We start from the raw sequence: 72089 nt of genomic DNA, 5'->3' as shown, positions 1-72089 counted from the left end.
GCTTGGACTCTAGCAAGAAGATTTGGTGGTGTGTTTCTATTTGCGAGTAGAATGTGAGAGATGGCCCAACCTGCAAGACTATGAATCCCACCGTTCGGCGAAAGCATAAAGTTGGATGGCACTAACTATCCACTTTGGAAGTTCAAGATAAAGACCATCCTAAGCGCATACGAGCTTTGGGATACTGCTACTGGGGTGGATGTGAAGCCGCAAATCCAACCAATGCAGGACAACAGATAGTACCAACTGCGGATGAGATTCTTGCATGGACAAGAAGAAATGCAGATGCGCTGTGTTCTATTGTCTGTAGTGTAAGTGATTCTGTCATGGCCTTAATTCAACATGTCACCACAGCGGAGGAGGCATGGACAGTCTTGAAAAATCAGTACGAGACCACAAATCAAACATGGATTCAGATTTTGCAGACTCAACTTGTGAACGAGAAACTGTTTGAGTCTGAAATGGAAGAGAAGTTCATCACCAGGGTGAAGAATCTGCACGATCAGATGATTGCAATTGGTATCACCATCACCAGTGAGAATCTAGCACAAAGGTGCATACGGATTCTCCCATCAAGGTACGGTCTTGTTATGGTGTTGAATACGTAGAACAAAAATCCACCTCTCAACTTTGAGGATTTCAGCGCGATGCTTCTAGAGGGGGAGATGCATCAAAAGACGAGGACTGGAGAAGATTTGGCTTTCTCAGCTGGATCAAAGAAAGGTAAGGGTAAGGACTCTGGTAACCCATCTTCTTCTGATGATAAAAAGAGAAAGAAGAAGATCAAGTTGCAGGGCACAAGCAGAATGAGTGCCAAAAGAAGATTGTAGATGAGAAGAACGGAGTAAAGAAAGATTCCAGGAGGATTCCAGCAACAACGCGCACGCAGTACTAGTAGAGCTGTTCATAGCAATTGAGGAGATTTGCACGGAGGCAGTTCATGTACCTGCAGGAAGAACCTTGGATTATTGACAGTGGTGGATCGCGCCACATGACTAGTTGGAAGGATTGGTATACCTCTCTACATCCGGTAGGGAATGACATCCTGGTAGCAGTTGGCAATGATGCAAAATGTCTAGCAAAAGGAAAAGGTATGATTACTCTCAAGTTAGATGGAGTTGTAAAACAGTTGTTCGATGTTCTTTATGTGCCACATATCAAGAGGACCTTGTTGTCCATTTCTACGATCACGGATCGGGACCTCAAAGTTCACTTCGATAAGAATGGCGCACAGATTTTGGATCTTCAAGGAAAGGTCATTGGTAAAGGTACACGATGCAACAACATCTAGGAACTCTTAGCTTTTAGTGCTCGAGCCGATGTGAGTAACACTGAGCTGTGGCGCGAGAGGTTTGGTGCAGAGTGTTGCCAGCCTTTGATACAAATTTCTAAATTTTTGCCATGCATAATCCTCCACTAACAAATATTTCTATTTCATGTTGCGAAGCCTTTTAAGCACTACCTAGGATGTTCTTTCCTTACGAAATCTTTCCAAAACCCCCAACTTCATGTCACATATTTTGGTGGAGACGCCAGGTACATTTGGTATTGGATTCATCCCACCTTACTAAATGGTCTTAGGTCTACTCGATTGCATGTTATGCCTAGTATAGGCATGTGTTTTTTTATGTGATAAAGAAGATGCTTGGAAGAACTCTATTAGAAGAGATTGCAGCCCGTTTAAGAGAACTAGAAGACTGTGAAGGTGATGCTCAAGCTATTTGCACAGTCATCATGATCATATCCTTTATGTTTGCACTCTTGAATATGTTGGTGAATCAACAACACTGGCAGTAGGCACAATGATAGATTGGGGATTGTTTCATGCACTGGCAGCTTGGTGTGAAGAAGAGTTGAGTCTTTGGGTAGTTTTTGACTATAGCAGTGGAGTGGTGATTCTCAATGCTTTCAACTTCTTTTGCTATGCAAATGATGAAGAGTACAATATCTTGAAGCATTTATGTGAACTTCTAATTGTGACAAGGGTGATTCTTGAATGCATGTATACACAATGTTTTCATGGTGCTGGTTGGTCACTTATTTTCCAACTTCATGTCACAACTGGTATTACCAACTCAGTAATCTATCTATTTAATTGATGAGGTAGGTGGAGATTTATCTCTTGTTCAAGGAAATGCACCCAAAGATCAAGATTTGACAACAAGCATTTGAGAACCTGAAGCCTTATTTCATGCATACGCTCAAGGATCTCTACACATATTTGTATGCTAGATGGCCATTCAGAAGGATGCAAGTCTACAAATAAGTCCTACAAGAGTCACATCAATTTGGGAGTCTATTTTGTGTGCCAACCAGTAGCATCTATATTCCATGCTCTAAAGTGTGTCATGGGAGAATGCACTAATTGTGGACCTCAAAAGTTTTCAGTATGTCCAATTGAGAAACCATTCAATGAACACCCTATAGCTATGAAGATTTTTCAAGACATAGAAGCAAGCTTTATTATTGATGGGAAGAAGAAGAAAAGGAAGGTTCTAACACACAAGGACAAGTCTACCAGGGAACTTATTGATTGGTTTAATGCTCACTTCGTGGATTTTATCAAACACAATTTTGTGTACGGATGGCAAGTAGAGCAATATAGAGAATGTTTGAAAAGGTTCCCCGAAGATGTGCTTGTATGATGCATAGATTTTGCTTAAAACTATAGCTTCAAGGAGCAAAATGAGATATAGTCCATGCACTGGTATTCCATAAACCCCACTATGAAGGACTTTTGCAGTGTGTCCCAATTGACTTTCTCCCTTAGACTATTTAGTGCTCTAAGTCATTATCTAGCTTAGCCACCATCAAGGCTTAAGCCAAAAGCATTGAGCTTGTATAGATCTTGAATATCACCAAATGTCTCATAGATTTGTTCAAAATGATCAACATGGGATGCTCCTCTAAGAACTTGGTGATTAAATTGGAGATCATGATAGGTTCACTTCTAGAAGGATTATGGTCTCTTCCCATAAATATTGGAGGCATGGCCCCACTTGCTAGTGCTTGCAATACGATCCCTATTGCCTTATCGATAAGTACCATTTGTAGAGTGGGAAGAACTTCAGGATATGGTGATCTTGCTCTGTATATTGGTGGTATGGATGGATGATTCCATGTGCTTGGTGGCTGTACAATTGTAGGATTGGAGGATCCTGGCCCACTAGGCATTAGTTGGGACTTGGAGCTGGTTGGTCCTAACAGGTTGTGCTAGAGGTCTTTTTGGCACAGTGACATGCTCACCCCAGGTATAGGCCTATAAGGGTAGGTTGTTGGGTATGGCATACCTCCCATTTTTTGTGGCCAAGTAAGAAATGACAAAACTTTGGATGTAGGGGGTCTTATTTGTGGACCTTCTAGATTACTGATTTGTCCACTTTGTTTTAGCATTTGAAACTCATGAAGGAGTCCGGGGATAAATTCACTCCTATATGACTGGCTTATATCAAAGGATGGATATGGTGGTGGTTGATTGCCAGTAGATATCATGGGACTTTTTTTCTTAAATATTACTTTCGACACTAATGGTGGCTGTGGCTTCACACCTAAGATTCTACCTTGAACACTCTATTCTGCCTAGAAAATGGGTTCAACATATATGTTGGCCTAGTTAGTCCAAGGCTACCCAACCATCACATTAGAGAAGGTTTCCCTAGCTATTATAGAAGGAGTAGGAGACTGGGGATCATTAAAGTTGATGCTTGGAGCCACTGAGGCTCTAACATCAAAGGGTGGGTTCTCCCATGTCTCTATTCGGGCTCATGGACTCTTTTGAGCTAGACAGGTCATGTTAAGTGGTTTGTGAAAGGTGTAAGAATTGACTTTCAAGCTTGCTGATGCTAAGGATGTAGAGCTAGGTGTAGGTTGACAGCACGATATTTGAGAGACTGTTCTCAGGCTCATGGTTTTCTCTTAGGACTCTTCCTGATCTCAAGTGCATATGTGGGTTAGCATAGTTGAGTCCCATTCTACGTTGATTTTGCTTCAATGTGGGCTCAATGGGTAGCAACCCTTTATGTAAATTTGCAGCTAGCCAACTACCAATTTTTGGTTCTCTGCATTAATGCTAACATAGCTGGTCATATATAGTACCAACTTGGTTAATGCAGTTGGTCTATAACACAATGACTTGATAATGCAACAACTTGATAACCCAATGACTTGAATTAATGCAATGGGCTGGGAGTCGATGATTTAACACTATCGCCAGTGACTTGATAAAGCTACGACTTGATAACATAGAGACTTTATAATGCAGCGGGCTGGGAGTTGCTGCTTTAGGACTTAATACTAACACCTATGAGTGCATTTAATGACACGTGGCAAGTGATACATGGACTATCAATGGTAGGTGGTGTCAACATTTAATGCCATGGGTTGATGTGTTAATAACATGATGACTGGTTTCCAATAATGTAGTGACTCAATAACTTGCTATGTTAAGCTTAACGCAGTGACACACATGCAACAAATATTTTTGCTACTGACTTTTTGGTTTTTCCTTGATTTTTAAAGTTTCTACTCAAGATTTTTTGTGTGTGGGGGGTGTTATACTACCTAATCTACCTACTCCATACAAAAAACAACAAGAAAGATTAAATTCTATAAGACACATTGGGTGTTTTGCAAAAAATGGTAGTTTTTGTCTATCAAAACACTTCAAAAATCACTCCTAGCATCATTTCGTAGTGTTTTTTATTGGTGTTTGCTATCACACATACTTAGCAATCACCTATACTACCTTTCTACAAACTTTGAACACTAAAAAACATCAAATGCACTTCAAAATCACTCCAAATGACGTTTAATACCTTTTTTTCACTCACACTTCCTATACGCAAAAAATAACAGCATTTCATTAAGCTTACTCAGTGTTGGGCAATGGGTTGGTAACAAGAGAAGAAAATGCAATGCAAAAGATCACCTAGAAATCCTTGGCAATGGTGCTAAAAATGTGTAGGCTAGTGGTGACTCACTTGTAGTGGGGATCTTGTAGGAATGCTGATGGAGTACTCCTCCAAGCTACTTTGGATTGAGAGTAATGCGTGCAAAATGATGTCCACTAGTGTCACTCTAGTGACTCCCGGCTTATTGCAATCATGATTCCATAAGTAGAAGAAGAGGGACAGGAGGGACGTAGAGAATTGAGATGAGGAGAAGAAGAAGGGAAGTGGGGAAGAGAACACGGCATTCACAAAAAGAATTATGAGGGAACAAGAGACAGCTCCACAGAGAAGGAGAGGTTGTATTCCAATGTGTGCAACCAACAAGTGAAGACCAAAGTCAACCATTTGTCCTTTTATACATGCCACCTTTTGAAGGGAGATCCAACCATATTCTCTTTATAGAACTCTCTTTCCTCATTCTTTACAATCAACTTGGGCCCATTTGCCTCCAAGGCACATTTCTTGCTCTATGGAATTGCCATCATCCATCAAATGACATTGCCAACTTATATAGTTAACAGTCTCTGAATGTGGAGCTCCGATCAACTAAACTAACTAACCTAAACTAAATACAACTAATGTAAATGGTCCCCTCTCCCTTTGGCTGCATCTCCCTCTTCCCACTGACCATTACCTCCACTCATCGCCATGCACTCCATATCGCCTCTTCCCACCACCATCACCTCTGCTCACCATTCCCTTTGCCTCCTTGTCCACATCACCTTCCCTTACTACCCTCCATCTCATCACCACTACTTCCATCTCTAAGCTACAATCACCTCTCCACGTGTGCTGCCTTCCCTCAGCTCCTACTTGTTTCAACTCATTGGCAATCACGAGAAGTAGGAGATGGAAAAACATAGAGGCATGTGCTATGGTGGAAGTGCTCGTGTGATGTTTCTCTCATAGTATGAGAGATTGTGATGATGTGTAACTTTCTTTGCCTTGCTGGTTTCTTCCTCTTTAGATTCATCATCTGAGGACGAGCTGTCAGAGTTTGATTCATCACTGTCATCCTCCTCTGCATTGGAGCCATCTTCTATGGTAGAATCTATGTTAGAGTCAGATGCTCTTTTCTTCTTTCCTTTCTTTGAATTTGACTTCCAGCCAAGCCCTCTCTTTGCTCTTTGACCTACTTCCACCATGTTATTGAAGTTATTTGCTTGTCCCAATTGATCTCTTCCTACTACTGCAGTTCTCAATTGCTTGGTTGTAGAATCCCGTAGGATAGAATAGATGCATCTTGGAAGAGGAGTGAGAGCACAAGATGAAACCAAAATGTAGTTCTCTATTATAGATTGTGAGAGAGAGGACTCTCTCTTACAGAAATGGGGAGAAGGTAGCACCTTCCCTACATAAGTGGCAATCAGCCCCTACATTAGTGGGAATCAGTCCCTACATCAGTGGGACTGGCCTAAATCAAAGGAACCTCCCATGTGGGGGCCTTTGGCTTACATCATCACTTAGGTCACACACTAGACACATCATAGCACTTGATGTGCCTTTACAACACACACAAACACACATGTGACTCTCCTAGATGCACACATGCACCATAGAGCAAGCCCTTGATCACACTTATCCCAAGATACCCTCCCTCAAGGGTTTGCCTCTTGCAGTGTCAAGCATACATCTAGTTTCATAGTTTCTCATGCCATCTCATGGTGGTCAAGGATAAATCTATGGCTAGGATCTCATGCTAGCAAGGGTTCCCAAGGGTGTGAGGTTCACAGCAATGGGATAGACAAAACACATATCACATGGTCTACATCATATGGTGACCAGAGGTGATTTACAAAAGACATAACATATGATATTCTTTTTGGAGTACTTCTCCAGGCAGAGAACCTCAAAATTTGACCAAGTGATGATAAACAAAAATTCAAAAGACAAAGTGCTTAAAAAGCATAGTCTTTATTTTCAAAGTTTGATTCTTCAGTTGCTGATGGAGTTCTTCCTTCAGCCAGATTTGCTTTGTTGTTGAAGTAGTCCTTCACAAGAAATGCTTGATTCTCTTTGTTGTTCTTCATGGAATAACACATTCCCTTTTCCAATTGTAGGCAAAGGAACTTAATAAGCAAGATATATTTGAAGCATTTTCCTTGTGCACCAAATACTGTGAGAAGATGATCCCGAGCTTCATGTGAAGTTTCAAAGCCATCAATGTTGTGAATGTATGAGTCACTTAATCCCAAAGCAATGATAGCAAGAGCCTTCTTGTCTTTGATCAACCAATTAGCTTCTTCTTTTGTAGACTTCTTTTTCTTTCCATTCACAACATACCATATCTCCATAAACTTAGCTTTGGTTTGCCAAGTATGGAAACTAGTTCCATCAAACTTCTCTATTTGCTTGGGCTTAGTCATCTTTACAATTCAAGTACCCATCAAAAGAGAATCACATAGTCATCATTCTAAATGCAAAGTATAAGGACACTTATGAGCTCCATGAGTGAGTTCTACTACTCAAGTACAATCAAAGCAATGAAAGTCTGCAGTAAATAATGAAAGCCCCAAACTTATGGTGATTGCTCAACACCTTTTGACCAAAATATGCAGAATTCTGTCAATAGAGACCAAAGTAGATTGGAGGGTGCAATTCTCATAGCTCATAGCTCTATTCAAGGGGATTTTTATGCAGGAAGAAAGGCCTTATACCAGAGAAGGTCCTCCACCAAGGAAGCACGCAATGTTGCGCTAGGTCGCCATAGCCAAGCTTGATAAAGTTGACTAGTTTTTTCGTGTTTTCTCCTCCAATTCTTGACCAAACGGGCTTAGATTTCATCAGCAGCTTGCCTGTAGTGTTGTCCAGCTCGAGCTCATAGGAATTTGTAAATGGGTAAGCACAGAGGCGGCATTATGCGATATATCGGTAGACAGTCTTCGTGTTGGCATTGCGCGTACAGAAGAAATCTCTCTAATTGCTTGCAGCTGGAAGGTCGCCCATACACGAGGAGTCTACAGCTCAGAGGGTTTGAACAATGGTTGTACATAATGGGAGAACTGAGCTCTCACAGATTTGGGGAAGAAAGAGGAAAATGGAGATGATGAAGAAGCTTTGAAAAAACTAGTAGTTTATGCTAGAGAGAGCATCTAATCCTAGGCTAGGCTAGATCTAGAACCTAAAGCTCTGATACCAAGTGTAGAATCCCGTAGGATAGAATAGATGCATCTTGGAAGAGGAGTGAGAGCACAAGATGAAACCAAAATGTAGTTCTCTATTATAGATTGTGAGAGAGAGGACTCTCTCTTATAGAAAGGGGGAGAAGGTAGCACCTTCCCTACATAAGTGGCAATCAGCCCTTACATCAATGGGAATCAGTCCCTACATCAATGGGACTGGTCTAAATCAAAGGAACCTCCCATGTGGGGGCCTTTGGCTTACATCATCACTAGGTCACACACTAGACACATCATAGCAGTTGATGTGCCTTTACAACACACACAAACACACATGTGACTCCCCTAGATGCACACATGCACCATATGTTGAGATATCGAGCTCCACTCGCGCTATGCCAGGGTGACCGTTGTGCATTTATGTCAGTGAGTTGTTAGCTGGAGATGCGGTTGGTACACTGCCCACGAATAATAGCTGGATGATAGCTATCCTTATCTACTCTAGTTTGTGGCTCAATTAGTATGCCACCTTAGTTAGTTGAGTTTGGTTTGAGACCCACATATAGGGTTCTTCTATTTCTTTGTACCAGAGTTCTTTTGGCTTTCACAACTAAGAAAAGGAAAACTGTTTTCAGCCTCTGCCTTTGTGTGTATTCCCCCATTGTGTATGTGAGAAAGCCACAAGTGAGACTCCTTCCCTCTCTCCCACTATCTTAACATGGTATCAGAGCCTTGTTCGTGGTAAGGAGCTCAAGAAAGCAAACCAAGTTCGTGGTGTCCTGGTAAGAGGATCAGTGTTGCTTTCCTATTTCGAGTTTGGGAGCAAATCTCTACAAGTAGCACAGCCAGAATGCAAGAGTGCACTGTCTCAGATTGAGACGCCCTTCGTGGTGTGGCAAGAGCCCTCAGTGACTTTATTTTTCTGATTCGAGGCCATTTTCGGGCCCGTTTTGAAGGCGGAAGTTCTTTGCAGGCACTCAGAAAAAGGCCCTGTTTTTGCTGTGTGCAACCATTGCTCGGCTGGTCGGTGAAAAGTTGCCGCAAAAATTGCATTGTATGCCTGTGTGCAGAGATATTGGGAGTTGCAGAATCATGCTTGTTGCCTGTTGATGCAAAATCGTCACTAGGAAGTGACTGTGTGGTCAAATACCACTTTCGTCAGTTTTGCAGATCTCCCGTGTGAGGCAAAAGCTGTGTTTTTTGCAGTGACAGAATATTTTGTAGTGTTCTGTAATGGCATCTGATTCTCTTTCACAGATTGTCACTGAAAAGCTTTACAAGAACAAGTTCCAGGCATGGAAGTTTAGAATGACGAATTTCCTTATGGGAAAAGGCTATTGGGAGTTCATTACAGGAAATGAAGAAGAACCTGTTCTTCCTAATGTTCCCAATCAACAGGAAATGCAGGCATTTAAAGGATGGCATGAGAGAGCTAGAAAAGTTATGTACTGGCTGTCTATCAGTATTTCGGACTCTATGATTGTGCATATTTAGGATGCAAGTACGCAAAGGAGGCATGGGACACTTTGGCAAAAATGTACAGCACAAATACGCAAGCCAGGAAAATGTAGCTCAAACAAGAGTTGCACAATGTGCAGAGAGAAAATTTGAGCATAAATGACTACCACATGAAGGTGAAGAAAATTGCAGATGCACTTGCTTCCATTGGGTCGCCAGTGGAAGATGATGATCTAGTTTCTGTGACCTTGAATGGTCTAGGAAAGGATTATGCACAGTTCCGGACACTCGGGGGGGTCACTCATCATATGTAACCCTATCATGTGAGTTCAACAGAAGGATATTTTTTATTTCTAAAATTTACAGAAATAAATATACATAAGGGAAATGCAGGGAGTATGGCATCTCCCTAAATCCAACAAAATGCCAGTTCATGGTCACCCACGGGGTTGTTTTGGGACATATTGTCTCTCAATATGGGATTGCAACTGACATGGACAAAATCAAAATCATCATGGAATTGCCTCCTCCTACAAATTCTAAAGGTGTACAGGTCTTTATGGGACATGCCGTCTATTATAGAAGATTTATAGCATTTGCTTCCAAGGCATCCATTTCTTCATCCATGGCTTTCTCCGATTTTTATTTTCCCATGGCTTGCTCAAAAGAACTGGGTTCTGGTTCCTGTATCACTTTGACCATATAGGCATAGTGAGTGGCTATAAATCCATCATATTTCAGCCTATCCATAGGATTCCTAGCTCTAGTAGACCTATGCAAACTAGGCTCACTTCCAGGTGCTCTCAAAACATCCCTGGTCTTCCTTACTCCAGGTGTAACAACAAAAGGAATACCAAAGCGATTGTTATTTTTCACATCCTCAACAAAGCATCCATGAGGATTAAATCTGACGTGCAAGCCCTGCTCAACCATTTGACCAATAGAAACCAGGTTCTTGGTGATGTTCGAGACATGAAATACATCAGACAGGTATTTCTTTTTCCCATCCTGCATAGACAAAGGAATTTTACCAATCTGCACAATAGGATGTGCAGTATCATCACCAGTCTCCACAAATCCTGGTTTTTCCATTTTCCTTGCATCCTACATCCATTCTGCATGACCTGTCATGTGGTTTGATGCACCTGAGTCAACATACCACACATCATTTTGTTTTTCTGCACTTGTCACAAAATTGGTCATATGCTGCACCATAAATAGATGCTCATTTCTGTCATCCCCCTGTCTACTAGAAGATGCATAATTGCCTTGCTGCAATTTTCCATTCATAATGTCATTCTGCTTTTCATAGCAGTCTTTAGCCATACGTCCCATTTTACCACAGTAGTAGCATTCAACATTGCTGTTTGCATTTTGGTCTCTCTGCCATCCAACACGGCCTCTTTGGCTCCCCTTGCCTCTAGAGTTACCACGTCCTCCTGCATAGGACTAGTTTTCTTGAGTTTGCTACATATTTTGATTTCTACCATGGCCTGCAGATCGGCCTCCTCTACCTCTGTCTCTACCTCTTCCAGCATTTGAGTAGAAGACAGTTTCTTTTGAAGTTCCTCCTGAAGAAGATGCACCCCCATTTCTCTGCTCTTCAGAAACTAGAAGAGCAAACAACTCTTCAAAATCAGGAAATTTTTCACGGACAGCAATGGATGTCCGGACTCAGGGGGGTCACTATGTATAAATCCTCTATATCACGTGCGTTCAAGGCCTATATTTAAAATCCCTTATCTGTAAATTTTTTCATTAAGAAAATGTACCCCTTTTCTATACAAATCTGTAAAACTATTTTAAAAATGGATTGAAGCTAAAGCAGTCAGAAAAGTAGATGCGAGAAGCACATCAAGATTCTTATACAAAAATGTGATCACCCGATTCGGATGCCCCATTGAAATTGTGTCGAATAGAGGCACACATTTTGTCGATGAGGTAATCCAAGAACTCTTGTCTGGCTTCATGGTAATCCATAGAAAAAGCGCACCCTACTACCCTCGAGGGAATGGACTAGCAGAATCCACCAACAAAATAATATGCATTATCATTAGGAAAAAAGGGAGCTCATTTTGGGGCCTTTTACGGTTTGGAAAAATAAGCTCTCAACCAATCAATAGAAGGCCAACGTAACGTTGAAAATTCACGAAAATAAGAGAAAATAGAAAAAAGAAACAATACTTTATGTAAGTACAAGCGTGCTACATTAATGAGGAGATTGGTTTTTTATTCGTAGAAGATCTTTGGACAAGAAGATAGAATCTAAACTGACATTTTATCTGACAAGATCCTTCCCGCTTCCACCTTCCTTTGAATTTTCAAATATTGTGCCACCTTTCGTGCGAAAGGTCTACCATTCTACACCATTGCCTCATTGTGCAACTGCCTTCCTTTTCCAAAACTGCTCCCTTGATCCTGTTTGGCGTAGAGTAAGATGTTTCTCGTTAACTGTCTGTTTGCCCACTTTCTCTTTCTTGAAACTTCAAATTGTTATCTTAGTTACATTACTTTGCTATTCTTACAGATTCAGAAAATCTCCATGGTGAACCAAAACCACAGCCGTTCTTGTGCAAGACGCTCTGTGGATGATAATGCTACGAAGGCAGAATTATACCAAACATCCTTACCCCGTCGACCTGCTTCTTCTATTTCGTCGGTAGAGAATTCAAGTACAGTCAAAACAGAAGGAACTTGGGAAAGGTTTAGTGTTTCGAAAGGAGCATGGGTGCTCATGCAACCTAGCAAAAGAAAAAGACCCCAGACAAAAAACATTTTCTTGGCATCGTGGAAGGGAAGAGTACGAGATTTTAAAATCACCAAAGGGAAGATATCCGTGAAAGAAGTTTTGATTCAGCACGTGTACATGCATAAAGAACTTGACTTGCGAGACTATCCAAAAAATCTTCCGCAACACAGGCCTAATTGTATATTTTTCTATTGTGGTTTTTTCCTTCATGAGGTGTATGGATTTTTAAGATGAAGCTTTCTCTCTTAACTTATTGACATTCTTGTGTTGTTTTATTTCAGATTTATATCCTTCATCGTATGAGACATGGCAAAACATCGATTGTATTCTGGGATTTATAGATGTTCTGCATGGATCGATAGGAGAACAACAATACCAAGGTCGATGTGCAACAGAGCTAGCTCAATCGGGTATATTTTTTACTGATCATTTTTATCAGTTGCTGGACAAAGCTAACACACATGGTGTATTAATAAAACAAGACCTTCCGGCGTGGAATTCGGTGGATTGGCCTCAGCCACATTCTAGTGTTACAGAGGCATATAGGGCGAAGCTTTTTACAGAAGTACAGAAAGCTCTAAGGCCCAATATTGCCACTAGGATAGTAAAAATTTCTTTGTGCATGCCTCTCACAGTTTTTGTAGACTTGTTTAATACCTTTCCAGTAAAGGTTTCAAAAACAATGCTCACAGTTAAAGCAACAAATTCGGCATGCATGCCACAATTTTTGGATAAAGGTTGGGATAAGAAGACATGTAGTTCAGTGTTTTGTGAGGTGGTCCAACCTTCTATGCAACTGAAGTACATGGTTGCATCACAAAATTTTATTTTCTCTTTTTATTACAAGCGCAGTCGAATGCTAAGTTCAAAGCTTGTCCCAATGGACCAAGATGAAGAGTCGTTTGGTGCACAAAATAAACTTATTGATATTGATGTTCTTGAGAATGGTGATGTGGTAGCCAGTATCTCGTTAAGAGAATGTTGCTCCCTAGCTCAATTACGCAGTGACATTCTGTTTGAGACTGAAGGTTCTATCTCAAACGACTTTTTATTTATCTACAAGAACAGAAAGGTACACCATCTGATTTATCCTAGTCTCTATAAGCATTGCTATTAGTTTAATTTACCACTCTAATTCATATTGCTTTTTTGCAGTTACTCAGAAGAAGAGAGAGCTCAGTTAAATGCAAAGACATAGAAAATTTTAAAATTGAGATCACACATACTCCATAAAGAAAGGTTTTGTATTCAATCAAGTAAGATTTTGTACAGAATTGTTTAGCTGAATCTGTAGAACATATTTCTAACATCCATTTTCTATTTATGTACAGTTTCATCCAGAGGCTGCTCTACATTTTCTGGAGGATCTTCTCTCTGCTGCTCCATCCTGTCCGTGCTCCATCCTGTCTCCTCCACTGCCCCAGAAGCCTCTCTTTGCTGCTTCTCCACCTTCTCCTCAACATCAACAGCAGGTCTTTGCTCTTGTGTCTGCTCCTCCTCAGCACTCTGTGATTGCTCCTGTGGCTTCTGGTCCTCAACATCAGGTGCTTCATATGTGGGATCAAGGTGTATGACACCTTCTTGTACTTTAGAGCTTTCACCCAGCTCCACAGTAGCTGCTACAATAGGTTTGGGGGAGGCATAGCTCAAAAACCTCAAAATTGTATGAGCTCTAAAATTATGTACATAGTTGGGGCTGAAGCTATCCTCTTTCATCTGCAATGGCAGAGGATAATTTAGAACACTTTGTATCATTATGAATTATATTCAAGCTAAATGAAAAGTATTTCTCCTTACCAGATCTGGCTGTTCCTTTTCAAAGTAGCTTGAAAGTATATATTTTGCATTGATCAGCACCCTCCATCCACAACTACTTGAATCATTTGTTGTGGTGTCTGTACAGTTAGAAAAAAATGTTAGAAACTGTGAGCATCAGCACAAAACAAAATTATTCAATAAGTTCAAAGACATAGCATTTAATAGACTTTTTACCTCTAGACTTAATGGCTCTATTGAATCCAACAGAGAGACATTTGGAGGACAATGATCCAATGCATCTAATAGCCTTCTAATACAACTGCAATATGTATAATTTAGTTAGTATGGTATCAAAATAATGAAGTTTTGAGTTCAGAAAGCACACACAGTACTTACAATTTCAGCTCTCTGTGTGTGTTTTTTAGAGAGTTGAATAGAAAGCACTGCTTCTGCTGGATGTCAATAGACACAAAACTCCAGTGGTCACTGCATAAGGAAAAAAGCATAAGCAAATGAAAGGCTACAAGAGTTCCCAATATTAAAGAAGAATCTTAAAAGAAGTAGTCACCCACATACCTGCTATGATATGGAAGTAGCAAAATGTCAATTACTTCAAAATTGCAGTGTTTGAACCAGCTGGAAATACTCATGGGAGTCTCTTTTGCATCTCTTAATCTAGAAGAAATGGCTGGATCAACAATATGGACTGTATGTTGTACAGAGGGATGAAGCCAGCTTCTCATCATGCTGCATAGGATCAGAACATAATTAGGGTAGGTTATAAAAGAGTTACAAGGAGGATTGATTTGCAAAAAATGTAAAATTTAAAGACACTTACTAGAGCATTGCAAGAATGATAGTATCTGAGCAATACTCATTCTTGTTAGCCAATGCTACTAAGCATTGTTTTGTCAAATCAAAATCATTGACTGAAACTTCATCCTCAATATGTACAACTACATCAGGGCCCAGCTCCTTCAACCTTCTATGTATGTGTAGCTCCTTCTTTCCAGTTTCCACATCTATCACAGATTTTGTTTCTTTTACTTGCTGCTTCAGTGAGTCCTCATAAGCAGCCTTCCCTCTGGTGTTCTTTGAGTGTGTTACCTCAACAACCTTTACCTCATCAACCTTGACCTTCCTTGTAGGTGGAATTAGCAATATATCTCTCATTTTGATGTCCTGCCATTCCACAGGATGAACCAGCTTGTCATATCTCCATCTCACTCTGGACAAAGTGTTGAAATCTTTGGCCATCAAAGTCACCCTGTGAGCATGGGCTGCTACAAGCATTGCATCCTCAAAATATTTCTCCAGGTAATCCTCTGCCATTTCCTGCAAGGAAAGAATGGCAGTTCTATTCCACCTGAACCCAAGGTTCCAACTGTCACAAATTTCTCTCACCAGTCTTTGAAAGGGTGCTTTGGGTATTGCAAAACCTATGGCTTTCTGTTGCCTCCTTATTTCCCTAAGCACACCTGCACCCTTATTCAATCTTTTGGCCTTTTGCTTGAGCAAGCTCATTGGCTTACCCTTCCTGCCATGTGAAGCTCTTCCCTTTGGAGGAACACTAAACTTCTTGGAACCTGTCCCAGCTGCTGTTGCTGCAAGACCTGGTCCTTTGCCAACTTGCCTTGCAGTTGATTTGGTTCTTGCCATCACTCTGAAAAACTGCATACAAAGGATTGGAAAGAGATCAAAGACATGAAGAACATGTTTTTACAAAGAAAAGGCAATCACAGGGGTGGTAGAAGCCAAATAGAGAAATTTGCAATAAAATGCGATATGAGCAGTTTGGAATTTCAAACAGGTCCACATCGCATTTTGCTGCAAATTTTTTAAATGAAATGCTGGTGCACTCCTACAGTGATTTCTATGTTTCTCCAACCAAATATAGTATGAATGGAGGTCATTCAAGAAGATCACATGCAAATATCACACTTGAAGATCTGCATTCCTTCAGTGATTTCTCTGTCTTGGTGTGAGCCTATGCATTTCCATACAGGATGTAATTTTTCTATTTTAGGCAAGAAGATTGCAGAGGCTAAGGGGAGTCACAAAACCAGACATGTTCTCATTAAGAAAAGGCAATCTTAGAGGTGGAAGAAGCCAAATAGACAAATTTGCAATAAAATGCGATATGAGTAGTTTGGAATTTCAAACAGGTCCACATCGCATTTTGCTGCAAATTTCTGAAATGACATGCTGGTGAACTTCTACAGTGATTTCTTTGTCTCTCCAGCCAAATACAGTATGAATGGAGTTTATGCAAGAAGACTACAGCTATGGAAGTCAAAAAACCAGAACATGTTCTCACAAAGAGAAGGCAATCACAGGGGTGGAAGAAGCCAAATAGAGAAATTTGCAATAAAATGCGATATGAGCAGTTTGGAATTTCAAACAGGTCCACATCGCATTTTGCTGCAAATTTTCTAAATGACATGCTGGTGCACTCCTACAGTGATTTCTATGTTTCTCCAACCAAATACAGTATGAATGGAGGTTAGGCAAGAAGATCACATGCAAATATCACACTTGAAGATCTGCTTTCCTACAATGATTTCTTTGTCTTGGTTTGAGTCTATGCATTTCCATACAGTATGTATTTTTTCTATTTTAGGCAAAAAGATTGCAGAGACTAAGGGGAGAACCCATTGTTCCTGACCTGGAGTCTATCTGTGGATGTGCTGTGCTGCTGAGGAGTAATCTGTGCTGAGGATGATTCTGTGCTGCTGGACAAGATGCTGATGCTGCAGAGTATGGAGGTAGGGAGGCAAGAGAGCAGAGACTGGAGGGCAAGAGTTCTAAAACAGGATACCACAAAGAAGTGCAAAATGAATTAAAGAATCACTAAATCCCACACGTATGGAATCTAGTCGTTTTTCACACGTGTGGATGGGACCCAGATCTCTTGGAGTTTGAAATCTGGCATGTGTGAAAGTACACTTTATTCCTTGGAACTTGTGCCATTCATTATTTCATCATGAATACCACAACCACTTTTCCCTCCCCTGGATTCCAATCTCTCATCCCTGCCACGACTGTCTCCTGATCGTTTCTCTCTGATTCTTTCCTGCCCAGCACACTCCATCCAGACTGCAGCCCTGCCTGAAGACAGTACTGCCAGATCTCCAGGTTACCTAGAGTGCAAGGTTCAAGCTAGAGAAAGAGCAGGAGATTTACCAGTGCAACTCAATCAGCATGGAAAAGGAAAAAAAAGGTCAGAGTTCTAGTTTGGTTTCAATGTTTTTCAACATTTATTTCTTCCATCCATTGGATTTTTTATGTCCCAATGTCTTCACTCAGCTCCATCCTTCTTCCACAATGTGGTAAATCACCCAGAAATTAGATTGTAGGTTGATATGAACAGAAACAAGAAATTTGCAACAAAATGCGAGGAGAGTGGTTTGGAATTCTCTAAACAGCCCATATCGCATTTTGCTGCAAATTCCTGTTGTGGACTCCTTGCTCATGAAAATTTTCATTCATTCCATTTTTTCTCTTGCATATGAGAGCATAGTGTCCAGGAATCACTGAAATGAAGCAAGTGCTTGATTTGACATGCACATGAACAGAACTTGAGAATTTGCAACAACATGCGAGGAGAGTGGTTTATAGTTCTCTAAACAGCCCATATCGCATTTTGCTGCAAATTCCTGTTGTTGACACATTCCTCATGAATAGTATCACTCATTCCATTATTTCTCTTGCATATGAGATCATAGTGTCCAGGAATCACTGAGATGAACCAAGTTCTTGATTTGACATGCACATGACCAGAATTTGAGAATTTGCAACAAAATGCGAGGAGAGTGGTTTACAATTCTCTAAACAGCCCATATCGCATTTTGCTGCAAATTCCTGTGTATTATTTGTTTCTCACTTCTACCTATTAATTTGCTACCTTTAGCCCTGTGGAGATCTTCCTTGATGATGAGAAATGTTTTTGTTTTGGAACAGTTGTTTCCCAGGCCCCACCTTTCAAGAGGAAGCTGGACTTTTCTGCTGCTATAATAAAACCTCAGCAATCACCAGGTGAGTGATGAGATGTCATGAAGGAATTATCTGGTGATATACAATGCATTCACTGATTGCATATGTCAGCATATAGAATTTATAGTATATAAGTTTTTGAACAGGCAAAAAGAAGAGGCTAGAGCAGAGTGCTGATTCTTCCATCAAAAAACAAATGGAACCAGAAGAGGACAGTTCTCCAGATTTGCTCCTATTTGAGTTTCTTCACAAATGCAAGGCTTAGAGTAACTTCCATTTATACCAGAGTATATTCAACATGGAGTTCTCAATGAGAGCTCTGTACTGGAGCAACACAAAGATTTTCTTTCAAACTATTGGGATGCCTTCAAAGAACTGACAGAGGCAGGAAGAATTGTGGGAGGTGAAAAGGTTTTTGTGCACATTAATCATATTGTCTCCAATGACAGGCTGAGGTACCATGTGAGCAGAAGATTTGACAGCCTGCCTGATCACTATAAATTCAACTGTACTTTGCACACCAGAAAGTGCAGAGTGCTGGAGGAGAGCATGGCATTTCTCATGTACATTGTCTTCAGTCAGGAGTCTTTGGATGAACAAGGGCAGGAAACAGAAGAAGAAGACACATCTGAAGCTTCTGAAAAGGAGGATGTTTCTTTGGGCTCTGAAATGGCAGAGCAAGAAGAAGATATCAACCTTCAGGATGAGGGGCTGCAAGTGGCTGCTCTTGACCTTGTTCAACTGAGGAATAAAACTCTGAGGGGAGCAGAGCCAGTTGAAGATTTTGATGTCCAGAGCAGCAACTATGCAGTGCCCATGCTTCCAGGTGTGTTGATTGGTGGAAAGGATTATGTTTTCCTCCATGATATAGAGTGTATGTTTGATTTGAGGGAGGACTATGCCATTTCCCTTATTGCCCAGGCTTCAAGGCTTGACAAGGAGGTTGGCATGGAGGATGACCAATCACTTCTGGCTTTGGAAACAATGTTTGATCCTGTAGAGGCCCTTTCATTTTGTTTCAAAGAGGCTGAAAAGTTCCAAGAGCCAGATGAAGCTGCCTTCCAGCTCACACAGGAAGCTATGAATCTCTCAGCTCTATACACAGAAAAGACTAGAGAAGAGGCTGTACAAGAAGGGAGAGGGATAAATCTTTGGAAAGATGAACTGCTTGTTGCTGATGAAAATGAGAAGGTACTTCAAATCATATACTTTGACTTCTGCTTAACTTTAGTTTTGTAGGTTGTGTATTGTCTCACTCCAATCCTTTGATATGTTGCAGCTACAAATTGAGGATGACACATTCCTCCAGAGATCAAGTGGAAGCAGGCAGGTTGGGTTTCACAAAATGTCAGGCCTAGCTCATTATATTCATGATCTAGGCAGTGCCAAGATCTTGATTTACCATAGGCAGTTGAGCAACAATGGAGAAGCCATTGTTTACTTCCTAAAATGTTTGTCCAGGGCTTTAGGTGGACATGCTCTTTCATGGCAAAAGGAAAAGATCATTTTGATAGAGAGGTTGTCTGCCATAGATATATTTGGAGATTATGTGAATAAGCAGGCCTCTAGGGCCGCTTACTTTTTGTCTTACACTTCTTATGCATTAGCATGTGGTGTTAAGGACCCCAAATATCTGGAGGGCTATGGAAAACACCAGCTTGTAAGGTTTCGAGAGCCACCCATGATCGCATCAGGCCACACAGTCCAAGAAGAGGAACAGGTGGAGAGAGCTGAAGAAAAGGATAAAGAGACAGTCGACATCAAGCCAATAAAGAAGAAAAAGACTCCAATCAAGATCAAAAAGAGAGTTCCGATGAACAGGCCCTGGGAGAAATAGGATTTAGTCATCGAATATAGCACAAACATTATATTAAATTTGAACTGATTTGTATAAAGTCTTTGATATCTGGTATGATCTTGTATAAATGATTAATAAGTTGATGATGAAATGATTTGTACATTTACATAGAGTGGTGTTGTTAAATATTAAATGAACAATATATTGAAATTGTAAACAAATTGTATTAAGTTCAGATCATATGTTTCACATTGAAATTTTTTTCATGCATAACACCAAGAGTCACTTGTTCCACTAAAAAAATTTCTATTGAATGAGTTTGAAAACATGTGGACATAACCCCAATAAGTTACAAATGAGTCCTATTCATGTTTACTTGTCCATTTATGGTTTCTAAATATCTTCGATTCCCTCCACTGTCTATGTCTCTCTGCTGCAATGAATTGTCTAGAGCTTGTCTTCGTCTTTGCTTTTGGGCTAGAAGAAAAGCAAGCTTGATTTTGGAGCTAGCAACTTTTCTTTTAGCATGCAGCCTTTGTAGTATGCCTCGGTAAAACCATTGGAAGACTTCCTTCAGACTATTCGCCTTCTGACTCCCTCCATAGTGTTGTGTGTGTCTAAAAAATGCACTACGTGCCATGTAGTGAGACTTCTCCATGCCTTGGGTAGACCAAATAGCTGGGCATCCATACTTTTTGACAAAATAGGGAAGGTGGTTGTATATGATATGCTGTAAGACATAAGAATGCATAGTAAGTAATAAAAAAAAGAGGATCACACTTAAGTAAAAAAAAAAGACAGAACCTTACCATGTAGTGAGTTATATTGCAGGCTGTCCACGCGTCTTTCATTGACTTCCCAAAATGTTTAATTGCCTCCTCAAAGTTCTTGTAATCACTCTTTGTCCATGTTACTTTGTCACAGAACATGAAGAGTTGATCAAGAGACCTCCACACCTCTGCCTTCCTATTTCGTGCTTCCCCATCTGCCTCATGATCTTTCACAGCATTATGGACTTGCTTCCACAATCCATAATTAATCTTTGAAACTGCTCTACCTTGCCTTACTTGCTTACTGTGTTTGGGTCGAGACAAGAATCTTCTTGCCTTAACACCACCAATAGAGGGCTTGATTGGTACCTCCTTGCCATTGGTAGACTTTTTAAAATCCTTTGTGATTTGAACATCTCCTCCATGCAGACCTATATCGGATAACACTTTTTCCAATGCTTGAAGAGCATCCTTTCTATTTTTTTTGCGACGGAGTTTCCAAGCAAATCCAATATATAAAAATACCAATTTCTCAATAATTCGACATAGACCATGCAATGTGCAGATGTGAACATTACATAGTGGAATGTCCAGAATGGCCTTGAAGTCAGGGTCAACTTTATCTCTATTAGGTGCTCTCTTCCACCATTTTGAATCCATTACTTGAGCTGATTCTTTGTAGTAAAGACAAGGAGACTTTGAGTTGCCTCCTTTACTAATGTTATACATGCACTTAAGTGTTTTAAGATCCCCGGCCATGTGCCACTCTACTTGAAAATCACCTTTTCCTGCAACATGGAGATTCTTGCCTTGCACTTGTCTTTTGATTATTGTTGGTATTTCCGTGTGATGAAACACCCAATCTAGTGTTTCATGGTCTTCGGTCTTCACCTGCGAGATTATAGAAAACAAAAGTATTACTATATCAGATTTGAAAACAATGACCAAAATCAAGTATAAAACAGCCCATGATCATACCTGGAACGAGCCTAACCACCATATGTGTTTCTCTGACTGCACACTAAAATACTTCGAACTCGCTTCAGTCAATGATGTATCAATCGCTCCATTCATCAATGTAATAGTAACTCTTTCCATTTTCTTTTCCTTTACAACCTCACACTCATCCAGTTTGATAACAAATTTCAAAATGCCTTTGCACTCCTCAAATGTTATTCCATAAAACTCGACCATTCTTTTTTGAAGTTGTTGCAGATCTAAAAATATATTGTTCCAAGGATCATACACAGTGGTTCCTTTAACACCATGAAATATTTCTTCAATATGGATATACTGCCCAATAAATTCATCTATACTTTCATTCAAATGACCTCTTATCCTCCACACGGTTGCTGGATTTGGCAGTAAAACTCGTTTAATCCTTTGATCTTTCAAAGTTGAGGATATCGCATGAAAAATCGAACTATATCCCTTCCTGCTAACTCCACTAACATCAAGAGCCTCTTGGATTATAGTGCCATCAACTTGATTATTGGATACAAAGTCCTCTACAACATTGCGTTTGACTGTTTTGTATTTTTTTTCCTCAATCAAACCTTTTGCTACACCGCAAGAAAGCAATCCTTTCATTTGTTTAACAGGAAGAAGGTTCGGGTCCATATTTTCTTTTGCAGGCTCCAATAATTTCCTGTAATAACAACATTATATGACTATATTATTCAGCACCTCCATTCTTATTTTGCGACAATCAACGAAATAGATATAGTCTGGAAGAGAGCCTTTTTGAGTATACAAAATGATAAATTTCAATCTAACCTTGCTTCCTAAATTCGTCGCTTGCATCCACCAGTCCCAGCCTTCAAATTTGCAATGTTTTTAATCTTCCTGCTACGTTGTCTGTCTCCAAGCACGGTTCTCTTCTTTCTTGCTCTTGTCAATTCTTTTTTACTCTTTGAATGCTCCTCGATTTCATTCTGCAACTGCTGCTCCAATTTTGCACGAATGGCTATCTCCTCCATCTTGGCCCCCTTTTCTTGTAGGTACATCATTTTATACGTTTTCGCAAATGCAGATTGCGCTGAAATATAACCAAGAAGTCCATTTTGTCCATCGCCGGCAAACCTCAGTAATGTGGTGGGATTGACAAATGGAGGTGTAGAGTTTTTTACTTGACATTTTGGATATATGCTTCCGTCGCACCATAAGTCAATATGTTGAAGCCCTTCTCTTCTCATATTTTCCCGCTGTTGAGCATTCAGCACCGTATCCTTTCGTCTTTTTTGTGCTGTAGCATATTGTTCTTCCAAGTCGATATGAAGATGGTGTAATCGCTTCTTCTCAGATAGTGACTCACTAGTATCGGCCATTTTTTGTGCTCCTCAGGTTGCGAAGTTTGTTTTTCAATCTCATAGTCGTTTTGTAACATGAATCGTGGAAGTGTGGCGGTATCCATGTGAATATTTTGAAAACTTGCAATCACTAAGTTCAGTGATGGACTCTTAATGAAAGACCTGCACACGTCGGCCAAAGAGATGCGGAATCTTTGGTAAACAAAAAAAAATCTAAGAGGATATTTAATACAAAATCGTGTTAGTCTGACAAAATATTATCTTATTCCTTTTTGAATTGACAGTTCTGTAGTCCTTACTGACAAATCTGAGCCACGTTTCCGTATTTTACTATTTTTGAGGTCTTTTAGGAGAGAAATAAATCAAAAAATAGTGAATTTCTTACAGGGCCCCAAAATGAGTTCCCTTTTTCCCTAATGCCTCACCAAGGTAGTAGAACCACAGCGTTCTAATTGGGCAAAGAAACTGAATGCTGCCTTATGGGCATACAGAACCACATTCAAGGTCAGTACAGGGAACACACCTTTTCAATTGGTGTACGGCCTTGAAGCTGTGGTCCCACTCGAATTTGTCATACCAAGTCTATGCATCGCAGTACAGGAAGGCATGGGAGGTGGAGGCACTTGTGCTTTCTTTTTAAGAAGCCTCTTTGGTTGGATTGGAATGTTAGGGTCCTTGGTGGTCTCTTTTTGTTGGCGTGTAATTACATTTACAGGTTGTGATTTTACACTTGTCGGACCCAGACTTTGACGGTCCACCCCAATGATGATCCGGTGATTTTTGCCACAACCATAGCACTTGATTGGTGCTCAAAATGTGTTGGGTCATACTTGATTTGCATAAATTGGTATTAGACCCTTTGCACCTTCTACATAGTACACTGGGTACTCTACTTCATACTCAAATAGCGAGTCTACTTCCTCGGCTTGTAATTGATGTATTGGAACTACTTGAGGAGCTAGATTTGGTGCTCTTGGGTAGGGTCGTGGATTTGGATTCCTAAGTAGTTGTGGGACTTGTGTTCGAACGGGTATAGGATTCAACCTCGGAGCTAGGGGTGCTTGTACAAGTGCCGATTGCTTGTATACTAGCATGGGTGCCGCTTGGTATTATTGAGGTCGAGGTGGATTGTTGCGCATGTTGAAGATGCAGCTATTCTCATCATGGCCGCCAACAACATAGATATGGCACCACAACGTTGGTGGTGGATTTGCTTGTGTAGTGATCTTGGCTCTTAGGACCGGACACTCATTTGCTATATGATTGGCCATGCAATATGGACACCAGACATTTTCTCACTGTGGATATCTTTGAGTTGGTGGCTGAGACAAGTGAAGTTTTTGATCCATGGCCTGCATCATATCTTCTTTCAGCTTCAAGGTAATGGCCTCTAGGTGATCTTCATTTGATGTTTCGGCAACGGACTTGGATTTGCCTTTTTTGGAGTGCTTATCTCGGGTACTAGATCTGCCATCATCACTGCTAGTGTCTGTGTCTGTCATGCCATCCTTGATGTCAATGGCTGCTGCATTGAACGTTTCATAGTTGCTTATCTTTTTCATATCCTTTTGGATTTTCTTTCTGAGACCAGCAATGAACCATGCCATGAGGTACTTTGCATCTGGGCATGGGTCACATTTGGTGATCAATCTCTTCATCTTTCCCAGGTACGTGCGTACATCTTCTCGTCAGCCTTGGAACATGACTCGAGGTCCTAAGCTACATGTATACTACAATGACAACCCCAATATATCTATAGGTGACAAAAAGCCTCGGAACCCTACATACTGAGAGAACCCTGCTCTTCCTACAAAAGCAATAGGAAAGATGTTGACTCTATGCCAACATGGACTTATGTAAAAAGAGAATGTGTTACAACTTCTACATACGACTTCTACATGTAGAAAGAGAATGTGTTACAACTTTGTGTTACAACTTCTACATGTAGAGAGAATGTGTTACAACTTTGTGTTACAGCTTCTACATATGACTTCTACATGTAGACAGAGAATGTGTTACAATTCCTACATGCAAAGAGAGAAGCTCTCCAACTTGTATAAATACCCCATAATGGAATGAAGACCACACTCTTTGGGGCAATGTGTTGAGTCTACTTTGGTATTTCAAGCATTTGTCTCAAGTGTCCATGCTTCCTTGCACTCTACATCCAAAAGCATGTCCTAACCTTGCAACTCCTCCTCCCCTATCCTCCAACCTGGCAACCCATCCTATCCTCTCCTCCTCCCTCCGCCTCCTTCCTCCTCCTCCTCCTCCTCTCTCCTCCTCCTCCGTCCTCCTCCTCCCTCCTCTCTCTTCTTTTCCTCATGCTCTTACACCTTCTTTCTCTCCCACTCCTATGCTCCCCCTAAACCCTTTGTTCCTCAACCCTTAAACTCCATGATCTACGAGGGAGACGAGTTCTCCACCATGTACTCTACCCTGAACCTTGGATCCTCCTAACCCTGGACTCCTTCTGAACCTTGGAATCTCCTTCTAACCCTGGAACCTCTTCTAAACTCTGGAACCTCTCTCTAAACCCTGGAACCTCCTTCTAAACCTTGGAACCTCCTTCTAACCCTGGAACCTCCTTCTAAACCCTGGAACGACTCCTTCTAACCCTGGAACCTCCTTCTAACCCTTAAACTCATCCTAAACCCTACAACACCCAATGAAGACAAAAGCCTTCATTACCTCAATCATGACAATACACGTTCCTTTTACACATGCATGCACTTTTTCTGCTTACCACACTTAAGCCTACGTCTCTCACCGAAACACCACTGGAGGTCCTAAGCTACACGTAGCTACACGTATACTGAAATCGACAACACTAATATATCTATAGGTGACAAAAAGCCTCAGAACCCTGCATACTGAGAGAACCCTACTCTTCCTATGAAAGTAGTAGGAAAGAGCCAACAACTATGTGCTGGAGAAGGTTCTAGTAGGTTTTATTGATCTAGTTTATGTGAGCACAGAGGATCAGGTAGTTGACATATTCATGAAGGCATTGGGCGTAGAGAACTGCGCAAGTTCAGAGACCTGCTTGGTGTGCAGGAATTAGGATTGAGCTTGAGGGGGAGTGTTGAGATATCGAGCTCCACTCGTGCTATGCTAGGGTGACCATTGTGCATTTATGTCACCAACTTGTTAGCTGCAGATGCAGTTGGTACACCGCCCATGAATAATAGTTGGATGACAACTATCTTTATGTACTCTAGTTAGTGGCTCAGTTAGTATGCCACCTAAGTTAGCTGAGTTTGGTTTGAGACCCACATATAGGGTTCACTTATTCCTTTTTTACTTAGAAAGTTCTTTTGGTTTTCACAACTAAGAAGAGGAAAACTGTTTTCAGCCTCCACCTTTGTGTATATTCCCCCATTGTGTATGTGAGAAAGCTGCAAGTGAGACTCCTTACTTCTCTCCCACTCTCTTCACACCTATCTACACTACAACAAAAACAAATAAAGGTATACCCAATAGTGTTACAAGAGATCTCAAGGTTACACAATGATTGTGGTTGGACATTCGACCAAACTGATTTCTTAACCAACAACACACAGAAAAGTACATTACAAAGTCAAAACACAAGGACATTGGAATTTTACAAACAAAACTTGCTACATTCAAAAAGCATCCTCACCACAACTATTTTATGTCTATAAGAAACACATTTGCAAACATTACTAACTCTACCCTTGCTAGGATTCAACAGTGTCGCAACAGTAGAAGGACTAGAACACTATTGCGGATTTCTTCGATAATTGCAAAATGTTTCTCGTTAAAGATTCTCTCAAAATTAGGGGAAATTTGGTTGTTTTTAAAAAATGTGAATAAAATTTACATTAGCAATTTATCGAAAGGCTAAAATATACAATATTTGAGGTTCTTGAAAATTTTTATTACATAGAATATAAATATTCACTAAAACTAGGCACTCAAACTTCTCATTTTGGGATGCAAGGAAATGATAATAAAAAAGTATGTAATTCAATATATTAAAAGATACTAGAACATATGAGCAAATGAAACATTATTGAATTTTTTCACTCCTTTTATTGAATTGGCTCTAGAGCTTGTACATACACATAATTTATGTCTAAATTTCTTGCAATTTGAATAAAACTGGCATTATTGCTTTTACATGCACATGGGATGCTTCAAATTCATTAAACTTATGAAATGATCATGCTTGAAATCATGAAGATCATAAGATAAGTGTAGCAATCAAATTTTGGCTCCATACTCTAAAACATAAGAAATGAAACTATTATATATATTGTACCTTATCTTTGTCATTTAAGTTGTTAAATTTTGGAATTACTAAATATTCATTGTTTGTCACATAAAGGATTTCTTGACTTATTCATGCTTGACATAAAAACAAAGTACTTCTCTTGACATAGAAGAGATATGCATCATATTGCAATGCTTTGGGAAGCATTTACAATTACCCAAAAATTTTGCATTTTTACAAGATAAGTACCAAATTCTAAAACATAAGAAAAAAAACTAAATTATCCATTAACAACATTCAACTTATAACATGAAGTTGTATATCTATATGAATTCATGGTAAGTATACTTGACTCTCCTTATGTCACACTAGTATTCAATACAAGACAAAATTTCATACAACACAAGATAACCGCTTTTTACATCATACTTTGATTTTGAAAACATGATGATAAATTATTATGTATAAACTACCATGTAACAAAAAAAACATTTGCAAGTTCTCACATGATTCAATAAATCTAATTGAACTAAAATATACTATTTGGTTAACGTGGATATTTAAGCACATAAAATTGAACTTTTGAAAGAGCTAAAGCATAAACAAAAAGAGTTCCATGCAAAAGTAGCATACTGTAAAGCTGCTTTGAGACATTACAATCAATAGTAACTACTCAAACATGTTTATTATTACAATCACAACTTCAAAAAAATTACTATCTCAAATATCTAATTAGTAGCCAAACTTAAACATCCAAAGGTCGCTCAGGTTGTTCTTTTGATACATCAGCTTTAATTTGATGGTTTACATCAAGTTGAATCTTAATTCGATGTTTTGCATTAAGTTGAAGATTCAATTCCATGGTTTGCATTGAATTAGAGCTTCAACTGATTCAAAACATCAAGTTAAGGTCTAAACTTGATGTAAAACATCAAGTTGAAGGTTCAATTTGATGATTTGCATCAAGTTGAAGCCTAGACTTGATGTAAAACATTGAAGTTGATGCTTGACATAAAGTTAAAGCTTAAAGTTGATGTCTCAGGTCAAGTTCAAGAATTGACTTAATATTCAATTGTAATGTTTGTATCATAATTTGATTTACAAGGCAATATCACCAATTTTCCATGGTTATTATTGTAGTCAAACTCGTTACACCGCCAGGGGGTGCAGGTGTGCATCTAGGGGTTGAGCAGCAGCAAAACTAGGGGGCATAGGGGGTAGGGGCACAGGGTGTGTAGGGGCGCAATGGCGAGTAGAGACACAAGGGGTGTAGGGGAAAAGGGGCATAGGGTTGATTAGGGTTGCAAAAATGCAAGGCAAGTAGGGATACAAGGGCTTCGATGTGTTGCATCGAGTTGAAGCTTCAACTAGATGCAAAACATCAAATTGGAGCTTAAACTTGATATAAAATATCAAGTTGAAAGTCCAATTTGATGTTTTCCATCAAGTTGGAGTCTCGAATTCATGTAAAAACATCACAGTTTTGAAGCTTTAACTTGATGCAAAACATCAAATTGAACCTTCAATTTGATGTTTTGCATCAAGTTAAAGCCTAGACTTTATGTAAAACATTGAATTTGATGTTTAACATCAACTTAAATCTAAAATTTGATGTCCAAACTCAAGTTCGAGCATGAAAATAATATTCAATTGCAACTCTTCTTTCATAATTTGATTTACAAAGAGATATTATCAATTTTCCATGCTTATAAATTTGTAACCAAACTAGTGGCATAGCCAAGGGGTGGAGGTATGTAGCCAGGTAGCGATCAAGGGCATAGCTAGGGGACATAGGGTGTGTGGGTGCAGGGGCCTAGGGCGATCAAGGGCCTGGGGGCACATGGCAAGTAGGGACACAAGGGCACAGGGCGAGCATGAGCATAGTGTATGCAGGGACATAAGGGGCAGGGGCAAGCAGGTGTAGTGATGGAACAAATAAGAAGGGATGTAAAATCCAAGCAAGGGATTGGATGGCATAGCTAGGGGCTTGCTAGGGGCAAGGGGGATGGCATAGCCAAGAGGTGAAACAAGATGGAGAAGGAGATGGCAAGAAGCATAAAAAGATCTCTTTAAGTTCCTTTTTTACAACCTTACCTAGCTACGACAAGAAACCATCTACATACAAGGTTGTGAGTGTTTACTTACATTGCTATGCACAACAATGTACCAACAAATTGCGATCCTAAACATATACAAATCACCAAAAGAAAAACCAGGAACACTGGTACAAGTTATACAAACAATGCTAGATGGGGTACTATGACAAACATTCAACAACTAATGTTGACTTACAATACGACACAACTAATAACGACACCAATGATAGTGCATGGAATAACTATTGATCACATATGGACCAACACACAAAAAAAAGGAAGAACATGGCACAAACTTCATATATTGGTCAGACCATTCACTAGTATACACTACACTACCCACAACATGAATGAAAAAAAACAAAACATCCACTCGGTCATCTTTTAAAGGTAGGCCTACTCAAGTATCTTCAACTTTTTAAATTATATTACATGTCTAAATGCATGAGGAGCAGGTTCTCATGATGTTTACTTCAAGCTTTTTAAAAACATATTATGAAGGTCTCATGATGTTGTTTCCAACTTATAATAAATGCTTCAATGCATATATTATTAAATATCTCATGATGGAATTTTATAATTATATAAATCTTTATTATATGAAATGTAAGGTTCATTATCTTAAATGTGTCATGATCTCTTTCTAACTTTTATTAAATATCTCATGTTTCTCTAATGTATCATGATCTTTTTAATTATATCAAATATCTACTCTTTGGATACTATATATCTTTTCCAATTATTTGAAGTGTCTCATGATGCTCTCTTTTAGGTTTCATTATATTAAGTGTCTCGTGGTGCTCTTTTGAGTTTCCTAGAGTGAAATATGTAAGTAGGAGAATATGCAATTGCCTTAAAGTGTTTAATGGTTATAATATGCTAGATGAAGAGGATAAGAAAGTTCTATAAGATGTTACATTAAATTTCATAATGTTACTTTTATTTTCTTTTAAAAACCTATAAAATTCGCTTATTGTTTTGTTTTAGTTTTGTTTTGGATAATTTTATTTTTTAAAATTTTTATTCAAAAGTACTTATAAAAATCAATTTGGAGAGCATACTAGTACAAAATGATGATATACATGTTTTTTGTGAAATGGTAGTTGGTTAATTTCATATAAAAGACTAAGAGACTATATTTATAGTCTTTGAAATACCATACAAAATGATAAGCATTGAAGGGTGAGGAACCTATACTAGGTCAAAGCACAATCACCAAACTTTTTCTGAATGTTATAAGAAAAAGAGGTCTATATATATCACTTTAAAAAATAAAAAATTATGACCTTTTTAACATATTCTTTGAAAGATTCTTTGAAGGATTACCATTAGAAATTGGTAGGGGAAAACTTTTTCCAAACCAATAAAAATAAAGATGGCCTCCAAGTAAACCATTTTTTGCATCTCAAAACCTATGGTTTTGGCTGGTTTTTAGACTAAAGTCCCAATATATTAACCAATATTTAAAGAGGAGGTGGAATCTTACTGAGTGTTTCTCAATTTTAGATGCTAAATAGAGTAAAGGATGGGTTTTTTTTAATGTTCATTAGAATGTGTGTCATAATTGGAATTGGAAAAGAAGAAAAGAAGTGACAATGGAGTTGGCCACACTTGTGCTTATTAATTACACAAGGTTAACCTATAACACATAGCATAACATTGAAATGGTCATTATTTATAATAGTCCGATAAGTGACATTTTTTGGTAGGATTGGCATAGAATGAAGCCATTGGGGTACTAAGCCTCAGGCTGTACCTAAAATTAAAAAATGAGCAGATCTATAGGCTTATCTAGGTTGCCCAAAAATATGCATGTACTAATTTTTAGAGATCTAAAGGTAACCATTAAACTGCCTGAAATTGAAATTAGGAAAGGACAGAAGGACGATCTACAAAAAAGGGAGGTGTGAGAGAGAGAGATAGGGGGGGGCAGGGGGAGAGACGGAGAGAAAGTAGAGAAAGAGATGGAGAAATTTAAGGGATGAAAATAGCAAGTGAAACTTGCATCAATCATAAATAAGTTGAATTTAATTCAACTGGCCTGCTCGAAGCTTTGTTATTAATCAAAAAATGTAATTGGTTCCTGAGAAATGTTTGAAATTTTTTGTGTTTGTCCAAAGTTGGTCTATCAATGATCTGTGCATTGTCATTGGTGTTTGTATTAGATGAGTATAATTTTTTTATATCATGAAATTTTCAATTTTTGAAGTAGTTGTCATGCAAATGTTAATGTTTATGTTGAAGTCTCCTAGGACATATGTATTGGTATTGTTGAAATTATATTTTGAATTGTTGATTAAAAGAGTGCTACCTTTGTTTTTGGGGACTTGTAAATGTTTAGTATTGTGCTCATGTATTGTTAGCAAGGTCTCAATCCCATTGTCATTAGGTTCTTTAGTGTGTAAAAGTTTATATGTTGATGTGTAGAATGTTGCAATTCTGTTGTTGCTGTTACCACATATGACATTGAAACTATCTAGGTTTTTCTTTTTCGGGTCATTTTTGTGTGTTCCTTAAGAAGTGGACAGAGGAATAATGCCCTCAGGATGCTTTTGTAGTGCATGATGTCATCTCTATGGATCTTGAAGGATCTCATGTTAAGGGATTAAGCTTTTTGACATTTGTTGCCCGGTGTTGATAAGTCATGTTTTTTTGTTTTCCATGTGCAGTTTGTATGTAGCCTTGTGGTTTCTTGAAGAACATCATTTGTGTATGTTTTGACTCTATTTTTAAGTAGGTATAAATTGGTGGGGTCTCTTATTCTTGATAGTGCCGTGTATACTATTCCATGTGATTTTATATTTGAAGGGTTAAAAGATAATTTATACATGGTTAGGCCTTGTGCTCGATGTATTGTTCTTACTGCAGCTGCTTTTTTAGGGAATTGTGTGCGTGTTACCGGAGGCTATTTTTTTCAATTTGAAACTCTCTTGTTACTGGGAAGATTGGACTCCATTTTTAAAATGTTGTGTGATCATACAAGTAGTTTTGTTGTGCTCGCATTCTTGCACCTATTTTATTGTCAATGAATTCAATCCAAATTATGTTTTTCCCTACCCTTACATCAGAAGTTTTGAACGTTCCGTCCACTCCATTGACAAGGCCATCTTTTGTATCGACATTTCCTGAGCATATCTCTACGAGCATGTCGTCTTTTAGATTTAGTTTTGAATGTAGGCCATCTGTTGTTTTAGGGTCATTTGGTATCTTTAGTCCTTTAGTGCAAGTTTTGCGCATTGTGTCCTCTACGATTATTGTATGTGCTTTGTAATTGAGAAATTGGAAGACCACATTGTTGTGTGTATCCTTTGCTGCATTTGTATAGAATAGGTGTGGTATAATGTGTTTTTGTGGTGGATCTCTCTTATAGTTTTTGTTGAGGTGTTTGATGTCACTATCGGACTGTTGACCAATACAAATTCTATTTAATATTTGCAGGTAGTGGGAGTGGTTTTGTCACATCAGTTGTGTGGGCTCGTAATATTTGAAATTTTTTTTCCAAACGGATGGCAATATTGTTGTATTAGTGGGCTTATCCGGAGAAAATCCATGAATCCTTTGTTAGGCTTCCTTGGCACAGGTCTCCACACAAGAGTACATCAACTCCTCCAAAGGGCTCTAAGTGATTGTGTTTGATCTCTCGCATGCACATGTCTGCTACTAAGAAAGTGTTTTGACCTATCAATGAGATTTCGTCGAACACGATTAGTCCGATGTTTTTTTATAATAATGATAGTTGTTGTAATTTTTCTAAAGATAAGCTTGTGTAAGCCGAAGTTAACAAAGGCAAGTGTAGTGTTGAATGAATGGTCGCACCCCCAATGATGAATGCTGCTCTACTTGTGTATGTTAACAATAGAACCCTTGGTAGATCAGTGTTTAATATTTTTTTGTGACTGTAATGTCGTAGAAGCGTTTGGACTATAAGAAGCAGTGTAAAAGTTTTTCTAGTTCTTGCGTTGCCTGTGAGAAATAAATGAAAGCGCATGTTGCTTTCTATTCTTTTTTGTAGCATTAAATCATTTACTATTAGTCTTTTTCTCTTGTGTCACCTCCCTAAGCTCTGCATGAAATTATTCATTCAGCATTGTGTTGTACGTGAAGTTGGCACATAGATTGTTTCTTTTTTGTTGATGTCGGACATCTAAATCTATGCCTAAGTCCATGCCCTCATGCACTTTTCCAATGTCTGAGTCACTTGATGCTGTTGTTATTACTATATTTAGTTGTGTGTTTGGAGGTTCTTTTGCAATCAAGTATTTTGGATTCATTTTCTTTGTACATGTCATGCCAAGTTGGAAACATGTTGTCAAGTACATGTTCATTTTTTATTAATGGTAAGTAGAGAAGGCATTGTTCTCGGTAGTGGTTTTATGGGTCTTTAGCTGCGTTGTAATTGTTAAAGCATATTATCTTTACGTGTTTTCTTCTGTGTAGCATTTTATTACTCAGGTTGTAGTTTGCTATGAAATCAGCCAAACATAATTGACTCATGTTGTTGTTGCAGTTGCAATATTTATTAATTTTATCATCAATGAAAATATCTAGATCCATTTTTTCCAATTGATGTTGTCGTTTTAGCAGCATTGTGTGTTCATCAGTGGTGCTTGTGTTGATGTATATGAAGTTCCTCATGCTACTTGTTAGAGGTAGAGATAGTGCAATGTAGACAACTTGTTGTGAGCTGATATAATGAGTGTTGAGGATTGCATTGCTGGCATTTCAAATTCTTTCTACCGCTAGAGCATTTGTATTGATACATGTTGTCATTGCTTCCTTGATTGCTTGTGTCATTGTCTTATCAGCTTTGATAATGTATGATGTGTAATATGCAGCTACCCCATGCGAGTTTATTAGATATTGAATGTCTGTATTTGCACCCCAAAGTTCTATTATTTTGGGATTGAAATTGTTTGTATATACATCCTTACGTTGCCTCTTTATTAAAATTGTTGGTTGTGTTACTCTCGCTCTAATATAGTAGATATATTCATATTCTGATACGTTTAACTTCACCAGGAAACTACAAAGTCTAAGTTCATGATGCAAGGGTCCTCTAAGGTGTTTTCAAAAATTTTAACATTGTCTTTAACTATACGTGTTAATAGGCCATCTCAAGCGGTGTGATTATCATTGAATTTCGCATATGTGGCCTAGGGAATCCAAATTTGCATTTTTTGATTCATTTTTTGCATGTGGATTTGTGTTTGTGTGTTTGCAACTCCATGTTGATTGATTCCACCTGATTTTTGTCTATTGTTATGTACATGTCAACAAAGTTTAGAACTTCCTCATCGGCATCAATGCCATACTATGGTGCATTTTTTATCCACAACAGACCATGTTTATGTTGACTTCCATGATTTTAGAATTTTGAAACAAAGAAAAAGTCAATCACTTTCCTGATAATGCTTTTGTCCCGCTTTAGTAACCTCTTCACTGCTTGGGAACTTGCTTACATAGTACCTTGTTGTCATGACGGGATCTGATCTAATGAGCTCTCTTGCTGTCATTTGTGGGGTGGCTCCCTCAGTATTGGTGGACGTGTCGTGGAGAATCTGAAGGCATGTCATTAGTGGCTCCCAAAGTCTCTCTGCAGAAGACAATGTGATGAAGAATGTAGGCCAGCCCAATTGTCGAATCATTGCAAACAAGTTCTTCTTTAGCTTGTATTTATAATACAACAATGTACGTAAGCATGTAAAAACTTGATATCCTATGTTTTGATTGAAGTAGTTTCTCGATGTTTGTGTCTTCCACTGTGTCTCTTGCTTTCAGCATTCTTCCATGTAGTTGTCCTTTTCTCATACGAACCCATGTTGATGAAAGCACTTGTCACACAAGAATTTTAATTGTCTTGAAGAACAGGTTCTCTATGCAGTACTCAAATCAACAGTCCTTGTTCATTAGCTCCCATTGAGCTATTTCTTGGTAACGTGTTCTTGTAGGGATGTTGTAGTTCCTTGGGTGTCCATAGAACAATGTTGGAAATGCTAGCTCCTCTGAAAATTTGTCTTTGAAGATGAGTGGGGAAAAGCCCTCTGAGGGAGCAACTACAATTGTCTTGTCCTCGAAGTCAATAACTTGTTCTCCAGTATATATACTTTGACATGCAATTGGGGGTAATAAACTTCACACACCTTTTCACTTCCTACTGCTTTTGAACTGAGTGACAAAGATATTTATCATTGAGAAAGGGACATTTAAAAGAAGCTTTTATGCCAAGAAACCACACCATACTTTCCTCACTTAGATCAGAATGAAGATGGTAACATCCCAAGTAATGTTGTACTCAAGCATAGGGAGAAGGAAAGGATGAGCAGAGGCCATAATCTCAGCAAGCCGCCGGTCTACACCAAAGAGAAGAGCGATACATTGTTGAAAGAAGAACTTGTAGCTCAACATGACATGAACTGATATATATCGAGGAGCTTGAAGGGGCTGATTGGGTCGGATAGGTAGGTTCCGAGGAAACATTGCACCTCCTTCATAGTAGATACCTTTACACTTAGCTCAAAACTCTTTGCAAACTGTCATTAGACACAGAGGCCTATAACTTCTCGTAGAGACATAATACCAAAGATTCAAATACATATAAAGATGCACCTTAAGATATCTTCGCACTGATATACATTTTGTAAGAAACAAAGAAGCGGCTAGAAAGTTATGGCTGGTTTACTAGACGGGGGTAAAAACTATCATGAAAACAGACTATCAAACACAGAGACTCATAACTTTTAGCTGTAGTATTTGATTCAAGGTTTCATAATACATTGACATGCGCTTTGAAGAGAGCTTCACGCTGATATAAGTTTCATCAAAATCGAAGTAACGAGCGGAAAGTTATGAGCAAAACACTAACAGGGGGTCAAACTATCATGAAAATAGACTGTCAATCACAGAGACTCATAACTTTTTACTATTGTATTTGATTCAAGGTTTGATAATATAGAGACATGCGCCTTAAAGGGACCTTTGTGCTGATATAAGTTTCATCAAAATCGGACTAACGAGCGGAAAGTTATGAGCAAAACACTAACAGGGGGTCAAACAATCATGAAAATTGCCCTCCACCCATGCTAATTTCGCCTGAGCAAGATGCTCCCTCAAGACTCCACCTTCATCAAAGATCCACTACTCATAGATTTTTCCTAGAAGAGAGTAACTCCCTTCGTGGCTCAAGAAATGGATGGACCATGTGTGTGCAATGAGTGGCCGAATAGAAACAATCTTTAAGGCTTTGAAAGAAAGAAAAGGGAAGAGAGACTCAAGAGAGGGAATATGAAGTGATCTTCATTGTCAATAGAGTAAGGCTCCACTCCAATGCAACTCAAAATACTACAAACACAAGGGAGAAGAAGAGGTTTCATACATACAAGACGGAGCAGAAGCTCCAAGACTACTGTGACGCCAAAAGTTGATATTTTTAACTTGGCATTGATATTGTTTTTCTCTATGTTTGATAAGAGTTTGAGTATCAAGTGATAGCCTAGCGGCTCTCACTTATTTCTATTTTCTATGATATTGTATGGGATTGAGAGGATGAGTGGAATGGCTCATTGTAAATACCATAGGTATGAATTATAAATACCTTGGTATGGGGTGAGAGTTATTTGTGCATGGGATATTATGAGTTTTTTAGAAAATAGGAAGAGTGAGTCATATAAAGAGGTGGGATCATGTCCATGTGCTCCAATAATATAAGAGAGGCCACATGTTAAGCGTTTGAAAGGCATGTGGAAGAGTGTGAAGTCAAGAGGAATCCTTCTAGAACTCCTATGTGGAATAAGGAGGATGTGGACATGTGGAAAAGAGAGGGTCCCTATGGGCTCCATGTGAGGAGACTCTTGACTTTCTCAATATTTTAAGAGTCTTGAGCATCTTTTGATGGGACACATGGCAAGAGTAGCCAAAAAGGACATGGATGGTGACATACGTGGTTATGTGATTGATGGGGAAAGGAATCTACAGGCAGCAATTGTAAATGGGTGAAGGAGGGTAACAAAATCTCTATAAAAGGAGCCCTCCTCTCCCTTGTTCATCAATCTCTTCCACCATTAGGCCTCATGTTGCTGTAGCTCTAGTCTCCCCAAGCCTCTTCCATGAGCCTTCTCTCCCTCTTGTAGATATTCTCTTATGTAGACTCTTGCATCTATCTCTCTAGTTTATTCTCTCTCTATGAGTAGTCCTGGAGCTTCCGCTCCCTCTTGTATGTATGAAATCTCTTCTTCTCCCTTGTGTTTGTATTGTTGGATTGGATTCTCACTCTATTTGTAATGAAGATCGCTTCAGGTTCTCTCTCTCTTGAGTGTCTCTTCCCTTTTCTTTCTTTCAAAGCCTTAAAAGTTCTTTCTATTCGGCTGCTCACTGTGCACACGTGATCCCTCTGTTTCCCGAGCCACCATGCAAACTTCTTCCCCTCTTTTAGGTGAAATCTATGAGGGGTGGATCATTGATGAAAGTGGAGTCTTGAGGGAGCATCCTGCTCAGGCGAAATTAGCCTGGGTGGAGGGTAGTTTTCATGACAGTTTGATCCCCTGTTAGTGTTTTGCTCATAACTTTCTGCTTGATAGTCCGGATGTAATGAAATTTATATCAACACGAAGCTCTCTTCAACGCGCATATTTCTATGTGATCAAATCTTGAATCAGATATTGTTGCAAAAAGTTATGAGTCTCTGTGTTTGATAGTCTGTTTTCATGATAGTTTTTACCCCCGTCTAGTAAACTATCCATAACTTTTTGGCCGCTTCTTTGTTTCTTACGAAACATATATCAGCGCGAAGCTCTCTTTAAGGCGCATGTCTGTATTGCTTAGATCTTGAATCAGATACTACTGCAAAATGTTATGAGTCTCTATGTTTGACAGTCTGTTTTCATGATAGTTTTTACCCCCTTCCAGTAAACTTCCTAGAAATGTGTCATGAATGCTCTGGTCATTTTGCTTCAGCAAGCACAGCTAGGAGAATTCTTAATGCAGAATATTTTTGGCCACGCCTCCATAAGGATGTATATGAATGGTGTCAAAGTTGTAAAGTATGCCAAAAGTTTGGAAGGTGATAGTTGATTCCTGGGCCCTTGAAGCCTATTCCAGCATATGGACCATTTGAGAGGTGGAGGTTGGACTTTGTGGGACCACTCCCTCGCTCATCTCAAGGTAAGAATTATTTATTGGTGGCCACAGATTATGTGACTCGATGTGTAGAGGCCAAGGCCACAGTCAATAGCAAGGCAAGCACAGTTGCAAAATTTCTCTTTGATCAAATTTGTTCACGCTTTGGTTGTCCTTTGGAAATTCTCACTGCTGGAGGAACCTCTTTTAGAAATGAACTAATTGAAGATATGGTGCATAAGCTAAAGATAAATCATAGCATGTCCACGCCATACTATCCCTAATGTAATGGCTTGGTTGAGAAAACAAATGGATTGTTCTGCAATTCAATGGGAAAGCTTGTTGACACCAAGAAAAGGCATTGGGATAGGCACTTGGCAGAAGTTTTATGGGCTTACAGAACCACACACAAGCTAGCTATTGGGTTTACACCATTCCAACTAGTGTATGGAATAGAAGCCATTTTACCCATTGAATTGGAGATACATAGTCTTCACACAGCTGTTGCAAGAATAGAAGGACAGGAGGATGCCTATGCTCAACGCTTGGTATAGCTAGAAGCCTTGGATGAATACAGATTACAGGCCTTACAAAACTTGGAATCTTCTCAAAGAAGGCGCAAGGCCTGTTTTGACACCAAATTATGCAAGAAGAAAGATATTGCAGAAGGAGATTTGATAATGAGATTTGATAGCCGTCTGGACAAGCGGCTAGACAAAAAGTTTATCGGCCGATGGGAGGGACCATATCGAGTCAAAAAGAAGTTCACGAATGGAACCTTTCAGCCTGAGGATGTTGATGGCATGGTGATACCCGGATGCACCAATGAGTATCGCCTTAAATTCTTCTATGCTCGACCACCTTGAGGGCCAGCAGACCCTCTTTGTACTAGAGAGGATCTGCTGGGGGGGGGAAGATGTGACGCCAAAAATTGATATTTTTAACTTGGCATTGATATTGTTTTTCTCTATGTTTGATAAGAGTTTGAGTATCAAGTGATAGCCTAGCGGCTCTCACTTATTTCTATTTTCTATGATATTGTATGGGATTGAGAGGATGAGTGGAATGGCTCATTGTAAATACCATAGGTATGAATTATAAATACCTTGGTATGGGGTGAGAGTTATTTGTGTATGGGATATTATGAGTTTTTTAGAAAATAGGAAGAGTGAGTCATATAAAGAGGTGGGCTCATGTCCATGTGTTCCAATAATATAAGAGAGGCCACATGCCAAGCGTGTGGAAGGCATGTGGAAGAGTGTGAAGTCAAGAGGAATCCTTCTAGTACTCCTATGTGGAATAAGGAGGATGTGGACATGTGGAAAAGAGAGGGTCCCTATGGGCTCCATGTGAGGAGACTCTTGACTTTCTCAATATTTTAAGAGTCTTGAGCATCTTTTGATGGGACACATGGCAAGAGTAGCCAAAAAGGACATGGATGGTGACATACGTGCTTATGTGATTGATGGGGAAAGGAATCTACAGGCAGCAATTGTAAATGGGTGAAGGAGGTAACAAAATCTCTATAAAAGGATCCCTCCTCTCCCTTGTTCATCAATCTCTTCCACCATTAGGCCTCATGTTGCTGTAGCTCTAGTCTCCCCAAGCCTCTTCCATGAGCCTTCTCTCCCTCTTGTAGATATTCTCTTATGTAGACTCTTGAGTCTATCTCTCTAGTTTATTCTCTCTCTATGAGTAGTCTTGGAGCTTCCGCTCCCTCTTGTATGTATGAAATCTCTTCTTCTCCCTTGTGTTTGTAGTGTTGGAGTGGATTCTCACTCTATTTGTAATGAAGATCACTTCAGGTTCTCTCTCTCTTGAGTGTCTCTTCCCTTTTCTTTCTTTCAAAGCGTTAAAAGTTCTTTATATTCGACTGCTCACTGTGCACGTGGTCCCTCTGTTTCCCGAGCCACCATGCAAACTTCTTCCCCTCTTCTAGGCAAAATCTATGAGGGGTGGATCGTTGATGAAAGTGTAGTCTTGAGGGAGCATCCTGCTCAGGCAAAATTAGCCTGGGTGGAGGGTAGTTTTCATGACAGTTTGATCCCCTATTAGTGTTTTGCTCATAACTTTCTGCTCGATAGTCCGATTGTAATGAAATTTATATCAGCGCGAAGCTCTCTTCAAGGCGCATGTTTGTATGTGATTAGATATTGAATCAGATACTGCTGCAAAAAGTTATGAGTCTCTGTGTTTAATAGTCTGTTTTCATGATAGTTTTTACCCCCGTCTAGTAAACTATCCATAACTTTTTGGCCACTTCTCTGTTTCTTACGAAACATATATCAGTACGAAGCTCTCTTTAAGGCGCATGTCTTTATGTGCTTAGATCTTGAATCAGATACTGCTGCAAAATGTTATGAGTCTCTATGCTTGACAGTCTGTTTTCATGATAGTTTTTATCCCCTTCCAGTAAATTATCCATATCTCTTTAACCGTCTGTCTGTTTTCAATGAAACTTATATCAGCACGAAGCCCATCTCAAGGCGCATCTCTTTGTTTGCTTGAATCTTTGATATCATGTCTGTACTGAAAGTTATAGGCCTCTGTGTCTAATGACAGTTTGTAGAGTGTTTTGAGCTAAGTGTAAAGGTGTCTATGAAGGAGGTGCAATGTTTCCTCGGAATCTACCCATCCGACCCAATCATCCCCTTCAAACTCCTCGATATATATCAGTTCATGTCAGGTTGAGCTGCAAGATCTTCTTTCAACAACGTATCACTCTTCTCTTTGGCACAGACTGGCTCGCTGAGATTATGGCCTCTGCTGATCCTTTCCTTCTCCCTATGCTTGATTACAACATCACTTGGGATGTTACCGTCTTCATTCTCATCTGAGGGAGGAAAGTATGGTGTGGTATCTTGGCATAAAAGTTTTTTTCTAATGTCCCATTCTCAATGATAAATATCTTTGGCTGTCAGTTCGAAAGCAGCAGGAAGTGAAGAGGTGCGTGAAGTTTATTACCCCCAACTTCATGTCACACTACTCATAGAGAGAGATGGACTCAAGAGTCTACATAAGAGAATATCTACAAGAGGGAGAGAAGGCTCATGGAAGAGGCTTGAGGAGACTAGAACTACAACAACATGAGGCCTAACAGTGGAAGAGATGATGAACAAGGGAGAGGAGGGCTCCTTTTATACAGATTTTGTCACCCTCCTTCACCCATTTACAATTGCTGCCTATAGATTCTTTTCCCCATCAATCACATAAGCCTGTATGTCACCATCCATGTCCTTTTTGGCTACTCTTGCCATGTGTCCCATCAAAAGATGCTTAAGACTTAAAATATTGAGGAAGTTAAGAGTCTCCCCACATGGAGCCCATAGGGACCCTCTCTTTTCCATATGTCCACATCCTCCTTATTCCACATGGGAATTCTAGAAGGATTCCTCTTGACTCCACACTCCTCCACATGCCTTCCACACTCTTGGCATGTGGCCTCTCGTATATTATTGGAACACATGGACATGAGCCCACCTCTTTATATGACTCACTCTTCCTATTTTCTAAAAAACCCCATAATATCCCATACACAAATAACTCTCACCCCATACCAAGGTATTTATAATTCATACCTATGCTATCAATTTACAATGATCCATTCCACTCATCCTCTCAATCCCATACAATATCTTAGAAAATAGAAATAAGTGAGAGCCACTAGGCTATCACTTGATACTCAAACTCTTATCAAATCATAGAAGAAAACAATACCAATGCCAAATAAAAAATATCAAAATTTGGCATCACATCTTTCCCCCCCAACAGATCCTCTCTAGTGATAGAGAGGGTCTGCTGGCCCTTAAGGTGGTCGATCATAGAAGAATTCAAGGTGATACTCATTGGTGCGTCCGGGTATCACCATGCCGTCAACATCCTCAAGCTTATAGGTCCCATCAGTGACATTCATATACATCCTTATGGAGGCATGGCCAAAAGTAACCAATCTCTGCTTCTACTGTGGAGTTAACCCTCAAGGAAACATGTCTTCTTCCACATATTGTTGAACATCTTGCAATTCTGGCCATCCAGTGTCTACCAAAGAAACCATCCCCCAATCTTGTACTACAATGGCTTGAGTAGCTAACTCATCTGCCCTTTGATTTTCTTTTTTATTTATATGAACAAACTTGCAAAAATCAAACTGACTACATAGTTCCATAGCCTTTTGATTAAGGTCCTTCAAATGAGGACTTCTTGTCTTGTAATGCCCTTGCAAATGCTTTATAATAAGCTGATAATCTCCTCTTACTTCCAATTCCTTACCTTGACTTTGAAGACAAACTCCAAACCAAGAATCAAAGCATTATACTCAGTTGCATTGTTAGTTGTGATAGCTGGAAGCTCTTGTCCTCTTACCCACAGCTCTTGACCTTCAGAATTCATCAAGACTATCCCCCCGGCTCCTTGTTGGCGTGAAGGACTAAAAGCCCCATCAAAATACAAGACAAAATCTATTGGTGGTGTCTCCCTTTCATCATTAATGTCCTCCTTATATTTCTTTTCTTTTCTTAGATCCTGCCATCCTATGCGCAAATCTGCCATAGTGCACCTAGTGGTATTTTCAGTGACAAAAGAGAAAGAGAACTCTTGAAGCTCTGACAACCATTTTGCAAATATCCCCCCAGGATTAGGCTTGCGAACTAGATATGCTAATACAAACTGAGAGGTAAGGAAGAAAAATGGTCGAGGTAATAAATAGGAGCGAAACTTTCTGACTAAAAACACCAAAGAGAGAGCTTGCTACTCCATTTCTTCATACCTTGTTTCCACCTCTATAAGCTATCAGCTAGCATAATAGATGGGTTGCATTCTACCTGCCTCTCCTTTTTGTAGCAATACAACACCAACCGAATGCAAAGATACACTTGGATTTACATAAAAGTCTTAAGATCCAATCACGGGGCTTCAATATTGGGCCCTTACTCATGGCCTCCTTAAGTTGCTGAAAAGACTCTTGTTGCTCCACACCCCATTGGAAAGAAACTCCTTTTCTTGTCAACAAGTTCATGGGATGCACTATCTCTGTGGAATCATCACAAAAGCATTGATAATGCTTGCTTTTTCCTAGAATTATGCGAACACCAGTGACACTCTCAGGACTTGGCAATGCCATGATTGCTTGAACCTTGTCAAGATCCATTTGCAGGCCTTCTTCAGACATAATATGCCCCAACAAGACTACTTTTGTTTGAGCCAAATGACACTTGCTAGGATTTAGACACCCTTTTGCTTCATCAATCCTAGCTAAGGCAATCTTTAACCTTGTCAAGAGCCTTTGAAATGTAGCTGGTGCATTGGTCAACCCAAAAGGCATCACACTGTAAGCAAAAACTCCCCAAGGTGTGACAAATGATGTTTTCTTTTGATCTTCCTCCCGAATACGAATTTGAAAGTACCCAAATTATCCATCACATACAGAATACATCTCATGCCCTGCCACTTGGTCTAGTATTTCATCTTGGAATGGCAAAGGAAAATGATCTTGATGGTCGGTGTAGAAGACAAAATCATTTGCCAGTAGATAGTGCCGAAATTTCTTTACACTATACACCATTGCTAGGGCTTCTCTTTCTGTGGTTGTATAGTTGAGATCTCTGCATCATTGAGTTGTTGACTAGCAAAGTAGAAGGGGTAGTCTTTCTTACGTTCACCAGGTTGACAAAGCACACTCCCGATTGCATACTTGGATCCATCAGTATGTACATGAAAATAAATATCCAATTGGGAGATATAAGGATGGGTGCTATGATTAGGTGCCACATAGTGTCATGCCATGTATTGCTGTAGTGGGAGTCCTGTTCATTATGTAGACTACTGTAGCAGCTGCTTCAGCCCAATAATAATATGGCAGGTCTTTTTCGTTGAGCATGGCGCGAGATACCTCTCCAATATGCTTGTTTTAACTTTTTTCAAGTCCATTTTGATGTGGGGTATGACTGCATGAATATTGCTGCTTTATGCCATGCTCCTGCAAGAACCTTGCAAACTCATTTAAGAGGTACTCTCCCCCTCCATCTAACCTTAGGCATTTTATTTGCCGGCGTGTTTCTTTCTTAACCATAGCTTTAAAAGCTTTGAAATGCCCAAACACTTCACTTTTCTTTTTCATAAAATACACCCAAACTTTTCTGCTGTAGTCATCAATAAAAGTGACAAAATAATGATAGCCTCCAAAAGATGCAACTTTAGTAGTCCACACATCAGAATGGATTAATTCCAATGGCCTCTTACTCTCTTGAACATGTCTAGGAAATGGTTTCCAATCTTAAAAGGACCAACCCTCATGATATCACATCCATCTTTACAAGCGAGGGTTAGAGACACGGTGCTGCATGAGGTTGTTCATCAAGGCAAACAAGAATGCCATGACAAATGTCAATAGTTGGAGAGCTTGCACATCACCTTCAGCTTCTTCTAGTTCTTGTAGTCGCCATGCTATTTCTTCAAGGGGTGTGCGGTCTGGCATCCTTCTTTTGAGCAATGTCCTTGAGGACATTTCTGATGATCTTTCGAAGTTGGTGAACTCGTATCAAGTATGCCCAACACTTAGTTTCATGATGACCACAACCTTTGCATTCCTTACAAATGATCACCCTCCTTCGTGGCTTGCGGCTTTGTTGGGGTGGTGCTTCCACTCGCGTCATGCGTGATTGAAGTACAAGCTTCACGTGCCAAGAAATCAGCAACTAGATTTTGAGCTCGAGGTATATGCTAAATTTTTACCTCTTTGGTTGCAAAGTTCCAATGCTTGTTGATGTCGTGGAACCAAGCCTTTGCTCCGCACCTTCCAACTTCCACTAACTTGTTCACACACTAGTTGAGAATCTCCTTGCACTTCAAGTTGCTTGAAATGATGTTCTTATGCCTTTTGTAGCCCAAAAATGAGCGCCGAGTACTCAGCTTGATTGTAAGTACTTGCAGGTGCAGACTTGCTGTAACAATACTCCTCACCACCTGGCCAAGTGAGCTTCACACCCACGCCAGCAGCCTTGGTCGAAGGTTTGTAAGCTCCATCAAATTGAAGGATCCAAGATGTCATCACACCAAGACTAAAATTCGGACATCCCAAGTTTCTTAGTAGTCCAGGATAGGTAGAAGGACAGGGTGGGGAGAATTCAACACTTGAGCCAAATGTTTAGCACCAAATAAACTTGCAATCCTTTGTTGATAGTTTATCTTTAGACCAAAAGAAATTACAACTTGAAGCTCGAAATGAGGCACAAAAGGTTGATTAGGTACAAATGGATTCCTTGGTCGAAACATTACCAACCATAGCCAAGGCCTAGAAACCTTTGTAGTGAGATTGAGAATAAACCATTTAGGACGAGCTTATCCACAGGAATTAACAAGCAGATGCGCCAAATCTCCCCCCAAGCTTGGGGAGCATCCCACCCTTCGATAAAGGACACAGTTTTAATTACCTCTGAAGCAGCAAGTAGTTCGATCACTGCACAATGAGTAGAATTAAAATCAAAGTTCTCCCAGCGTATCAGTAGTTCTTCACCATGAATCATCCACGGTGTATCATTCCACCCGTCATCTCCTTGAACAATGCACTGGACAATCAGCCGTTGAAGGTCGACATAAAGATCAAGGAAGGGATCTCGTGCATTGGTAGCTGTAAGGTGCGGAGGACCAGGCACCAAATCCTTAAACGCGTCGAGAAATGACATAAATATCCACCCTCCTCCTATGGCGTGCGTCCGTGAAGTGGACTTGGAGAAGTTCCGAATCAACGATCTAGCAGGATATGTGAATAGAGCACATGAAATGAAGTACTTTTGCTTTTTGTAGCAAGAGTAAACTCCCCACGGTTAGAGAGTTACAGTTCCCGAGATTTCAATATATAAACAAAAATCGTTACATTTTCATCACTCCCAACTTGTTGGCCCAATGATAAGTCTCCCTTTTGTGAAGGGGGAGGTCTTGGTTTCAAATCCTACTCTTTAATAAAAAGAGAGGAGAGGAGAGGAGAAGGAGAAGACAAAGAGAAAGAGAAGAAGGAGAGAAGAGAGAGGGGGGATGCGGGATCTATTGTTACAGTTTTGCAGAAACTTAGAAAACTGTCCGCGACCAGAAGATGTAGCAACCCAGAAAACTGTCGCGCGGGTGAACACAGTAGATGCGAGAAAATTGCCCGCGATCAGAAGATGCAGGAGCCCAGAAAACTGTCGCACGAGTGAACATAGTAGACACGCGAATCGAATACGCACGCAGGAACTCTAAAGGAGCACAGATGATACAGTTCTGCAGATGCGACCGATACGAGCAGAAGATTCGTCGGCCAGAATACACGTAGGAACTGTGAGCAAAAAGCAGGCAGACTGAAAGTGTAGAAGCAGGGAGGTTTTGCAGCTGTAGAGATAGGGAGGCACACAGTTTAGAGACGCAAAAGAAGAGAACTGTGCACGGAAGAGGCCGCAGTGCCGCACCCACAGTGCCGCACCCAGTCGTAGGAGTAACAAATTTCATACCACTAGCCGTGGAGCTTTCGATCCCAGCAGCCACGCCATTTCTATTAGCCGGAAAAGAAATCAGGACTAGAGGCTAGAGGCTAAGCATGGCGACGCTCGAGGGCCATAGAGGAAAGGAGATCGTGAGGGCGAAACGTTATCATGGGAGGGGAAAAGGAATTAGAAGGGGAGGGAATGAAGAGGGAGACTATGACACAAGGGGAAAGGGAGAGGGGGAAGAGAAGCATGTACATGATAGGAGGAGGAATGTAAAGATGGAGACATCAAGGGAAGAGGACCATGCTTCATTTGAAAGAAAGGATGAAAGGGAAATATCAAAGTACTAGCTAGGTGGCTTTATAAGAATGAGCATGTCTCATCAAGGAATAGCCCCCTCCTTTTATAGCCAAAAGAGGGGGTCTCTCCCAATTAATGCATCCTCCCACATGCATGGTGTGTGTGGAAAAGTCTCCCATGTGGGCGAGGCAGTTACGCACTCTCAATTGTGTGCGACAACCCTTTGCCTCAATTTTCCACATAAATCAAGCCCCATATCTCAAGTCTATGATACTCCCTTGGTCTCTTCCCAATTTTATAATATGTTCAAACCTCTAGGAGGACAAGTAGAGGGTTGGCACAAGGAATCTTGCCACCTCATCCTACTTTTCCCATTATTTAACTTGCTCTCTTGGACCTTCTATACCTCCCCCACATGGGCCTATCCTATATGGAGGGAATAACCCAATATAATATCTATCGCCACCTATTTTATATTACTTCTCCCATGGACTTTGAGCCATATCTCACTAAATGAAGCCTAGGTGGAGGGGTGGCACATGGAGGAGCCATGCCACCTTACATTTTATAATATTACTACCATGGATTATGTATAACACACCTTATGGGTCCTCTTACGTGGAAGGGTGGCACATGGTCATGCCCTGCCACCTCAACCTTGGGCCCTATGCACACCATATTTTATTATACTATTGCCACACATACAAACACACACACATATTAATGCCTTTTTCCTTAGACAATTTTATCCATAACAGTACTTGGACATGATGCCAGTAGATAGGAACGAGAGCATCTCATCATACCATGACCATGGTCCTTTTGGAATGACTTCGACCTCTGTCATGATCGGATCTACCCAAAAAATCACCGCTAGCTCCGCATCAGGAAACTCGCCCTCTACTCCCGTTGGCAATTCTTCACACTCCAGTCGAGATATGTAATCTACCACCGCATGCTGCGAGCTTGGCTAATGAATCACATCGAAATCATATTCCTGCAATAGCAACACCCATTGTGCCAATCAGCCCGTAAGACTTTGCTATTTTACCAAATACAACAATGCAGAATGATCAACATGGAATACAAAAGGTCGGCCCAACAAATAATGCCGAAATTTCTTGACGGGATAGATCATGCCCAGTCCTTCTCGCTCTGTGACCGAGTAATTCTTTTCGGCTATTGAGAGCCGTCAGCTTGCATAGTAGACTGGGCGATACCATTTATCCACATCTTCCTACATCAAGACAGTCCCAATAGCTCTATCCGAGGCATCCATAAACACATGAAAATTCTTCTCCCAATCCGGAGACAGAAGCACCGTGCTCTGGAAAGCTGAATCTTGAGTTGCCGGTACACTTGGTCACATTCCGCGGTCCACACAAATGCCTTCGGTTCCACATGAGCCAATGCATTCAAGGGACTCGCCATGTGAGCCAGGAAGTGCAGATGTCTGCCATGCCATCAAATTTGGCCCAAGAACCGCATGATCCATCCTCTCCTAGATAAACCATATCCAGAGCATCTTCCTGAACTTGTGTGACTCGGCTCATCCATTCTTCGAATTCTCTCTCCTGCTGCAGGAGATCTCGTAGATCCATATCCGCTGCTACGTGCTGGGGCTCAGACGCCGCCTCTGGAATTGTGCTGGCTGCACCTGCCAGAAGACTTTGGTGCATGTAACTTTCCGTAATATCTTCCACATCGATGGTGAAGATAGGAACTAACTCCGGATTTGCTTTGAGAAAGGCTTCCTCCTCATCATCCTCCAATCCATCTGCCATGTTCATCGTCTCGGCCAACACAGGTCGTACCTCATCCACCAAAGGTGCTGCTACTTCCATCGTGACCTACACTTTCTTCTTTCCTCGCCGCACTGAAATGAGGTTCTACTCCCAATTTTGCTTGACCTTTGCTTGCCGCAACCAAGGCCTACCCAACAGGACACTATACTCTGGTGTTGCGGCTTCCATGTTGAGCACCACAAAGGAAACCACGAATGAAATACCCGCCACCTCCAAAACAATGGCCCACATCCATCCCATTTCTTGGCAGGTCTTCAAAGTGACGATATTGACCCCCAATCTGCCATCTACCAGTACCTGAGCAAAAGTCCACCTTTGTGCCTTTGTGGATATAACCAGAATTCTCATGTCGGTCAGAGGGACTGCCGGAACTAGGCATGAATCAGCTTGGCATAGCTCCACGTCTTCTGGTTCAAACTCCATGTGCAGGGAATGCAACAATCGCCAGTGGAATCCCGAAACCAAGTTAAGCAATCTTCCCAATGAAATCTGGCTCGGTGCCTCCAGAATGCACTCCAACCCCAGCTCCTTCCTTGTATAAAGTCTTGCTCCTCCCACCTTGGGTTTCTGATAAGGCCACCGCCTCTGGCATATGAATCACCCGGCAAAGTGGTGGAGGAAGAGATTGAGGAAGCTTTGGAGCTTCAAAGTCCCTCTTCACAAGCAAGTTTTTTTGTGGCGGGTGATGCTAGAGTTTTTCCATCTAAGCAGATCTTTGTGGCGGGTGATGCTCCAGCTATTTGTCACGCATGTTTGGCTCCACAAGAATCTGTGCCTCATCTCCTCTGGCATTGTCCATACATCCATGACTTCTTGGATCTTCTTCGACAACATTTGAGAGCTAGATTTCCTACTGCTGCCTTTGAAAAGCATTTCTGGCCTTTTGGGATTCACCCACGCAAACAAGGGTTTGAGTTGTTTTTCATTCGGGTTTGTTACTAGTCTTTGGAGATCCAACCTTTTCCCCTTTCCCTTTCTTCCTACGCTCTCTGCAACAATCTTTCTTTGATTGTCTGCAAAATCGTTACATAGATTACAATGTATATTTGTCATATAGTGAGATCTTCTGTTGATGTACTTTTCAGCTCCCCATTCAAGGGAAGCTACTGTCTATTATAAAGCATCAAAATTTTCACCCCCCCAAAAAAAGTATGTGAATACGGCTATGAATACATATATTAGCACTCGCGCGCACGCTGTTTTTTGTAAGAACGCATGCGCAACGTGCATGCTCATGCATACATTCATATCTATCTATAAATATGAATGCATGCTAGATAGATATGAATGCATGCATGCAAGCATGTAAATATGTATGTGTATACACGTGTGCACGTACTTTTTTTTTGTGAAACACACACACATGCAAGCGCATATATGTATGGCCCTTGAGTTAAGCAATGGGTGTTTGAGGCCCTCATAATTGATGCGATTGATCTTGTGGCAAGGTCACATGAGCATTGAATTCGACTTGCCCATCTAATTTATGATTAACTGGTCTTTTCCAAACTTTCTATATGAAGGGAGCAATTTTCCACTCATTTGGGCGTATGGAATGGGTAAGGAAAGGGATAGACAGATAGATATTTCTGTGTACATGTGCATGCTAGTTATGCATGATAAATGTTCGTGACTCGGTATCTGTCATGGCGATGGTTATAATGCAAGACTGAAAACACAGATGTAGAGTGAAAGCACATATAGTTTATATAGCAAAACTGAAAAATACACATGTAGAGTGATACATTGTGGCAATCAAAGGTTGCAAGCCAACAGAAGCTAAGAACTTCTCTTCTTAAACTCTTTTTTTGGGGGGTTACTGCTGTCAAAAGGGTGAGAGACATGTAACATAGTGTCAAAGGGAACTAGTTACTTGTAGAATATTACAAAAAAGTTCTAAGCTCAATGGGGCAAAAGTTCCAAGCGAAGCAGCAGTTTAACCAACTGCAACTCGTTCCCTTTCTCATCACACAGAGGTACAGCTCGATACCCAGGCTTCAACTCACTCACCGGCAGGCATGTTTGTCCTGCAAAATCGTCCTTTCCGGTCTTGTCATGCTCATACACCTCGATCCTCAGCACAGCCAGCTCTGGCACTGTTAGCTCGAAGTGGAACTCCTCACCCCACTGTGGCACCCAATTATCGTCTATTACCACTGTCTTCTTCATCACTGTGTCGGCTTTCACACCTGCAATTCCCACCTGCAGCACCATATTTCATGTCTTCACATTTTGTATGATTATCAGGGTCATTTTCAGCAAAGTGTCAAAACAGGGAAGTGCTGATGACATGAACGCCACCCAGCCCCACCCCATACTCCCACTCTCCTCTTTCAGATGCAAGTAAATGCAGAAAGGCACAGATATGGCATTGGAAAATGGTAAGTCTTGTTTCTTACAATCTTCCACCAGTTGTTTTGTGTGGTTTGTCAGGCATGGGGACAAGGGCTGACAAAGGAGGCAGACAGAAGGGTTATACCAGTTCAGAGGAGGATAAACAGTGTTGATGGCAGAAGTAGGCATGCTCCCCATTGAAGGGGGACCACTTACCAATTTATTCATCAAGAAAGGTTCTAGAAGAAAGCAAAATAAAAGGGCCATATGAACAGGGGTTTGAATAGGAATAATGGCTAAAGAGGATCTATAATACAACAAAAGCAGCAGCTAAAAACTGAAGAGAATATGGTCTTTAACAGAAGCTCTTTTACTGAGCAGTAAACAACTTTCATTATGATATTTCTATGCATACAATACAGATGATATGTCTCCTAGAAAAGGGTCTCTCCAAGAAAAGGCTTATATAAAGAGGCTTAGTGTTAGTATTATATTTGCTCTGTTCAATAGTGTACCTCAGCATCATGCGTGAACTCTATTACAGTTTTCCCTCCATTGTCTCTAGGAAGGCAGCCTATTCTTATCTACTCCAATGTTCCAACCTCATTTGATGCCAAACAATGGCCATGATGTTCAAAAAGATCATACAAGTACTGTGAAAAAGGTGCAGACAGGCCAAGCCTTACAGAAGCGCATTCCTATGAGATACACTGGCCTCATCTATCCGATCCATCTTCATTGTATCATTCACACCCACATGAGCTACGAATAGCTAACAGCATATTTTACTTTCTCTTTTTTTATAGTTAAGAGAAGAACATAGGCTCTTATCACATGCGTTAAGATAGCTAATAGCATGTTTAACTTCTTTTTGTTTATAGTTAGAAGAAGCACTCACATGTAATCCCACAAACCTTTAGCTTCTTTCAAAGGCATCAATAACCCTCTCTCTCTCTCTCTCTCTCTCTCTCTCTCTCTCTCTCTCTCTTTTCTTTTTGTTTATAGTTATGAGAAGCACTCAGGCTCTTCTATCACTACTTTATGTCTATTTAATCCCACAAACCCTTAGCTTCTTTCAAAGGCATCAATAACCTCTCTTTCTCTCTCTTTCTCTCTCTCTGTCTGTCTGTCTGTCTATCTATAGGGATCGAATGGTCAGCTTGTTCCCCAGCTTACATGTGTGGCTTCATATGCTCCACTGGATGTTGCCAAAACTTCTATGGCGTTCAATAGTCTCTCCTATTATCTAGATGTACAGGGCAGAGACGAAGAAGGGAGGGGAAGGGATTTGGGGGGGGGGGGGGGGCTGGTGTGTGTGTTTACATACATATAAATATATATTAGTATAATTTACATACATGTGAGTATGTCCCCATGGTATGCATACATACATATGTACATAGTTATTCTACGAATTACACACATGCTTGCATGACATGGAGCATATGCTGGGCGCACACACAAAAAATTTGCAACCAGACACTCAAAAAACAATTTGTTGGCATGTGGATTCAATTCCCCATCCAAAATCCATATGATTCAATTCCCCATCCAAAATCCATATGTAAAGTGTTGATTAGAATGCTGGGACGTTAAATAGTCTCTATCTACATGCACATGTATGTGGGTCCACACGTGCATGTGCGTCTGTACATGTATGTGCATATATCTATGTGTGTGTATGTGTGTGTGATCTTTGCACCACTGTCTTGAACACGGGAGAAGCTCGATGCAAGGAATACACATTTCAAATCTTCTGTGTACCTTCTTTGTTCTTAGCATATGAGAAGCATTAGGCTCTCTAGTGACACGTGTGATGTTTGTTGTACCAGCTTCTGGTCTCATGAACCATTTCATTCTATCGTGACCTATAATATACTCTCTCTCTCTCTCTCTCTCTCTCTCCTGAAATACAAAGATCTGAGCCCTCTCAGAAAAATAAGTGGAGCAATGTTTACCCTTGTGTAAAAATCGGGTGCAGAAAACCTGTCAAAACTTCCTTTGCCAAATTGTTCAAGCCATCCTTGACCCATACACACCTTCACCTGCAATAATTTTGGTTAGATTTGCATACCAATTGACATCTCATGAACTGGAGTACAGAAGATATTCCCCATTGAAAAGAATGCAGGGTCATGTCGAGACATCGCAAACAGACAAAATGAACTGTTAGATTTCATGTCAAGTCGCATTGGGATTAATGGAAATGCACTCTGTTGTATGTCATGAAGGTGTCAGGTGTATGAATCATTATAACACAACATAAGTGTAAAAAACAGAGCCTATAACATGCCATATTAGCAAAAGATATTCACAACATGAAGAACCTGTAATGTCATAACCTTAATCGCATTAGAAGAGATGCAAATTCCCGCTACAAAACCTCTACTGCAAAAGCAGAGAAAAGGGAAATTTTTTGGATCTATCTATTGATAAGTACATAATCGTAGGCAGTAATGGTGAGCTAAAAAACACACAAAAATTGGAGTCGGGCTACAGTACTACTAAGGCATTAGAGGTGCAAGATAATAAAGGTCACCACACGAGGGTTGGATTTCTGCATATCCTTGTGTATTGCCTAGGAGCATGTTGAAAAGTAATACTGAGTTTGGAGCATTGTAGTTAGAAAATACTTGGGCTGGCTATGGCTCTGACTTCACCGTGCAGTCAACATTCAGCTCAAAAGCCGACTGCTGTTTAAGTGAGATTCAATGAAATCATCTTAAAGGGTGAGGTACTGAAATGGAGACTACTCACATGGAGGCGTATTGCGCCTGGGAGGATGTTGAAAAGTAATACTTAGTTTGGAGCGATGTAATACAAAATACTTGGGCTGGCTACAGTTTGAATGCTTGAAATGACTTCAATGTGTAGTCAAACATTCAGCTGAAAGGCCAACTGTTGCTTAGATGAGATCCAATGAAATCATCATAAAGGGTGAGGTACTGAAGTGGCTCACATCGAGCATACCTCGTAAGACTTCAGCTCAGCTCAACAGCTGAACTATCATAGTATAAACACACACACACACACACATATATAAAGGGGGCAGGTGGGCGGGGGGAGAGAGATGCGACTGAATACTTTCTGCAATGCATGAGATAAAAGGAACTGAAAGAGAGTTAAGCCAAAGTTGAAACTGCCCCCCATTTAGACAGCCTATCGGCCTAGTTTTGTAGACTCTTTGAAGCAACAAGTCCCTTCCTTCAGCACACACGGTACCTTTAAAAGTTGCTTTGGAGGCTTGGGATCTGCAGGATCGTATATATTTGAAAAAGATTCAGAATTCTGAGGAAGAAGAAAGCTCGGCTTCTTCACATAGCCACAACCACCATTTGCTCTGAAAAAACCTCGGGCTATCCAAAGATATCTTCCATAACCCTGAAAAATAGTGCAATAAAAAGGGTTGTGAGTTGAATCTTGCTGATGCTTTTGGTCTTCCGTTTGTCATCTGCAATTTTAACTTCTGATATGAGCCTTGCAGTATGAAGAACAGATACCCACTGCAGACCTGCATGTTTGCTGCCACCATTTGTGCTCCATGTGACCATGCTTGGATTGGATTATAGTTTGAGGAATCAATGCGCAAGCCCTTCGGATATATTCTTAGAAAATTTCGGTGTGTGAACCTGGCAAGCAACACAAATGTCCCTTAAACTTGCAGACATTTAAAGATGAATAAGTATTCAAAATAGTTGGAGCCTTTCACAACATACAATCGATTACGCACATCAACTAAAAGGACAGCTCATATTGCAAGTCTTACTGAATAATATCAGATGGATGTAATGCTGCAATTTTCGCAAACTGAGATTCGCTCAAGCTAACACGTTTCGCACACTCCATTTCTTTGAATGCATCCACCAATGATTTTCCTTTGGGCTTCCCAGCACGAATTGTGATGATTTTCTTGTATTCTGGAGAAACAAGTTTTTCCTCACGTCTTTCAGGAGGCCTACTATCCTCATCCAAGATTTCATCATCTTCATGACCTGATTCAACTGATATTGGAATATTCTAGAAAAACACAACAAAGAATCCCAGTTGACAACTGCATCAGAAGATTAATAAGGACTGCAACTACTAGAATTGAAATACTCTTACGCCAAGCACACTTCTAATCAGTCAACAATTTCAATATGTCCAAGGTACTCTATAAACTTCAACAAATCAAGCTGTACAACTCCTTCCAAAGCAGGCTCGTCTTTCCAACTAGCATCAGAGTAGGTGCCAATAAAAAGATCATAAGCATAGGTCATCCAAACAAGAGGCGAAAAACAAAACAGAAGTTCTCTCAGTGTCTGCTACCTTATCAGCTGCTGTCTCATGATGCAAGAAGTCTTGAATTTCTTGTCCCCAGATTGAATGTTTTTTAGTCTTTGCCCCTTCGACTTCTATATTTTGCTCCAAAGTCTTTGAAGTGTCAGCATTCTTAACACCGAGATACTCCGTAGGAGGTTTTGTTGATATGAGAATCCTTTGTTTTAGATTCTCTGGCGAGGGAAACTCCTGTAGTCCCTCCACGGACTCTGGATAGAACAGAGCAGCTCCAAATGTTTCTGTAATTACCTGCAAGAGCAACCAAATAGAAACCTTACAAACAGAGCAGCTCATGCTATGCTTACAAAAGGAATTAGTCTTAATTACCAGCCTCGTTAGATTGCCAACATAAGAAGATCCAGTAGCATGACGCAAAATACCTTGGCCGCTTTGGCTTGTAACTCTGGTGGCAAGTGATCTTCCAGTGTAACTACTACAGGATAATCAGATTTCACAAACGCACTATCCTTTATGGCGCTAATGCATTTCTGAAAGTCTACGGGAGAAGTCAAGGTCCTGTAAAATTTTGCAATTTAAGCTGCGTGTAAGCATTATACGCGACATCAGCTCACTAGATGACGGAGGATTATTCAGATCAGCATGAAATTAGCACCTTCCGTGTAAGACCAAAATATCGTCTTTGTCTGAATTCGGCCACAAGTCCAGTTCAACAACGCGCACTCCTCGAAGAAGTGCTTCGACAATAGGCTTCTCACTACAAACGCTGCTCAGCTGGTTACCAGTCAGGTAGGAGTTGTGGCCGGTGAATATGAAATAATGAGATAGTGGGAAAGTCATGTCATGATGCACCTGAACAGGCATCAATATCGTGTGTTGTAAGGATCAACAACAACAAAACTGTTGCTTTGTAACACGAGCAGAATATAAATTTACGATAGGAAAGAAGAAGCTTTGATGGTTCCTCGCTAGTCTCTATGTTACCCGAACGCTTTCAAAACAAAAGCGCAGAAGTGCAGAACCGATGATAAATTATTGACTGGACAATTACACGGGTGTTGATGGCAAAGTTGTTTCCGGCGTCGAAAAGATGATCGACGAAATTCTGCTCACTGAACGTCAAACGACGCGGATCCTTGAGACGAGCCTCCATCAAACGCTTCGCGTCAGCCTCGGATACACGCTCTTGTTGAACTTCCACCAGGAACTTGTGAAACTGCATTGCGTCCATGGCTCCATGGCTGGAATAATGCTCGAAGATGGCATGAACATCGGCAGGCACAGGAGGAGGGGAAGGGTGACGATCCATGGAGGATATCAGGATGGAGATAGAGTGCTTGATTGATTCTGTAATCGCTGGGATGGCTATGCAGCTTGCCGTTAATCAAAGCAAAAGCGAAGCAAATTTCTAGTAAACAGTGTGAGCTTTGATCGCTGCACGATGCAGGTTGACGTTGATCAAAAGCAAAGTGAAGCAAATTTTTGATATGCTGTGTGAGCTTCTGATCCTGAACACTTGAAGTTTATGAGGTGTGAGCTCTGATCTCGCTGGTAATGGCGATGCAGTTTGCGGTTCCTGAAAGCAAAGCAAAGCAAATTTCTCTGTGATCTTGCACTAGAAGTTCATGATATGCGAATTGTATTTTGATCTTTCAAGAAACCAAGAGAATGTCTGCTCTAATCTTTTGCAAACCAAAACGGGATCATTCATCGGCAAATCGTTCATCGGGAATTCCAGAAAAGCGAAGTCTACTCAGAAATGTGATCAAACGAAAAAGATGTGATGACTTACGCATTAGGCGATCAACCGACAACGCTGAAAGAAGGCAAGATGGCGATGCGTAAATGGATAAGGATGGAAAAATCGGGTCCCGAGACAAGCATCATCTCGACGAAAAACTGGAGTTTTGCAGATGGCGATGCGTAAATGGAGCAAGGACGAGCTGTCATTAAATTGTCGGTGCTATGCATATCGCCATCTTCCACGTTAGCCTCTTCTTCTTCTTCTTCTTCTTCTTCTTCTTCTTCTTTTGCTTGCAACACCTCACATTGCAAAACCAGGTTCTATTTGAGATTTCGAATCGGAAGAACTACAAACCTATTAATTAATTTGTTGCGTCATGCCTAATTGCAGATTAACCTAAGCTACTAACTAATTAACCTACCTAATCTAATTGGAATTAACCTATCTGCTCCCTCCTTTGCTCCCTCCTTTCCTCCTCTTCCTCCCTCCCTCCTTTCCTCCTCTTCTGCCTCCCGCTCCCTCCTTCCCTCCTATTCCTCCAGTTCCCTCCTTCCCCGCTCTTCTTCCTCCCAACTCACGCTTCACTCCTTCCCACCTCTTCCTCTTGCTCTCTCCCTCCTCCCTTGCTTCTCCTTCTCCCTTCCCGTCTCTCCCCCTTCTTGTATTCCCCAACTCTTCTTGCTTTTGTTGGAGAGGCCTCACAGCCCCCCCTATCTGAACCACTCCCCCCCTCCTCACTTTATACCCAGCTCAGGAAGCTTCTGGAGTCCGAGGCTTCTTAAAGAAACCACGAAGCTTCTGGAGTCCAAGGCTTCTCGAAGAAGCCACTACCAAGAAAGCTTACATACCTTAATCACCTCTCCCATCAGACATTTCCACCCCCGCCTCTTATCTTACACACCTTAATTGCCTACAGAGTCCACCCCAATAAATAGGGGCCCAAATTCAATTTGGGGGTACCTAATAGGAGCACCCTCTAACAATGCGCCAAGTTTGGAACAAGCAAGCACAACTAATCAAAGCTCAACTAATCAGGGGGCGATCTAACCGTCTATAAGTACCCACGTGGCTGCGTAGGATTTGAGACGTGCAAAGAACCGTCTCGTGCTCGCCAAGTAAAAACCTGGTTCCTTGACACGAATAGGGTGGTTTGCAACCCACCATTCCCACTTGAACAATGCATCATATTAGCGCAAGATTTGAGCTCACACGATTGGTTTCAAACATTGTCTTGGTTTCTCAAAGCCTCTTCACGTCAAGTGGGCATGTTACAAACTAGGTTCGATTGAGATTTCGAATTAGGTTCACCTGTAGCAAATTAGGAGGGAATTTTAGAGTCCCTCTTCTTCAGTAGAAGCCAAGAGAAAAACCCAATCACTCACTAGTCAACCTTGACAAAAGGCCATGGCTCGCGTGAACAAGCTCTCACTAAGGATCTTTACATAGTGAGGCTCCACCTACCATAGACACCCTCACATCCAATGGGAATAAATAAAACCCATGGCGAGCACTCACGACTTTACACATTGCGCGCCACACTCTTCTCCATGCATCCTACTTGGTTGCCATGTCAAGCCCGAAATCTGCCCATTTATTAACAACCAAGGTTGGTTGCCCATGGATGGGCACCCATTATTCCAGCCAATAGGTTGCTTTCTTGCTAGGAAAATCCAATAATTGGGTTGTTCAAATTTTTAATGCACATTCGAGTGAATGGCATATGTGTCAAGGCTTTGCCCATGACAACCTCCTCATCCCATTTTTTAAGTGCCCCTACAATGGGCACTCTTTGGGCAGCTTCTTATGGCCTGTAAAGACCCCACCCTCCACACTTCTTTCTCCTCCCCTTTCTCTCCATCATCATCATCTTCTTTCCTCTTCTTCTAATCCCATCTCCCTCCTCTCAACTTCCCCTAATCATCTCCCTCTTATCTTTCCCTACTCCCCTCGACTTCCTTATCTTCTTCTTCTTTTGTGTGTGTGTGTGTGTGTGTGTGTACGTGCGTGCGCATGTGCACGCATGTGTGCGCTCAGGGGGGTCACTATGTATAAACCCTCTATATCACGTGCGTTCAAGGCCTATATTTAAAATCCCTTATCTGTAAAATTTTTCATTAATAAAATGTACCCCTTTTCTATACAAATCTGTAAATTTTTTCCAAAACTATTTTAAATAGTCCCTTATGTACATTTATTTATGTAAATTTTAGAAATAAAAAATATCCTTCTGTTGAACTCACGTGATAGGGTTACATATGATGAGTGACCCCCCCAAGTGTGTGTGTGTGTGTGTGTGTGTGTGGCAAATGTCATTTAAGAGAAGGGGTTTCCTCTTTCTTTTCCATTGGCTGCTGTAAAATTTGACCTTGGTATGCATTACATATCTATTTGGCGGAAAGTTTTAGCTTCAGCCTTTTCAGGCCATTCCACCATTGGAGCTTCAAGAATGTCTTCATGATTGGATTATTACTTCTCTAGGATCGTTCTTGAAGCCTTTACGGCTGTCACATATTAGTGTCTCTTTGTTATATAAGGTCCTTTTACCCTTTCCATGGGTTTCTCACAAGCTCAATCAGCTTTGGCAAATGAATCGCATAGCAAAGTGGTGGCGCAAAAGATTGAAACAGATTTGGCATTCTAAAATGCCACTTAGACAACAAGTTTTCTTGTGGCGAGTATTGTTGGGAGTTTTTTGATCTGGACAACTATTGGCATGCAAACATATTGCTCTCGCTGTTTGTCGCACATGCTTAGCTCCACGAGAGTTTGTGCCACATTTCCTTTGGCATTGCTCCTCCACTCATGATTTTCTCAATTTCCTTGAATAGCATTTAATGCCAAATTTCCAAATGCTATCATTGGAAAGTTTTTCTAGATCTTTGGGATACACCCAGCTACAAAAGAGTTTGTTTGGGTTCGCTACTGGGCGCTCTGGACTCTATGGAAGGATAGAAATCATAGAGTCTTTGGTGATCCCACTTTTTCTATTTTTACTTTCTTTAGGCGCTCTCTGCAGCAATCTTTCAATGATTGCTTGTAGACCAAGTGTATAGATCATGATATATACATGTCTTATATTGAGGTTTTCTCTTGATGTATTTCTCATCATCCTGTTATGGGATGATGATTTTGTAATATAAAGTAGCTCAATTTTCACTTTTTAAAAGATGTGTGTGTGTGTGTGTGTGTGTTTCCCTCCCTTCCCATAGTTGCACTTTCACTCCTCCTCCTTCCTTTCACCAACATCATGCAAACATTCCACCATTACATAAAGGTTCAAGGTTGACAAGAGTTAATCTCCCCTTCCAATCGAACCACATGGAGAGAGGAAAACTGCCCATGGCACCATCAAAATGCGAATTCCAAATAAACTTAATGACAATAAACACATGCTCCAGTCCTCTCCCACTCACAACACATTCTCTTCCATCATTCCGTCTTCTCCATTCCATCCTCTCCAACCTTTGAGCTCTGTCCACTAGCAACAACCCTTCCTTCTGGCATCTTATCCATAGAGCAAGCCAATTCACCGTCCCTTGCACCTACAGATGCACATGCACAGATAATGGCCATGGAGATCAACCAAACACAGGCCTTCGATCCAAGAGATCATCACAACACCATTTCTTGACCTCAACATAGAAATCATAAACGAAATCTCTAAAGAAGGCAAAAATTATAGTGTTATGTAGGACGATTGGGCATGAAGATGGTTTGATGAATCGCGCAAATGACAAGGTATGGACACGACCATTCCCATAGAAAGATGGACCCTTGTTAGCTGAATGATGCCTTTGAAACCTTCTTCCTTTAAGTACTCAAGGTAAATGTCAAGTTGTATCCTTCCGACGGTCTCATCATTATGTATAGATGCTTTGGACGAATAATTAGAAAAGAGCAGGAAATGTGTGTTTCTCGTTCCACAATTGCAAAAGTTCCTTTCAATATTTGCCAAAATCCAATCTTTAGAGGAAGCCAAAAAGCACTCATAGAAATGATGAACCACTCAGTGAAAGAGGGATACTCCAGATTGAGGTTGAAATGCAATATCATCGGACTTCACAATAGCTCCACCTCGCGGCATGCAACATAAATTTGCTTTGCATATGTGGTGGAGAAGAACTCTATAAGCTTCAACGATCTGACTTCATCACAGTAGAGGGTTCACTAGGGAATTCTCTCGAGTATGACACCACTTTCAAAAACTACTAAGACTTGAACTATCTATGCATTGTGAATTCCAACTTGCTTTCATCCGACACAGATACAATGACTACCTGTCAAAAAAATACAAGGGTATGCAACACCATAAGGACGAGCACTTATGACCTATAGTAGTAGAACTAGATGTACTACTACATATTCGCCATATGAAAACATCTCCCTCCGTGTAATGCTAGCAACACAGACAACAATCTCAAGCCCTTGTTCTTACACCCAATTCTAAATCCTCGTGGAATGGTACTCTCCAATCCATTTAACTTTTAAATCATGAGAACTTCATTAAAAGCTTATGTGTAGCTAACATTATTACCCTTGCTAGATTTGGTATGATATTAATAGAGTGGGCAAAAGACGCTCACACACAGCAACAATGTTCGATATGGTCGAAACTTGTGGAATGGACACTATAAATATTTTGAATCAAAGCCTACGGAGTATAGCACTGAGCAAAATGATGATGTTGAATGTTCTGATCCAGATAGGAATGATTCTCATAGGTCATAAAATAGTATGTGCCTTCAATCGCTATGATCGAACCTCGGACTTACAAATCAAAGCAGCTTATGAAATATTATTGAATCCATGCGATGACCAAGGAAACATCAGATAGTACGCAAATGTATTGGAAAAAATTGTGCAAGAATATGCAAGCAAAGTAAATGGTGTAGCTATTTCACAAATTGAGCCAACACAAATTTCACAAGTGGAAATATTTACAAACACTTCATCATTCCAAGTATTTGCATAAAGAACTCTCTACTCAATCTGTTTAACAACACATAGCACTAAATCCAAATGTAAACATTGACTCAGGAGGACATTTACCACCGACCATCAGCATCCTTAAACATTGATGTGACCAATTCAATCAAGAAGTCCAACATTAGGCTCTCCTTTTGGCTCAAATTCACAACTCTTATTTGATACAGAATCAAATACCAATGTAGTTCAACAATAGTTGCAATGCACAGTTCCTAATTTGCCATTGCTTCATGACATATTGATATTTGAACTCCGAGATATAACTCCTATAGCACAATATGTCAATAAATACCACCTTAGCACCACATTGCTTTTTGCCGCTCAGTATCCTACTAGTGAAACAGAATAGAAAATCCAAGCACTGACTCATCAATAGGCCACCATTTGCTCCATAGACATTTTAGCAGCGTCAAAGGAAGGATTAGCCAAGTATTCAAAATATTCGATTATTTTTTAAAACAATAGACATGCACTTCATAAAGGAGAAATGGCCACAAGGAACCAAAGCCCTAGCAATGGACAATTGTAAAGTGGCTTTATTGGATCCTCTATAATTGAACGCATCTTTGCTTGCCAAAGATGCATGGGGGCTTGAATATTCTCAACATTCATGTGCATATCCTTGCTCATAAGGGCAAAATGATGTTGGAATTCATGCAAGGAGATCAACCTTGGGTTGCCATGATGCGCTATTTGCTCTTGCGAATCACCACCTCTACTTTTGGTTATTGGCAATCCACTCAATGGGATTTCCTACTTGGGTGTATTGATGGAAAAATCAAAGGTTGTCCTTTGGCCTCTAGGATGTTATCTGATTGGAAGCATATCCTTTCACACTTGGAATGGCATGACCGTGACTCTATGCAAGGCAATTCTTTAAGAGTTGAAAGTCTACATTGGTCAAAGGTCTTTGATCCTCTGTTGGCTTTACAGGAACCCAAATGTTCCTACTTTATTAGTTTCAAAGGGATCCGCTCTGTGGATGATGTAATTCATGATGATGGTACCATGATATCTTTCCTGGCTGCCAGACAATATGGTTTAGGGATGATTATCGTACTTTGTAGAAAACCATTGCTCACATGATTCAGTCTTTTTTGCCGGTACCTCCACTTGAGCTTTGTGATAGTCTTGAAGATTGGACTCTTCATTCTCCATATTCATCAACCCGTCCTTTGAGGCTATCTCACATTACAAAGAATTTGCCCGCCTCTTGGCTTGGTTTGTGACCAACAACGGAGTTGCTTCGACTGCCTTCGGACCATTCCCTAGTAAGTGTAGCTTGAACTTGTCTTGAGTCTCTGCCTTTGATTGGACAACCTGTTCTGCAAACTACACCTTACATGCTTCATTGGGCATCATTGCGGACTCTGCCAGTGGCATCAATGGTGGCTCCTTTGTTACCAACTCACAGACTTGGCATCGGACGTGTTACTGGGTTGGCCAATCTAGCAACTTGTCATCGTTCTTGGGAGTTTGGTCCTCGTAGCTTGGTACCAGCATGGGTGATTATACTAATCTCCGAGCACACCAGTGGATCATCATCAACAATGTGTACCATCGAAGTGCTGGGCATTTAACCGAACATCTTTTGCCACTCCGGACGTTGCCGAACCCATTCCTGAGCCTCCAGGCATTCGTTTTGCCAATGGCCTTCACCCAAGCAAAACAAAAAGGTTTTTGGTCGATTTTGACCATGATCCCCACCTCCGCCTCTGCGTCCACAGCCATCACCGCCTTCGCCACGTTGGAATGTTTGTTTTGCGGTTGAAATGATTGTTGCTATGGCTGAAAGGCTTACTGTTCTAGTTCTTCTTGCACAAAAGATGCAGCCGCATCTTGCTGCTGTTGACCAACCGCTCTTTGGTTGCGCCCATTATAGTGGCATCCCATGGTGTTATGTGTATTAGTCAAGCAAATTGTGCACCAATTCACATTAAGAGCACACTTGACTGCGAAGTGACCAAGATTACGGCAGTGAGTGCACCAGATACCCTTCAAGCCTTTAGGTACCGATCCTTCTTTGGAAGCCACTGGTGTGCCCTTACCCCCTTTAGAGGTTCTCCAGGTCTTCGTCTCTGCTTCCGAGTCGGATTTCTCTGAACTGGTACCTTCAGAGCGTCCTTCTGAGCTAGTCACATCCGTGTCTTCATCACTATCATCCGACTTCTAAGATTTTGGCATCTTCTTTTTTGCTTTACTCTTTGCGAATTTGCGGTTCTTGGATGTCCTCCTGTACAACGAATCCCCCGCCCGCACTGCTTGCGCCTTGACCGCCTCGAGCATTGTCTGTGTCCAATCCACTATGGCCAATGCCGTCTGTAGATCCCGTGACAGCCCCGAAATGAAGTAGTCATTGAGTACTTCCTGAGTAGGTTGTTCCCCTGCAGGCACACGTTGGATGAGTAAGTTGAATTTGGATGCATAACCTTCCACATCCTGATCTCCCTGATCCAAGTGGCGCAATCTATCCAGAGTTTGCAAAATCATTTTTTCCCAATGAAATTGTCTCAAGAATGTGTTGTGAGCATCATCATATGTGGAGAAATGGTCCACTGCGTACTTTGCCAACCATCGTGTTGCCTTGCCCGCTAAAGTTGACTCAAAAACGGCCTCCTGTCGGAGCGGTGCCACAGGTCCCAAATTGTTGATCCCATACACCTTCTCAAATTGCCGGACATGTGCATCGGGGTCATTTGACTTTTGCCCCGCAAACTTGGCATACTTCGCCTGTCGCAGCCATCACAGTGCCTCCAACGTTTGGTGCTCCTCTAGATGGCCTTCCTTGACCGAAGAGATTGCGAGAAGCTGCCCAAATTCTAGTTGGAGACGAAGATGCACTCAACACCTGGCGTGCATCAAGCAAGACCCAAACCCGTAGCCTTGGCGGTGAAATTGATTGAGCAGGTGGACTTTGATGCCAATCGACCCCTCTCGGACTCCTTGCGGAATGATGTCTCCATGCTCAGGATCACTGTTACGCCATCGCAATTGGGTCATTGGTGTCCATGGATTAGGAGGTCCTTGTGAGCATGTGCGCATGCATGCCTACTGGGAAGATAACAACCATAGAATTTGCTGCCACCACGACCATCAGATGAGGTTCTTTACTGGGATTTCTGCACTCGGTCTACCATAAGCAGGGCGCCGGGGATCGGATCGCATCCAATGGAGTTCATCTTGAAATCCATGGATGTGCCTCCTTACCGTAGCAATCTCCTCCCAAATCTCCTTCGAAGTGAGTACAACTGCATGCAAACCTCCATGTGAGAATTCCTTGCAGATGGTAAGAATGTGCATCATAATCGCCAATGTGTAGCGTCATAAATACGCGCAGATGCTACGGCAAACAAAGATAAACGATATGTGTAACATCCATGAGAACGGAATATAGATAATGCAATAGAGACAGACACCAAAGATCTCTGTATTTTGGAGCGATAGCTTGCACAAAAATTGTGTACAGAGCGACATCAGAATGCTAGTAATAACATGTGCACAAAATTGTTAGACGGTTAGGGAAGTGGCCATTGAAGACTCAACCACTTGGAGATTTGAACTGCCACTCTTGCGGCTAACGTACCCTCGCACACCCCTCTTGGTCACTATTGCTAACCCGCATGGTTATGCAATAACAATGAGGAATAGTAAGCAACAGCTGGTACATGCAAACAATTGCCCAAGGATTGCAATCTAGATTGCCAATACCTCGCCTTGATGACAGATTGTTGCATGGTAGCTGGGATAGGACCTTGTAGAAGGCACTATCATCATGCATCTTACCCTTCTACCACATGTCCTCATGTGATTGCTCTACTGCTTGCACCTCAACCCTGCGCCTCATTAGAGATCAGAAAGGGGCATTGAAGACTACCATCATGATGATATGGACGTAGTCAAAAACCATTAATTGGATGTGGAAATATGTGCCCTTGCAAATCCACAAGATAGAACGATGTAGAACCGCAATCTTGAAAGATCCAGAATGGACTTGACCACAACTTTCCTAGCATCTGCCCTAGACGAGTGTTGAACAACATCACCAATTGCCTGCGCTCAAATGATTTTTTCTTCAAAGCCAAATCCACCCTGTGCTTCCTCCTTGCTTGAACCTCTAGAGTCCGATAGTAGATCTCTAGCCGTATATCATCCATCTGATCCATAATATCCAACCGGAACACCATAGACTCCTATGGAAGAAGCCTATCCTCCACCATAATCCACAAACTAGGAACGATATGCTTGATTGGCATAATTGCTTCTAGTCCAAATGACAACTTGAAAGGAGTCAACCCATTTGCCACCTTGAAGGATGTGCGGTAAGCTCATAATGCTACCAGCAACTTATCATCCCAATCCGTGCGGCGGTGCTCATTCACTAACAATGAAATAATCCACTTAAATGTATGATTTGTTGATTCATTCAACCCATTAGCCTGTGGATAGTAGGGAGAAGACTTCTTGTGAATCACCGTATAGAAAGAATTCATCCGCGTAATGACTTTGTTGACAAAGTGGGTACCCCTATCACTGACGATTTCGATTGGGCAACCAAACCTGGGTGAACACATCTCGATATAGGCATTTTGCAACCAAATTTGTAGTATTATCCTGCACAGCTCAGGCTTCCACCCATTTGGTGCAGTAATCAGTTGCTATCAGCATGTAACAATTCTGTGTGCGTCATAGGATTCAAGCTAAAGGATACCTCCCTGCATTGTTGGAAACACTTTTGCAAATGGTCCAGGTGCTCAGTGAATGTTCCAAACACACTGAGGTCATCCAAGAAGATCCACATGAAGTCCATCAAGTATGAGCCGAAAATCTCCTGCATTGCTCTCTAAAAAGTGGAGGGAGCGTTCCACAATCTGAACCACATGACTGTACACACATAGACTCCTCATGATGTGATGTATCCTGTCTTGGGCTAGTCTTCTGGAGCCATTATGATTTGATTATATCCACTATACCCATCTAGGAACGAGTATACCTCATGACCCGCCACTTCATCCAGCATGGAATTCATGTACGGCAAAGGAAAGGGATCTGGTATTGTGGCCGCATTCAGCTTGAGGTAATCTACACAAATTCGTAATTTCTTATTCTTCTTTGGCACGATGACAATAGGTGAAATCCATTCCGGATTCTCAATTGGTGCAATGAATCCCACCTCACCTCCTCTTGGACCGTGTTGATGGAACCCACAAAAAGATTCTGATGCAAGTATCTCTCCGTAATGCCTTCCACATCGATGGTGAATATCGGGACTAACTCTGGATTTTATTTAAGGAGGGCTTCCGCCTCATCATCCCCTAGTCCATCCGCCATGTTCACTGTCTCGGCCAACACTAGTCGCACCGCATCCGCTAAGGGTGCTGCCACTCCCATTGTGACCCACACTTTCTTCTTGCCTCCACGTAAGGAGATGACGTTATGCTCCCAGTTTTGCTTGACAAAATATGAAGAGGGGAGAGGAGAAGAGTGGAGATAAGGAGAGAGGGCATAGCTAGAGAGCACACCACAAATGACTAACTGTACACTAGATTTAGTTGAAAAAATAGAATATATACAAACCCATTTAAGGTTAGGGTTAGGGGATCTAACCCTTTCCTTTATAGCACTCTATAAGGTTAGTGCTATGCACATATGATCACATGATGGTGCTATGCACACATGATCACATATGTTGAGAGTGACCTCTCAACACCTTCCCTCAAGATCAACATCATGAACTAGGCCTTCCCTCAAGATGATGATTCTAGGGAATTGAAGAAGGACTGAGCATCACATTCCATCACACCCCTTTAATGGGAATGTCCTTCCTCTGCATCAAACCAAGAGCAGTCGGTGTTTCTCGAATAGCTCTTTATCGAGTGGTTTGGTAAAGATGTCTGCAACATTATTTTTGCTATCACAATGTTGCAGTGTGATGTCTCCAAGTAACACTCTTTCTCTGATGAAGTGCTCTCTAACATCAATGTGCTTTGTCCTGGAGTGATATACTAGATTTTTGGCCAATGCTTGAGCCGATTGGTTATCATAGTATATTGTTGTTGGCTTGACTCATGGCTTAGACTCATCAAAGTAATCTATTTTTGACAATAGTCTTCTGATCCATATAGTCTCACATGCACCTGTAGTGAGTGCTCTATATTTTGCTTCAATCAAAGACAAAGAAACAGTTGGCTGTTTGTTTGACAACCATGATATAGCACCTTGACCAAGGAAAATGCATATACGTGTGTCGATCTCCTTGTCTCATGATCTCCGACATAGTCATTGTCATAGTATCCATGCAACCATGGATGACTTCCTCTGTATTCTATCCCAAACTGTCTTGTACCTCTGATGTATCTCAAGACTCTTTTGGCTGCATTCCAGTGAGATTGTTTTGGATTTGCCATAAACTGTGCTAGTGAGCTTACTGCATAACAAATATATGGCCGTGTGATTGTCAGATATATAAGAGATCTGTTGAGCTACCTGTAGTATCTATCATTGATTGTAGGCTTTTCTGAATCTTTAGTAAGTTTCAAACTCTATTCCATGGGAGTGGCTGCAATCTTGCAATCTGCCATATGAAACTTCTTCAGGAGACTGTCAACATACTTGAGCTGACTCATGAATGTGCTATTTGAATCTCTCCAGAACTCAATTCCAAGACAATAGTGCATAAGTCCAAGATCTTTCATGTCGAACTCTGCAGATAATTCTTTTTTCAGTTTTCTGATGAAGCTATCCTTGCTTCCTGTAACAATCAGATCATCTACGTACAAAAGTGCAATAGTAATGTCTTCCCCTTCAACTTTGTGGTAGAGAGTATGATCTGCATTGAACTTCATGTATCCCAGATCAGCAAAATACTTGTTGATCCTATTGTACCAACTTCTGGGTGCTTGTTTTAAGCTGTAGAGACTTTTCTTGAGATAGCAAACCTTATGCTCCTTTCCTGGTTCAACATAACTTGCTGGTTGTTGCATGTAGACTTCCTCGTCTAGATAACCATTGAGCAATGCATTCTTGACATCAAGTTGATACACATTACATTTGTCGAGTGTCGCTAGTGATATCAAGAACCATATGGAATCCATATTTGCTACTGGAGCATAAGTCTCATCATAGTCTTGACCATATTGTTGTGCAAATCCTTTTGCAACTAATCTAGCTTTGTATCTCTGAATATTGCCATCTGGATTATACTTCACTTTGTATACCCATTTGTTTGATATGGCCTTCTTTCCTGGTGGAAGGTCACATAATTCCCAAGTATTATTCTTATACAAAGCATCCATTTCTTCATTCATAGTAGTTTGCCATTTTGGCATGTCTACTACATCTTCAAAGTACACTGGCTCTTTTGTAGCCATGATGGTAGTCATAAGAGCATAGTTGGTGGTTTCCACCTGAATCACTTTGCCTTTTTGAGCATATGTCAATCTGGCTGGAGGTCTGCTTTCCCTAGTAGACCGTCTGAGCTGCTGTGGCTCTGCTTAGGGTGTTGCTAGAAATTCTTGGTCTTCTTCATCAACCTGTTCTGTAGATGACTGTGAAGTCGATGCTTCTATCTCCTGTATAGGTGAGGTTTTCCATTCTGATTCCTCATCAAAGATTACATCTTTGGAGATAATGACCTTGCAGTTGATGGTATCATACAATTTGTATGCTTTGATTTCTTCACTGTAGCCAACCATGATGCATTTGTGTGACTTTGCATCCAATTTTCTGCGATGATCATCATGTATGTGGGCATATGCTATGCAACCAAATATGCAGAGATGCCCAATGTGTGGCTTGTGTCCAGTGAATGCTTCATAAGGAGTCATACCTTGTATCGGTTCAGTAGGAAGCCGATTAAGCAAATAGTTTGTTGTAGCTATTGCTTCTGCCCAACACTGATTTGGAAGATGCTTTTCACTAAGCATTGCTCTAGCACTGTCTGCTAAAGTCCCATTCTTCCTTTTAGCTCTTGCATTCTGTTGAGGAGTATCTGCACATGTGAATTGTCTTGAATGCCGTGATTTTTACAAAAGTTCATGAATGCTGAAGACATGTATGCACCTCCTCTATCTGATCTCATGACTTTGATCCTTTTGCCTATTTGGTTTTCTACCATGGCTTTGAATTCTTGAAATCTGGAAAACACTTCAAATTTCTCTTTTAGAAAGTAGACCCAACAGTATTTGCTATAGTCATTGATGAAAGTCAAGTAGTAAAGTGAACCATTGATGCTGTGGGTCTGGGCATAACCCCATACATCTATATGTATCAAATCAAGAATACCTCATGCACGAGAGGTACTTCTGACAAAGTTGGTTCGCTTTTGTTTGCCGAAGCAGCATGCTCCACAAACTTTTCCAAGAAACTGTAGCTTCAGAATCCCAATTGCCATATTCTGATTCCTGAGATCTAACAAGTACTTGAAGTTGACATGACCATATCTCTTGTGCCATTTTGCAGATAGTGGCATCTATTGCAGTTGAGTTGACATGGCATGCTTATCTGGTATTGTAGTTAGCATTCTGTATAAGCGTCCTTCCTTGACACCTTTTGCTACTAGCTGACATCTTTTGGATTTATCTCTGATAGTGCATTCATCACCATCAAATGTGACCTTGTAATTGTGTTCCGTCATTTGACCTACTAACAAAAGGTTCTTGTTGAACTTCCAAACATAGAGCACATCTTTCACTAATCCTTTTGTACCAGTGAAATTGTTCATAGGGATAACACCTGTCCCTTGAACCGGATTCGATGTATTGTCTGTTGTGTAGATGACATTTTTCTGACCTTCTAATGGTTCCATCTGTGTGAACCATTCCTAATGATTTGTCATGTGAGATGATGCACCACTGTCGATGTACCAAGGATCCTATTCCACTTGGTAGACTTGATAGCTGTAATCCTCTTTGGGATTGAAATCAGTGTCTAGGTACACTCACTGTATCAGTTGTGAAGATTGTGGGAGAGAGGGAAGGAGTCTCACTTGTGGCTTTCTCACATGCACAATGGGGGAATACACACGAAGGTGGAGGCTGAAAACAGTTTTCCTCTTCTTAGTTGTGTAAGCCAAAAAGAACTCTAATACAAAGAAATAGAAGAACCCTATATGTGGGTCTCAAACCAAACTCAACTAACTAAGGTGGCATACTAACTGAGCCACAAACTAGAGTAGATAAGGATAGCTGTCATCCAGCTATTATTCGTGGGCGGTATACCAACCGCATCTCCAGCTAACAAGTCGGTGACATAAATCCATAATAGTCACCCTGGCATATCGCGAGTGGAGCTCGATATCTCAACACTCCCCCTCGAGCTCAATCCCAAATCCTGCACATCAAGCAGGTCTCTGAACTTGCATAGCTTCTCTGCGCCCAATGCTTTCGTGAATATGTCAGCTACCTGATCCTCTATGCTGACATAAACTAGATCAATAAGACCTAGTAAAGCCTTCTCCCGCACATAGTGATAATGCACCTCAATGTGCTTTGTTCTAGCATGAAAGACTGGGTTCTTTGCCAAGTGTATGCTGCTCATGTTGTCACAATAAATGACAACTGGCCCATCTGTAGACTGATGCATATCATAGAGTAGCTTATGCAACCAAGCTACCTCACATGCAGCCATTGCTGCACCCCTGTACTCAGCCTCTGTGCTCGACAAGGCAACTGTAGGCTGTTTCTTGCTGCTCCAAGTGACTGCAGCACTCCCAAAAGAGAACACATATTCACTGGTAGATCGTCTATCAGAAATACTACCAGCCCAATCAGCATCAGTGTATCCATGCAACTGTTTCCGAACCCCAGCCTCATAAAATAGTCCATACTGCAATGTGGACTTCA

General features: G+C 40.8%; 1 protein-coding gene across 1 annotated transcript; it reads right to left on the bottom strand.

Moving 5' to 3' along the window:
* Positions 1-50628: 50628 nt before the first annotated feature.
* LOC147885854 (phosphoinositide phospholipase C 7-like) lies at positions 50629-57487 on the bottom strand. Its single transcript, XM_087396805.1, has 10 exons — positions 57313-57487; positions 56572-57096; positions 56176-56372; positions 55943-56078; positions 55551-55811; positions 55009-55259; positions 54754-54871; positions 54465-54623; positions 53201-53287; positions 50629-51110 (listed from the first exon to the last, which is right to left on the bottom strand). The coding sequence occupies exons 2-10, from the start codon at positions 56827-56829 to the stop codon at positions 50811-50813; spliced, it is 1767 nt and encodes a 588-aa protein (XP_087252931.1). The 5' UTR covers positions 56830-57096; positions 57313-57487; the 3' UTR covers positions 50629-50810.
* Positions 57488-72089: the final 14602 nt, after the last annotated feature.

The sequence above is a fragment of the Dipteris shenzhenensis genome, chromosome 25 (assembly GCF_047967505.1).
Source record: "Dipteris shenzhenensis isolate YYH24624 ecotype China chromosome 25, Dip_SZ_1.0, whole genome shotgun sequence".
Classification (NCBI taxonomy): domain Eukaryota; kingdom Viridiplantae; phylum Streptophyta; class Polypodiopsida; order Gleicheniales; family Dipteridaceae; genus Dipteris; species Dipteris shenzhenensis.
Note: the sequence above shows the minus strand (reverse complement) of the source record. Positions and strands in the feature narration are given on the sequence as shown.

Coding starts and splice junctions, on each gene's coding strand:
- LOC147885854 (XM_087396805.1), bottom strand. CDS start 56,829: ATGGATCGTCACCCTTCCCCTCCTCCTGTGCCTGCCGATGTTCATGCC. Junction 55,260..55,550: donor ATGAGACAGCAGCTGATAAG/GTAGCAGACACT, acceptor GTGTTTTTCTAG/AATATTCCAATATCAGTTGA. Junction 53,288..54,464: donor CTCCAAAGCAACTTTTAAAG/GTACCGTGTGTG, acceptor AAATTATTGCAG/GTGAAGGTGTGTATGGGTCA.